Source organism: Trachemys scripta, chromosome 3, assembly GCF_013100865.1.
Source record: "Trachemys scripta elegans isolate TJP31775 chromosome 3, CAS_Tse_1.0, whole genome shotgun sequence".
NCBI classification, from domain to species: domain Eukaryota; kingdom Metazoa; phylum Chordata; order Testudines; family Emydidae; genus Trachemys; species Trachemys scripta.
This window is the reverse complement of record NC_048300.1, coordinates 199,398,562-199,468,154: the sequence shown is the minus strand read 5'-3', so window position 1 is coordinate 199,468,154 and position 69,593 is coordinate 199,398,562. Positions and strand designations below refer to the sequence as shown.

At 51.0% G+C, this 69,593-nt stretch overlaps 3 protein-coding genes across 5 annotated transcripts in view; 2 read left to right on the top strand and 1 right to left on the bottom strand.

Annotated features, from left to right (window-relative positions):
* GAREM2 (GRB2 associated regulator of MAPK1 subtype 2) overlaps window positions 1-5,349 on the top strand; it is a gene marked incomplete at its 5' end in the record, with an annotated part of 20,789 nt that extends 15,440 nt beyond the window's left edge. The window contains 2 exon segments of the mRNA XM_034763884.1: window positions 1,490-1,653; window positions 3,013-5,349. Of these exon segments, the coding sequence (XP_034619775.1) occupies window positions 1,490-1,653; window positions 3,013-3,970 (1,122 nt within the window).
* A 4,446-nt stretch (window positions 5,350-9,795) lies between these two features.
* Window positions 9,796-45,964, bottom strand: HADHA (hydroxyacyl-CoA dehydrogenase trifunctional multienzyme complex subunit alpha). 2 transcript variants are annotated; one of them, XM_034766827.1, is made up of 21 exons: window positions 45,816-45,932; window positions 43,996-44,081; window positions 40,393-40,434; window positions 40,225-40,295; window positions 39,626-39,759; window positions 38,116-38,254; window positions 36,833-36,952; window positions 36,654-36,756; window positions 31,816-31,938; window positions 30,792-30,910; window positions 29,744-29,800; window positions 26,209-26,318; window positions 23,255-23,389; window positions 22,065-22,236; window positions 21,134-21,220; window positions 16,893-17,033; window positions 15,377-15,445; window positions 13,625-13,820; window positions 12,591-12,705; window positions 11,741-11,886; window positions 9,796-10,313 (listed from the first exon to the last, which is right to left on the bottom strand). In XM_034766827.1, exons 2-21 carry the CDS (start codon window positions 44,048-44,050, stop codon window positions 10,168-10,170), a joined length of 2,280 nt encoding a protein of 759 aa, XP_034622718.1. In that variant the 5' UTR covers window positions 44,051-44,081; window positions 45,816-45,932; the 3' UTR covers window positions 9,796-10,167. The 2 variants fall into 2 exon arrangements, with proteins under 2 accessions (XP_034622718.1, XP_034622717.1); XM_034766826.1 differs by lacking the exon at window positions 43,996-44,081 and having other exon boundaries at window positions 45,816-45,964.
* A 212-nt stretch (window positions 45,965-46,176) lies between these two features.
* On the top strand, window positions 46,177-66,060 carry HADHB (hydroxyacyl-CoA dehydrogenase trifunctional multienzyme complex subunit beta). 2 transcript variants are annotated; one of them, XM_034766824.1, is made up of 16 exons: window positions 46,177-46,305; window positions 47,089-47,163; window positions 47,528-47,569; window positions 49,854-49,950; window positions 51,162-51,206; window positions 52,674-52,773; window positions 54,087-54,174; window positions 55,269-55,456; window positions 57,932-58,112; window positions 58,788-58,909; window positions 61,507-61,586; window positions 61,673-61,720; window positions 62,603-62,690; window positions 63,644-63,718; window positions 64,231-64,395; window positions 65,504-66,060. In XM_034766824.1, exons 2-16 carry the CDS (start codon window positions 47,097-47,099, stop codon window positions 65,537-65,539), a joined length of 1,422 nt encoding a protein of 473 aa, XP_034622715.1. In that variant the 5' UTR covers window positions 46,177-46,305; window positions 47,089-47,096; the 3' UTR covers window positions 65,540-66,060. The 2 variants fall into 2 exon arrangements, with proteins under 2 accessions (XP_034622715.1, XP_034622716.1); XM_034766825.1 differs by lacking the exon at window positions 46,177-46,305 and adding an exon at window positions 46,359-46,383.
* Window positions 66,061-69,593: the final 3,533 nt, after the last annotated feature.

The window sequence follows — 69,593 nt, the reverse complement described above, 5'->3', positions numbered from 1 at the left end:
GGGTTCGTGCTCTCCGCTGAGCCCCGGGGACCCCTGCTCCCGTCCCTGCGACCTGGGGAGAAGCCAGCTAGGCTGGGCTGGGCTCATACTCGGAGCCAGGGACTCTAAAGGGCCCAGCTCTTCTGGGCTTTCCGGGCACAGGCTGGCACAGCCGGGCTGGAAAGCGCCTGGCTCCAGCTCTCTCTACATCCCTGCCCCTCCCCAAGCCCTTGGCTGGTGGCTCTTTGGTGGTGGTGGTGGGGGATTCGTTGCAGTGATGGGAGCACCCCCAGCCCAGCTCCTGCTGGCACACTGCAAATGAACGGAGGCTCTGGGGGGCCGCGGTGAGATTGGCTTGGCTGCCGGTCCCCAGGGGAGCAGACAGGCTGGGGGAGAGAAGCCACATTTCCCAGGGCCAGCAAGCAGAGGATCGCCCTAGACTGTAATCTCTTTGGGGCAGGGCTTGGGTCTGTACAGCTCCGAGCGCGCTGGGGTCCTGGGCCTGGATTAGGGTAATAACCCGGTGGGATTCTAAGGTTATTGCCCAGGTGCTAAGAGATGCTGAAGGAATGACCCCCTCCTGGATTGTCAGCAGGGTTTGAACTCGGGACCTCCATCACCTCTGCCAGTCGGGGGTAAAGAATAAATCTGACAGCTGGTAGCAATAGTAGGCTGCTATCCTGCAGTGGACCAGCCCGTGGGGGTGGATAGGATACACCCCATATTGCCAGTGGGTTACACTGACCTCCCCTGTTTCTATGATTCCTGGCTGTGTGCAGGGGCCGAGGCTGGGCGTGTGATTGGGTGGGGCATGGGGGAGTCTTTGGGGTGAGATGGGAACCCAGGGGCTGGCTCTCTTGTGCCCGTGGTGCCCAGTTTTTCAGTCTTGGGGCAGGATCTGGTCTGTCGTGCGTCTCTGTCTCCCCGATCCCAGTGAAGGGAACCCAGGGGCAGCTCCAGCTCTGCCTCACTCCCGGGGGGCTCCTCGCGCTGGGATGAACACGTTCCGCTGACCGGCACCCGAAGGGAGAGGCAGGGCCCTGCATTAATCTCCGGTGCCGGGGTGGCAGGTGGGCTGTGCCGCTGCCGTCCCCCACATCCATTGCAGCCGCCCCGCCTGTGGGTGCTCTGACACAGATGGGGACAGCTGGGCCCCACGGGAGGAAAAGGGCCGTGTGCCGAGAAACCCAGAGAAAGTTCCTGCCCTCTCCCTCCCCAGCACCGCGCCCTGCGGCCCGTGGGCTGGAAGGATGCAGGAGCAGTCCGGAGGGCGCCGGAGACCTATCCTCCAGGGGGAATTCCTTCCTGGTGCCGAGCGGCGGTGGAGCCGGTATCTAGGTGATAACAAACCTGGCAGCCTGGCACCAAGAAGCCGAGCAAGGCAGGGCCCTGGGGGACGGGGGGAGGCATTTGGGGCAGGGGTCTGAGCACTAACGGGTGCCCAGGGCTCGGGCGGAAGAGTCCATGCTGCTCTCTGCTGTCTCTAGCCCCGGCTCCTCGTGTTTTCCAGGTGAAGGAGGAATGTCGCTTGCTGAACGCACCCCCCGTCCCGCCCCGGGGCAGCCGGCCCCACGCCACCTCCAGCCCACCCGTCCCCCTGCGCTTCCCAAAGCTCCAGCCGGCACATTCGCCCAGTCCCAGCCTCTCGTACTACTCGTCCGGGCTGCACGACGCGTGAGTGAGCACAGGGCCCCCGGGGCCGCGCCGGGGAGGTGCTCGCGGGAGCGGGACAGAAGGCGGCGAGGCAGCGCCCAGGGTGGTGGCTGTGGCTGGAAGTGACAGCTGCCCCCGGGGCTGCGCCGGGGAGGTGCTCGCGGGAGCGGGACAGAAGGCGGCGAGGCAGCGCCCAGGGTGGTGGCTGTGGCTGGAAGTGACAGCTGCCCCCGGGGCGGCGCCGGGGAGGTGCTCCCGGGAGCGGGACAGAAGGCGGCGAGGCAGCGCCCAGGGTGGTGGCTGTGGCTGGAAGTGGCAGCTGCCCCCGGGGCCGCGCCGGGGAGGTGCTCCCGGGAGCGGGACAGAAGGTGGCGGGGCAGCGCCCAGGGTGGTGGCTGCGGCTGGAAGTGGCAGCTTTCACGAGGCCTCGTCAGAGACGCCCTGGGCCCTTTTCACAATAGCAGGGGTGTCAAAGCCTGTCCCCTGGCCAAATTCCAGCCTGGGTCGCCCCTGCCTACATCTCCCCTCTACTGCCCCAGCTCTGAGCCACCTCCTGTCCTGGCCCCCTGGGCGGTGCTGCTGCCGCCTTCCAGCCCAGCGGTGGCTGCATTTCGGTGAGTGGGGCCAGGCGCACCGCCTGGAACTGGGGAAGGGCTTTGGGAAAGGCGGGGGTGGGGGCGGGGGCGAGGCAGGCCCAAGTAACATACAAGCATGAGATGCTATTGATCAAGGGGGAGGGGTTACCTTCTCCTATAGCCCCACCCTCACCCTGGGAGGCCCCGCCCATGCGTGGGGAAGCCAATCACATGAAGGCAGTACCACAGACTCCTATAAATTAGGCATCAACTGGACCTCCTAGGTGCCATCCTGGGGCAGGACTGTTCCCACCCCAATGATCCATCCAGTCCAGCTGGGACCCTCTCTGGGCCCGAGGGCTCTTATCCCTGCCCGGGGAGATGCCCCCACAGCCCCCTAGATCTCACTGGGCCTGGCCCTTCTCTCAACCCCTGCAGCCTCAGCAACCCCCAATGTCTAGGGGACGTGGGGCTGCCCTTAGCCCATTCCCGGATCCGTAGCCGAGCTGGAGAGGTTCGGCTTACCCAGCCCCCATGGTCAGTCCGTCCATCCAGCCCCCGGGGCGGTTTGCCAGCGATGCACTGCTGGGTCCCTAGCGCCCTGCAAAGGGGACGGTGGCAGATGCCCCAGCTGTGGAGTAGCCCAGCGGGTTTCCACCCTGCCCTATGCTCGGACGTGTCGGGACCCGATCCAGGCTGTGGACCCAGCACTCTGGGCGTGCGGATCCGGGCGCTGAGTGAGGCCCATTGAAGACGGAGCAGCCGGCGGCGGTGCCCTGACTGACCCCCTCTCTCTTCCTGGCAGGTCAGGGACGCGGAGCGGGAGCTGCTCACCCTCCCCAGACTCCTACTCCCTCTATTGCTACCCCTGCACCTGGGGCGACTGCAAGGCTGGGGACTCTGCCGGCCGCCAGCTGCCGGGGCCCCTGCCGCCCAGCACCCAGCCCAGCCAGACGTCCTGGTCGGACCCATGGGCCTACACCGACACGGGCCCCAGCGTGGCCAGCGGGCGCTCCACGCCCCTGCTGGGGGGCGACGCCCCCATCAAGACCTACCACAGCTGCCCCCGCCTCAAGGCCCCCCACCCCCAGAAACGCTTTGCCCCTTTTGGGGCCCTGAACCCCTTTGCCAACCCCGCCTACTCGCCCAGCCCCTCCTCCTCCACCGAGTGGCTGGAGGCCCTGGACTGGCAGAAGCCCCCCTCTGCCCCCACGCCGGAGACCTTCGACCCCTTCGAGAGCGCCTCCCCCGAGTCGGAGCACTGCTACAGCCAGGAGGGCCGAGGCGGGGCGGGCGGCGCCTGCCTGGCCCCCCCGCCCCGGCCCCCCAAGAGCCTGGAGACGGAGAGCCTCGTGATCCGCAGCACGGCGCCGCTCTCGCCCACCATCGTGCGCGGGGCCGAGGGCGGCGTCACCCGCGTCTACCTCACGCAGGGCGTCATTGAGGTGCCACCGGCGTCGGCCCCGCGCAGCGGCCCGGGCGAGAGCGCCAGCCACGTGCCCGGCGCGCCCCGGCTGAACGGCGACAGCTCGCCCTGGCAGCCGCCCGCCGACCTGGCGGCGCTGTCCGTGGAGGAGGTGTCCCGCTGCCTGCGCTTCATCGGCCTCGCCGAGGACGTGGTGAGCTTCTTCGCCCGCGAGCGCATCGACGGCAGCATCTTCGTCCAGCTCCCCGAGGAGATCCTCGCCGACGACTTCCGCCTCACCAAGCTGCAGGTCAAGAAGATCATGCAGTTCATCAAGGGCTGGCGGCCCAAGATCTAGCGTGAGGCCTGGCTCGTGGCATGTGGATGTGGGGCCCGGCCCGTGGACGTGAGCCCCTGATCATGGGCCCAGCCCAGGCACGTGGGGCCCGGCTGGTGGGCCTGGCCTGTGGACATGGGACCTGGCTGGTGGGCCCGGCCCGTGGACGTGGAACCCATTTCGTGGACCTAGCCCATGGACGTGGGGCCCGGCTGGTGGGCCCGGCCCATGCACATGGGGCCCTGCTCATGGGCCTGGCCTGTGGACGTGGGGCCTGGCTGGTAGGCCTGGCCTGTTGATGTGGGGCCCAGCGGGTGGATGCAATCTGTGGGGTTGGGGTGGGCCCCCACAGAATGACCCATTCTCTAGGCTGGGCTCTGTGGCTAGACCTGGCTGGTCGGGGTGGGGCCCTGCACAATGACCCAGTCCATGGGTGCCAGGCCCACTCCAGATGTGGGGCCTCCAGTGTGCACAGTCCTGCCCAGGGACCTGGGAGCAGCCCACTGGCACTGGGGCCCCAGCACAGAGCACCCTGAGGTGTGGGGGGGCCCTGCCTACCTGGGCTGCGCACACGAACACATGACCAGCACACGGAGCGGCACACACATGCCCCCCCGCATGTGCCCCTCCACCCCCTGCTGCCCAACCCGCAGCAATCAGGCAGTCGGCGTGGTTTGTACCAGCAAGGCACTCGCACATTGTCCCATCCAGACCCCAGCCACGGGATCATGGGACCGGGACCACGAGGAGCTGGCCTGGTTCCCCTGGGGCCTGGTTCCCCTCCACCCTATTGCTTGAGCTACACACCCCATTACCCCTATGCTTGGGGGGGGGAGGGGTGGATCTCAGGCCCGCCTCCCCCCCGACCCCGATACCATGCTGCCATCCTCCCTCTCTGCCCCGAGCCCTCCCTCCATTCAGCATGTGCCACGACTGCCTCCTGGGGGTGCTGCAGCCCCTAAATCCCCCCCGCATTCAGTGTCTCCCCTGTGTGCCCAGTAGGGCCCCGAGGCAGCGGGTGTTGGGCCCCCCCAGGAGGAGCGGAGTGCGAAGGGGCGTTGGGCTGGAGGGGGCCCGGGAGCCATGAGGGGTCTGGCTGTGGGCACAGAGGGCTGGGGGTAGTGCTGACAGCTGGCTAGCCGGGGGATTGGGCCGCACTGCACCCCAGAGGGGCTAACACAGGGGCTGTCTGCGTGCAGGGCTGGGGTTTGGAGTGCTGGGCTGGATATGCCAGACTCACCCCCTCCCCGCCCCCGAGCACGGGGCCCAGCCCAGACCCAGTGGAGGGGCCAAGCCTTGCCCTGGAGAGCTGACCAGAGGACAGTGCCCGAGCCCCAGGCCCGCCTGCATTTAACCGCGGAGCCTTAACAGAGTTTGCTGCAATTCATTTCCCTGTGTGTTTGGTGGGCTGCTACTCCCCCTCCTCCCTGCCTGTGCTGCCGCGTGGCTGCAGGAAGCCCCCGGAGTGGCTGGGGTAATGGCCGTTGCCCCCAAGAACCGGGCTGCAGCCCAGGCCCCGTCGGGCTCCGTGCAGGGGGCAGGCCGTGCCCGCGGGCAGCACTGCAGGCTGATCTGGGGCTTTACGCTCTGCCTCCCGCCGGCTGGCACCGCAGCCCCCACCGCCCGGGCCCCTTGCTCAGGCAGAGGAGGGGTGCTTGGCCCTGCAGGGTGTGACAGCCTGGGCTGCTGCACCGGGTGCCCCTGCTGGACCCAGCCACTGCGGCCCTGTCCTGGGACTGGGGGCACCTGCCTCACACGCCCCCCAAAGTGGTGCAGGCGCCATGCTGCTTACCCAGCCATTCCGACTGCCCCCCAACCTCCCCTCCCCCCACTGTGCAGCTGCCCCAGCCCGCGGGGGGTCATCGTCCCTCTGTGCAGCACAGCCTCTCACCTCTGCTGCGGAGGCTGCCCGGACAGGAACATGGCAGGGCCCCAGCAGCCGCCTGGCAGCTACCGGGGTGCCCGGAGATCCCGCTAGCACCTTCCGTTCGGGGCAAGCCCCCAGCGCCCGCCCGTGGCTGCAAACCAGCACGGCCTTTTGGACAGCGTCCGAGCCCCAGCGGCCGCGGGCTCCGAGCCGCGTCTTTAACCTGCCACCCACCCCGGCACTGGAACTAAGGACACGGCCCGAACTGCCCTCAGCCCCTGTGCGGGGCACTGCCATTAACTACCCGGGTGTTTAACTCGCCTGCCCCAGGGGCTGGGGTAGTCAGTGGCCTGCGGCTGCTCTCCCCCGACCCCCGAGGAGCTTGGCTCCGGCTGGCTCAGTTCAGGCACTCCGACGCTCACCCCACGTTCGGGTTAACACTGGCTGGCACTGTGCTCTCAGCCCCACCGAGCGGGGCCGGACTTGGGTTTGGTTCTGGTGGTTTAACTTAATCCTTGTGGATTAGTGAAATAAAGATTAAGAAAGGCAGCCCTGGCCCCCGGGGACGGCTCTTTGCAGGGGCGGGAGGGCCTGGGAGCTGGGATGGATGAAAGAAGCTGGTTGGGGGGCAGCTGCATGCCCGTTGCCCCAGCCAGAGGCGGGAGGATGGTGTTACTGCTGCTTCCAACCTTCACCCTGGGCCAGTAGGGACTGAGCCCTGCCCCACTGCGCAGGAGGGGCTGGGCCCGGATCCCTGCGCCCCACCGCACAGGCCCTACGCCAGCAACTGGGCCCGGATCCCTGTGCCCCACCGCACAGGTCCTACACCAGCAGCTGGGCCCGGATCCCTGCGCCCCACTGCACAGGCCCTACACCAGCAACTGGGCCCGGATCCCTGCGCCCCACTGCACAGGCCCTAAGCTCGCAACTGGGCCCGGATCCCTGTGCCCCACTGCACAGGCCCTAAGCTCGCAACTGGGCCCGGATCCCTGTGCCCCACTGCACAGGCCCTATGCCAGCAGCTGGGCCCGGATCCCCGCGCCCCACTGCACAGGCCCTAAGCTCGCAGCTGGGACTGAGGCTGGATCCCTGAACCCCACCGCACGGATCTACGCTAGCAGCTAGGGCCGTATCCCCACATCCCACCGCACAGGCCCTGAGCTCACAGCTGGGGATGGGCCACTCCAGCACCCCAGCCCTGCTCTTTTCAGCACTCGGGAGCTGGGCCCTGGCAGAGGCCGAGGCGGGTTGTGCTAGGGCAGGAATGGACGTGAAACCAGCGCTTGGAGCAGGGGGAGGGTGACATGGAGCAGCCTGCGCCCTCAGCAGCTCCTCTGGGGCAGGCCTGGCCCTAAGACCCCCCTCCCCCACGGCTGCCTTGGAACAGAGCCCGGCTGCCCCTGGGTGACTGTGACACCGCAGGGCGCTGGCTGAGGTCAGATCTCCGCCCGCCGGGGCCGTTCCGGGACATGGGCCCAGGATCAGAACAGCTCCCCAGGGACGTGCCGGCCAGGGCTCCAGGCAGCCACGCTGACACCTGGCTGGGGTCCTCTGCTGAACACAGAGCGGGGCAGCGGTGGGGGAAATGCAGAGTCTGAATTGTAACCCCCTGGCATTAGTCAGTCGCAAGGGGCAGGGGGCTGAAGGGGGCAAGGGAGAGCCCCATGTGCACCGCCCCGTTCATGGCTCCCCCAAGCACCCAGCGACAACAGCTGCCCCACAGGACAAGATTGCTTCAGCTTCCCGCCCAGGGCAGCTCCAGCCATGGCCACCGCAGCCAAGGAGCAGGGCCGAGGCCGTGGCCAGCAGCGGGGGGTTCCAGGTGGGGGGCGCTGATCATGCCTGTAGCTGGGGGAAGGCTCAGCGGGACGAGAGACAGGCTCAAGGCCCCGCAGGCAGAGCAGCACGGACAGCAGGGCCACCACCTCCAACTGCAAAACCGGGGCACGTGCAGAAGCTGCCTCACCTCTTCTTTCTGGGGCCCCACCCTCTGCTCCGCCTCTTCTCCCGGGCCAGGTCAGAAGCCAGACCACGGTAAGAGCTGCCCAGGGAACCCAGGCTGCCGTGGGGAGCCCCAGCCCTTCCACCTGCCCTGCGTAGGGGGCCTGAGCAAAGCCTGTGGCCCGTGTTCCTGCCCCCTGGACTGCGCCCCCCAGGGCAGGTGGAGGGTCCGGTTCCAGCTTCCAGCCTGGCCAGGGCCTCACGAGGAAGAGAAGCAGGGGTGGAGCCTGATGGGAAGGGGGGGGGGGCTTACGCCCACCCCCAGGCTGGTACCACCCCTAGCCCATGGGCCAGCACAGAGCAGTGCCACAGGGACTCGGACAAATGCTGTCCTGAGTCACTCAGCCTGGGAGCGGGACATGCACTGGGGATGGGTGTGAGCCTAGCTGAGAGGTGGGGCTAGACCTGCCCCACGTGCTGCCCCCCCGGGCTGACAGGGGTCCGGGCTATGGTGAGTGACCACAGGGTAATGGGTGTTGGGCTGCTCCAACCTTCCCCAGCAAAGGCGGGAGACTAGGCCCAGAGGAGACAGCCCGCTGCTGCCAGGCGGGAGGGGAGGGCAGAGAACGGTGCCTTCAGCCTGGGGCAGGGCACGCTCCAGCAGTAGGGGTCAGCCAAGGCTTTGGGGGCTGCTGTGTAGACGAGACGTGAGCTCCCTGAACAGCTGAAGCAAGGCTCCCACCGGCCCTTGGGGGAGAGCCGGACACCTCCTGCAAACATGGGGGCACAGGCAGCCATGGGTTGGATGCCACGGGAGCGACTGGTCCTAGCCCTCTGGGGTGAGGCCTGCACCACAGGGAGGGGAGCCAGCAGCCCCTGGATCTAGGCACTTCCACAGCCTCATTGCCCACAGCTGTACCTCTAAGCACACGGCCGTGGGCAAGGGCCCCGCTTCCCACCAGAGCTGGCTCCACGCTGGCAGCTGTGAGCGACACCAGCCACACCTGAGAGCCGAGCCCCTGGCCGTGGTGCTGGAACCAGGCAGGCAGCTGGAGAGGAGAGTCGCTGGGCCCTCCAGGGGGCAGAGCTCGGATGCGTACCACGAGACCCATGGAAAGCCCCCGGCCTGGCGAATGGAAACACCATCAGGAGCTGGGCAGCCCCCGGCCAGGCCTGGAGCAGGGGGTCGAACTAGGGCAGGTGGCCAGACCTGAACTGAGGAAACTTAGAGCAAGAGGGAACGTTTGCTTAAAGGGCAGGTGGGAGGCTCCAGGGGACACAAGGCGCAGTGAGGGCTGGATAGCTCCGGGGGTGTAGGGGGGTCTCCAGGGGACAAGGCACAGCAGGGCCAGGGCTAGGTAACTCCGGGGTGGGATGGGGGTCTCCAGGTTCCCAGGGGACAAAAGGCACAGCAGAGCAAGGGTGAGGCAGCTCGGGGGGGGGGGGGGGGCCCCCGGGCCCCCAGGGGACACAAGGCGCAGCAGAGCAAGGGGGGGGTAGCTCGGGGGGGGCTCTGTTTTCACCCCAGTAACAGGCAGAGGAGCAGGGGCAACATCCAAACAGCTCCTGCTGAGGGCGGTGGGAGCTGCAGCAGGCCAAGGAAGCACAAGCAGCAGGCTGTTGGGGGGAGGGGAAGGGGCCAGCCTGCTCTCTGTGACAGGTGCACAGAGATTTAAAGCCTTTTAGTTTAAAATTAGTTCTCCCCGTGGCAGCCCTTCCTGGCCTTCAGGGGATGGATCTGCAATTACAGGAGGCTCCATCTGCCACTCTAACCCTAATGGGTCAGGGCAGCCAGGAGCCGGAGGCTCTGAACTATTGACTGACACCCGAGGTGACTGAATGGGCTGTTCTCTCCCCCCCCCCCCCCATCTCCATTAACACCAGGCCCCCCTTTGTCAGCAAACCGCCACAGAAAGCAGGTTGTCCCATACGGCCAGACACGCTGGAGGAGTCACCGAGTGCTTTATTTCCACCCCTGAAAGGCTCCAGCCCTCGGCACGGGAAGGCCCGAGACAGGATTAAGCAGGGAGAGGCCAGAAACAAGAGATCAGTGGTTTATTGTTAAACATGAACCGTGGCAGGGAGCAGCTGCGCTGGGCATGGCCAGGCGGCTAACGCCTGCTGGACGGAGGCTCTGGAGGGCACGGCGCACTGGTGGAGACAACACAAAACCCCTCTTCCAGCTTCAAACAGGAGGCGCAACATCCAACCAGCCAGGGACGAGTGGGAGAGCGAGCGCCTGAGACCCAATAGCCGCTAAGGCACTTAAAGGGCTACAAAGCTCCGGAGTTCACTGCCCCCCAGCCCCGCGGCTTTGAGAGAAACGGAGGGAATGGAGCAGTGTGGCTGGAGCAGGCTCTCCCCGGGCTCTGGCTGCGAGGGCATCTATGGCTGGAGGCACTAGACACGCTCAGTGGTGGAATTTCTTGCTCGCGTCGTTGGCGTGATCCAGAAGCAGCTGGCACGGCGTGAACTGGTTTCCGTAGACGGCCTCGTACTTCTGCAGCTTGTCCACCAGCTGCTTGGCTCCGACCGAGTCTGCGTATCTGAAAGGGCCTGCACAGAACACGGGGCTAGTCAGTGGGAGAGGCTGGGCGAGAGGGCACCACTCGAGAGCCTGCAGGAGAGCTGTGCCCGGCCCGGGAGAGGGTCAGACGCTAGACTCGAGCCCCGAGGAAATGCCCCTGGATTTCGGGCTGAGCGTTGCCGGATACCGAGCAGCGAGCTTGGCTGAGTGGCTGGCCAGGGCTAGGCAAGCCCCCGCATCCCGCGCTGCCCGGGTGTCTAAGCAGTTCCAGTGGTGGGGGCGGTGTCATGGACGTAACCACCGCTGCCACCGTTACTCTTAGGACAATCCCAGCTGTGCTCAGGGGCCTTTTAGCGTTCACAATCAAGGCCAGGGACACTTTCAAGGAGCAAACTGCTGCACATTGGAGCCAAGTGTCCTGCTGTGCTCAGGCGGGACATGCCGGCTGGAAGGGGAGCAGACACCGGCTGCCAGCACTGGACCCCACTGACAGCGAGGGGCTTCGCTGTGCGCAGAGCAAGCAGCCACCTCACCGCTGAGCTGCAGGGCCCCCAGGCCAGGGGACCTACCCTAGGATTTAAGGGGCGGGGTAGTGTTTGAACCCCATGAGCCAGGGGAATAGCTAGACTGGGCTATAGGCGGGGCGCCAAGCCCAGCAGTGTGGGGAATTCCATACTAAAATCGGCTGCAGGCTCCTCACCCCCAGACACGCCCTGTGGTTGCAGGCGACAGCCTGGGAGTGTGGAGCTCGGCCCTCGGGGCAGTTTGTGCGACATGACGGGGGTCCCTTGTATCTGCAGCCGCGACTCTGGTTTCGGTAGCCCCCTGCCCAGCCCTGGCCCCGGCATGCTTGGGGAGGTGCAGCGTGACGGCGTTCTAGACAACGGCCCCGCGGCGAGCCACGCTGCTCCACACCGCGGAGTTTCTCGGAAGACTAGTTCAGTGCTCGAGCCAGGGGCTAGTAGTGCCTGGTTCCTGCCTATGCTACCAACACTCCCCGTGCACAGCGTCACTCCCGTGTGCGGAGTCCTGGGACTGTCGTGGGAGGGCGAATGCACACAGGCACTTGTGACTCGGGTCCTGTCCATACGGCAGTCTTGGCTGGCAGCTATGCCGGCAGAGCCCCCTAGTGGTGACAGCGGAGGAGTTCTCGGTCCAGCAGAGCTACACCACCTCCCTGAAGGACGCTACATGGACAAACTTCTGTGGGCAGCTGCATCTAGCCAGAGCGTTCTGCCGGCACAGACCCCTGGCTAGGCGGTGATTAGATGCACTTCTAGTCCCCATGGCTGCGTAGCGCAGACTAAGCCGTAGGCCAGGACTCCGCGTACGGCTTTGCTGGCTCTGCGATACTGCTCTGCCATACCAAAGCGCTCCTAGCGTGGACCCAGCGTTACTGCCAGCACAGCTTAGTCCAGTTCCCTACTCAGTCAGGCAGCTGGGGGAAGCCACTCACCTCCCAGACACGGCGGGAAGCCCAGGCCGAACACAGCCCCCATGTCTCCTTCCACCGGGTTACTCAGGATCCCTTCCTGCAGGCACATGGCCGCCTCGTTCACAAACCGCGTCACCAAGCGCAGCTGGATGTCCTCGTCGGTGCAGCTGGAACAGAGCCACGTTACTCAGACCATGGGCGGGGCAGCCTGGGGCCCAGGCCTCGAGAACCAGCCAAGAGCACACGGGGGTGGGGGGCAGGGCCAGCGGAAGCCACAGCTGATGGAGTGGCATTAGGACCTGCCCTCTGACCAGAGGAGGCAGCGAGGACCAGTCTGATACTCAGCCAGGGACCCCCACGATAAGGCAGAGATCTGTCAGGCCTCACACTGGGGCAACTATAGGAGACATGTCAGGCCATGCGACAGATCTGATTTCAGCATGTAGCTGATCCTAGCTGGAGGGGCAGGGGACCATACAGATCCCCACCAAGTCCTGGGGGGACTGTCTCCCGAGGCACAGTACCAGTGTCCATTGTAGTACAACCCCCGCCCCCCCCAGCAGTGGGCATTCCACAGGAAGACCCCCAGTGCCTTGTGCTACCAGCAGCCGCCAGTGACCCCCAGCACCCTAGAGGTGAGGGATGGCCAATTAAACTGGAGATCAGCCAGTCTCAGAGGGACCAGTGCCAGCTCCCGGGGCTGCTCTGCTTAGAGGCCCAGCACAGCCCTTGTGACAGTGCCCCCAGAGGGTTTGTCAGCAGCAGCCTACAGAAGATGCGTCAGTGCTGGGAGAGGCTGGGATGCCCAGAGCCACCCCATGCTGCCCCACCCCCCCCCAACCCTTTTGGGTTCGGACACCCATCTACTTACACCTCGGGCCTGGAGGGCACCTTGAACTGTGCCAAGATCTCATCCATGCTGGAGTTCACGCTCCTGTTCTTCACGCCTTGCTGGTACACGTAGAAACCCTTCCCTGCCTTGCGGCCTGCCAGGAAGGGGGGATGTCAGTCACTGGCTGAGCTGCCCCCCAACTGCCACTGATCCCCTGGGTTGCCTGGGCCATACAGACTGCTAACCTGGTACGTGCTTCTCTGCCGGCACAAGCAGCAGGTACCTGTGGGACGAGAGGCTCCCCCCCCACTCAAATAGCACCCGGGAGCAGCTTCCTGGCACTGCAGTGAAGGGATGAGGCTGTCTGGATCTCAGCCCCATGTACAGAGGGAAGGGGCAGGCGATCAGAGGAAGGGTGGTCAAGCAGATCTGCTGGGCCTCGCCAAGAAGCAGCCAGCACTGCCAGTCTCCACTGGTCTGAGCCTTTGAGACGCTTTGAGGCAGAGGAGAGGTGGAGTGACTGGCTTCCACGGCTCTCCGGACCGCAGATCCTGCCCAGAGTTTGCGTCTCATCAATGCTTAAGAGCAGGGGCCTGCTGGGGACAGGGGACATCCCAAAATTAAGACCCGAGTGACCCAAGTGCAGCCTGTTGGCCAATCGCAGTCCATATCTACAATGCAGCTGTCTTCATCCTTAATACAAAGACGTAGCCCACACAGACTACAGGTCCCAGCATGCAACACTCCCCCGTGGAGCAGTCGGCACATTTGAGGAACAGTGGCCTCTAGTGGCCAGCAGTGGCTTTGTCACAGTTGCATCTCATGCAGCTCTAGGGGGCTGGAGCTGCAGCCCATCCCAGGAGCAGGTGGTCAATAGTGGTCTCATCAGGCCATGACTTGGAAGGGCTCAAGCCCCGTCCAGCAGGGAACGCTGAGTCCCAGGGAACAATGGGAACAGCTTCTGTGGGCTCGAGCACAAGTGTGAGGCGGCTGTCGGGAGCCCAGCCCGGGGACCAAGAGGGAGGAGGGGCTGGCACGGAACAGCCCAGCTCACGCGTTCTGGAGCCACTCACCTAAAAAGCCCTTCTCTACCATGCGCTTGAGCAGCTCCACGTTCCCGCCCCCAAAGCGCTGGCCAAAGGCCTTGCCGAGATCCTCCGCCACGTGCGCAGCCACGTCCACGCCCACTTCGTCGATCAGAGTGGCAGCACCCACGGGAAAGCCGAACCCTGTGGAAAGGGCATCCACTTTCCGGGGGTCAAAGCCTTCCTGCAGGGGGCAGAGAGGGACAAGCCCTATGAGCACTCAGGCCTGTGGAGATGCAGAGCCCGGCCCCACGCAGGCCCCAGTGACAGTGCAGGCCTAGTCCCTGCTGGTACATCACAGCTTCAACACCCTGCTAGGGAGCTGGGCAAATGGCTTCAGGAACTGCACAAGCCAAGGAAGTCTGTCAGGAGCTGGGGATGGCCAGCCGCAAGGCTGCTCCCAGGCAGAAGATTCCTTCGGTTGGGGGGGAGGGGGAGAGAAGGGGGCCCCTTCAGGTGGCACCCAATAACCTGGGCGGCACAGCACTGTACTATACTGGATCAATAGAGCACTGAGAGCCCGTGTCCTGGACTCTGCCCCCATTATGCTAAGGTGCCCATCCCAGCCCCAAAGAACTTACGGCCCGAGTGTAGGCTCCTAAACCTTCATAAAGACCTTTGCACTTTTGTTCCACCCAGTGATCTCCAGGCTTTACACAGATGGGCAAGCACCCCCCAATACACCAATGGGGAAACTGAGGCAGAAGATAACCAGCTTGCCAAAGCCTTCTATCAAGGCAGTGCTAGAGATGAGATTAGAACCTGCTACTCTCCCAACTCAAACCCTTGCTCCAGTCAGGAGACATTTTGGCCACTCCATTCCTCCTGCCTGGGCTGAGGTCTACTCTGCCCCTTGCTGTATAACTCTGCCCTTCACTAGGCTCTTCCAGCCAGTGAGTTCAAAGTGCTTTGCAAGGTCTGCATTAACTCCCAACCCTCCGAGCGGCAGCTGTCCCTCTCGGATAGGTGGGGAAGCGGTTAAGTGACTTGCTCTTTCACGTGCAAAGTTTAACAGCAGACAGCACCACTGGGTCAGGGCTCAGAGGGGACTGCGGGCGGGAAAGTTCCACCACGTCTCTTCCAGGCAAATCCCCGGTTGAGGAACTGGGGGAACAGCAGCTTGGGAGTTCCCAAACGTTCTACACAAGTTCAACTACAGCGTGACACCAACTGAGCTGCCTGGGGGTTCCTGGGTAGGAGACCCCTGCGGCTGGACGCACGTTCAGCCAATAACCCAGCACGCTGGCCAGGCGCAGGGTCATGGAAATGGAGCTCACTCAGATGATCAAGGGTCAAGCTTTGGGTCTGAACTCTATACCCGAGGACAAGATGGCAAGACAGTAATGATGTACCTCTTTCCATCCTTCCCCACTTCCTCTTTAGAACAATCCCACAAGCCGCTCGGCTGGCTGGGATCTGTGGTTTGGTGGGCACATTCTCATCCTCCCAAAACAGACACCCTGGGGACGGGAGGGAGGATGGGGGTGGGGTGGGGGGGGAAAGAGAGGCTAGAAGATAGGGGAGTCCTATCTTCTAGCAGCACTGGGGCTGTAGTGGTCTGCCCAGTCTGGGAGACAGGAGACCCAGTGAGGAATTGCTCCATATACACCCTTCTAGGACACGGCTGGGCTCTGGGCCAGCCTTTGTAGGCAGAAGCAGGAGAATCTCATCTACTTTAACACCTGGCAGCTTCTCTGTACCCCGGTGCTTTCCAGCAGCACACTCGGTTCCAATACACACCTGGAGAACTCTGACCACTTCGGCCAGCATTGGCCCCAGGCATCTGGTGGTGTAGAAACCTGGTCCATCCTGGGAGAGGCAAATGGGACAGCAAGGCAGGTTAGCGTCAGAAGCCCTGCAAGACCAAGGACCCCCTGCCTACTTAAAAACTGCAAGAACTGCTTCCTGAGCTAGATTTCAGAGCCCTAGAATGCAGAGACACTGAATCGCCCAGGATTTCCAGCACTATCAACTCCTAGAATGGCTTGTTTTGACCTGAGTGGAAGATACAGGAACGTGGGAAGCTCCTCACGCATCTGCTTCCTGCTAAGTTTTTGAAATGTGTCATACAATAGTGTCTGGAAACCTCTGGAGCTGGCAGAGTCACCGCCCCAGCTCTGCGGCGCTCGGCAGCAGGGTCCGTTCAGTACAAGGTTGTGCTCAGCGGGGTGGAATTCACAGGTCTGTGCCAGGGGCGACTCATAGGAAGGGATGTGACCTCGCACACTAACAGCCCCAGCAGCAGCGGGCAGGGGAAGAAGATTAACACTCGCTCAGAGAGAAGGGGGAGCGTTCTCCAGAGACTAATGGTCAAGGCAGAGCATTACCACCAAGTGCAGACCAGTCCGGGCACGGCAGGGAGTCCGGCTCAGAGTCCCACCCCCTACTCTAATGGAAGTGGGAGTGACAAGGCGCAGGGTTTGACAAATGGATCCAACTCTTGCTAGTCCCAGACTTCGTCTACTACCAGGTCACACCCTAGGAAAGCCACCCCTGTAATTCAAAGGAACAACAGCGGAGTTTGGATTCGAGGGCACCATCAGTCATTTAGGAATCCCTTAACCGGGGTGGTGCCGGCACACTTCAGCTCTGGCTTCACTGCCCTCTCCTCACAGGTCATGGGGCTGTTTCCTCTTCCCTGTGACTCTGTACCTGCACCAGGCTCCACCTCCTCCCTGTTAGTCCAGATCTGCTCCCACTTCCCTCAGCCCTACGCCCACGGATGTGTGTCGTCTTAAGCCGCTAGATCAGGGTAACCCAGGGTAACCTCCCGACAGCAGCAAATCCACCCTGCCTGCAGCTCTTGGGACAAGGAGCAGCAGCGAGATTTTGACCCAGGCACCAGTCCCTGCTCAGGGTCCCACTTTTGGTAGCAGCCTCCAGCGAGGCGTTTGATTCATTTGCAGCCCCCAGCCCTCCAAGAGCAGGAAAAATGGAGCACTCTTCCCCAACCTACCCAGGCCTTCATGGCTGGAGGGTGGACCCCTCCTGTACTCTAGCTCACCCCAGCCTCCACATTTGGGTTCTCTGCACTAGTGAACAGCTCCAGTACATTTCAGGCCTGCTGCTTTAATACCAGCCTAGTCCAATTCCTGAGAGCCTCAACCTTTAGTAGTGGAGAAACTCAAACCCCTCCCCAATCTAGCAAATCTGAAAGACTCACACTCCTGTTTAACCTCTTGATTCATCCAGCTGCCATCTTGGGCACCGTCAGTGGTTTCAGGACCTGCCAGGATCTCGAGCAAGAGTACTTTACCTTGACTACAATGATGATCTTGCCTTGCTTGAGTCCGACAGCTACCGCGGAGGCAGCTGTGTCCTGGGAGGTCTTGTCCGTGGTGATAATTTCTAGCAGCTGCATCTTGTCCACTGGGGAGAAGTAGTGCATGCCGATCACCTGCCGGGAAGGGCGTAAGGGCTTAGCATACAGAAAATAAGGCAAAGACCGGGCTTTTCAGCTCTTTGGACACAGCTCGACGGGGAATCACAAGCAGGTCCGTGCTTGGGAACTGAACCATTTCAAGGCTTAACAATGTAGCTAAGGGCTTAATTCAACCCTTTTTTTTCCTGCAGGTGGTCAGCTGGCTTGCGTCAACTACCTCAGTATGTCCATGCAACCGTCCTCCAACCACTGCAGGTCAGCTACGCTCAGAGGTTCCCAGGAACCTCTCAGGAGCAGACTGGTGGTGTGAATGGGCTGACTCACTGCATTTGGGGAGGAGACCGAACCTTTTCCAAAGGCTGAGTGAGTTCATGTGAAGACCCAAGTTGAAAAATGCTACGAATGTAGAGCCGGGAAGATGTCCTTCATCAGCCCACCAGGATAGTGAACGTAATGTAACCAATGACAAACTCCTGTTGGATTCAATGTGTCCTGCTGACTGAGGGTAGTTGTGTGAGACCAGCCACACACTAACTATGCTGCTTCCAGATGTGCGTGCGCTGATCCAATCGCCCAACGTCACCAATGTGTTTCCTTCCTTCCTACCACCCCAGGTCTAAACAGTGCCAGCTGCACCAGGGCAGGCAGAAGGGTTTGAGACATGTGATCAGGGCTAGTACAGGAACATGGTGGCCACCAAGGCCAAACTTTTCAGAAGTAGCCACTGACCTTGGTGCCCATCTCAACACCCCCCAGGAAGGATTTTTCAGACATGTTGAACGCTTACAACCACCACCCCTGGACAGCGAGGTGGGGATGGATTCATCCAGTTCTCTGGAGGCGCTGCTGTTGCCCACAGATCCCAGCGAAGAAACCGGGAACAGGCTGTATAATGCTCTGTAGAGGCTTTTCTGGAAGTCTGGTTTTTATAGTGGTTTTCAGGTGTGCAGTTTTCCATAGGGATACAGACTAGTTTTAGACAGAAGCTTTCAGTTGCTACCAAAATCTTAGAGGGAGGTATAGCTCAGTGGTTTGAGCATTGGCCTGCTAAACCCAGGGTTGTGAGTTCAATCCTTGAGGGGGCCATCTAGGGATCTGGGGCAAAAATCTGTCTGGGGATTGGTCCTGCTTTGAGCAGCGGGTTGGACTAGATACCTCCTGAGATCCCCTCCAACCCTGATATTCTATAAGTTGAAGTGGTGGCCTGGAAGCAGAGTTGTATTTGTTTGTTACACCAAGGATAGGGTCCCTACTTTGGTTGAAAGTTCTAGGAAACTTAACAGGAGGGAAAAATCTCAGCCTTTGAGTTGTCAGAATGGAGATGTTCTTTTGTAATCTTAACTTCAGTGGCCAAGTACTGACCAAAATATCACTTTAAAAGGTACATTTTCATTCTCACACAGGAATCACGCTTGGCTTTTTTTAAGCTAATATACAACTCCCTAACAAGCCAGGGTTTGAAAGAAAAAGGACATCAGCGTTATGCACAGTCTGGAGGCAGCAGGTTAGTGGATTGAACATGGCGCTTGGAAGCAGGAATCTTTATCCTCTGAACATAAGAGCAGCCATACTGGGTCAGATCAATGGTCCATCTAGTCTTCAGACAGTGGCTGTTGCCAGATGCTTCAGCGGGAATGAACAGATCAGGGCAATTATCAAGCAATCCAGCCCGTTGTCCAGTCCTCGTGTCTGGCAGTCAGAGGCTTACGGACACCCGGAGCATGGGGTTGTGTCCCTGACCATCTTGGCTAATAGCTGGGGCCCTACCAAAATCACGGCTATGAAAAATACATCCTGAACCGTGAAATCTGGTATCCTCCCTGTGAAATCTGGTCTTGTGTGTGCTTTTACCCTATACTATACAGATTTCACGGAGGAAAACCAGTGTTTCTCCAAATGGGCATCCTGACCCAAAGGGGAGTTTGCAGGGGGGTTGCAAGGTTATTTTAGGGGGGTCGCGGTATTGCCACCCTTACTTCTGCGCTGCCTTCAGAGCTGGGCAGCTGGAGAGTGGCAGCTGCTGACTGAGGGCCCAGCTCTGCAGGTAGCCGCACAGAAGTAAAGGTGGCAATACCGTACCAGGCCATCCTTCCTTCTGCGCTGCTGCTGGCGGTGGCGCTGCCTTCAGAGCTGGCTACCGGCCAGCAGTCGCCGCTCTCCAGCCGCTCAGCTCCGAAGGCAGCAGCACAGATGTAAGGGTAGCAGTACTGCAATGCCCCCCCACAATAATCTTGCAACCCCCTGCACAACTCCGTTTTGGGTCAGGGCCCTACAATTACCACAGCGTGAAATTTCAGATTTAAATAGCTGAAATTGTGAAATTTACGATTTTTAAAATCCTATGACTGAAATTGACCAAAACGGACTGTGAATTTAATAGCCATTGATGGACCTATCCTCTCTACTCTAATCTCAGCTCAGCCATTGGGCAAGTCACACGACCTCTCTGCTACCTTCCCCTCTGTAAAGCAAGGCTATGTACATACCTACCATCTCACTGGGGAAGACGGGTGAAGGGACTAACGTCTGTTCACTGCTTTGGAAATGGAAAAAACACAACAGCAGTGGTTATAAAGAACCACCAGATGTTGAGTGAATTCCCTGTGCTGTAGACTGTGTTTTCGGTAGTTGCTACAGTGATGATCTGAATTTAAGTGCAAATCGCTTCTTTTCCAGACACTAATTAGAGGTAAGTGCAACCCTCCCACAGGAACATCGTTTAAGTTTAGCTAATTCAGTTCTGTGGCCTATTTGACTAATGCAGTCATGTAATCAGGCTGTCACCTTCGTGCCCACTGGAAGCTACGCTTAGCACTAACATCTGCCTAAGACAGAGGCACCTTATATGAGAGCTGCAGACCGCAACACTAATTAAACTGTGTTAATTAGTTAACTGATTTCCTATTGGTTTTCCATAAAGCATCATTACAGGGGCAATTTATCCAGCAAGAGGAAGTGGAGGCGGAAGCTCATTTGCAAGTTTGAATGAACAATCTGCATTTCAGATGAGCTGTTACTGTGATAAGTATAACAGAATGGAGGAGAGGAATTACTCTTGGTACAGACGGCTCATTCAGTTCAGGCCTCGAGGGGAACTCCCCTCGCCATGTCCCCAGATCCGCCACAGGCTGAGCTGGGGAGCCCGCTACCACTGACTGGTAACATCCTTGTCACCTGACCCAACATAATGGGAATACCTCCATTGCTCAGACAGGACTGTGAGCCCCCAGGAGGCAAGGGAACCAGCTGAAACCATTTGAGCCAGTTAGATTTAAGCAGCTCATCACTTTGGTCCTTGGACCATGGTCAATACATGCCCTCAGAGCGCGCTCTCTCCTGCAATTCAGCAAGGGCTCCTTTCTCCCACAGTCCCCACTGCCCCCAGTCCCTCTGAAGGATAGGTCCATCAATTAGCCAAGATGGTCAGGGACACAACCCCATGCTCCAGGTGTCCCTAAGCCTCTGACTGCCCGAAGCTGGGACTGACAACAGGGGATGGGTCACTTGATTGCCCTGCTCTGTTCATTCCCTCTGGGGCACCCGGCATTGGCCACTGTCGGGTAGACAGGAGACTGGGCTAGATGGACCTTTGGTCTGACCCAGTCTGGCTCTTTTTATTTTATGTTCTTAAATGGCCCTTTAGTACCTGGTATTTTCTCCCTGTGAAGGTACTTACACACTAAGCAAGGCACCGCAGTCTTTGATAAGCTAAATGGATTGACTCTAAGTCATGTTAGGACATTTTTTCCCCACCCTCAAATCAGTTTTGTGGCTCTTTTTGACCCCCTCTCCGATTTTCCAACATAGGTTTTCAAGTGTTGACACCAGAACTGGAGGCAGCATTCCAGTACCTGTCTCACCAATGCACAAAAAGTCAGCTCCCCACTACTCCCTCCCCAGTATCTACAGGTTGGTGAAAAAAGGCAACACAAAGCACTGCTCTTGGGAGCTCACGTTGCACCGTTCCATGTTCCAAACATGTAACGAGCAGTCCCACCTCTCCATGACTGCCCGTCTCCAACAGCACACCACAATTGGAACCCACATCCCACTGGCATTCACAGCTCTGTCCCAAGCCGCTACGTTTGAACTGCGGGCGGGACTCTGGTACTCACCTTCTCCGGCCTTTTGCTAGCAGCAGCAATTTGACTGATTGGGAGAGCAGATGTGTTACTGGCAAAGATACAGTGAGGAGGGACCACCTAGGGAAACAAGAACAGGCACCATAAACAGGGTGTACAAGCACCACAAGCGACACTTTGCGGCAGGTAGTTTGGACTCAAGGCTTCAGCAGTCCTTTCAGGACTCCTAGTACCACTGTGCATTTCTAGCACCCTTCCCCAAAGGATCTGAAAGCTCTTTAAGAAGACCGTGAATGGAGCCTCACAACACCTCATTAGGTAGGATAGTTTTACAGATATGGAAACTGAAGCCAGAGATGTTCAGCAACCCCGAGTCAGTGGCAAAGCCAGATCTCACTTCCAGCTCTGAGCTGGGACTGCCAACACCAGACTTCCTCCTCCAAATGCACTGCTCCTGCAATTCAACAAAACTATTCCAGTCCTGGGCCCGCAGGGCTCTGCCAACACACCCCAATCAGGTGATCAGCTGACACTGCAATGGGCACCATGCCAGAACAGAGACCGGTTCCTTTAACACAAATAGAGTAATTTGCTGAAGCCCACTAGTCTGGTGGCAATGGACATCAAGCGGGGAAGCAGCAAGTTTGTATGAGGCAGTAAACAAGGGATTAAGGAGTGATGGGGTAGTTGAGATGCCCCATTTGCACTTCAAACCCCTAAAGACAGACTTTTCAGCAAGTCCCAGAAGGAGGTGGCAAGCCAGACAACAGCAGGCACAATCCTGCCAAGAGAACTGGCGAGACAGAACAGGGAGACCGGTCTGCAGCCCTCCCCTGCACTGAAGTTAGATAGTGAAGAGTAACCTCCTCCAGGCATCATACAGGGATATGGAGAGGGTGGAGCAGGCTCTGCCGTACACGTACCACAGGCTGGTTGGAAGCTGTTTGGAGACGGGAAAACTCACCGCTTCCACCTCCTTCAGCACTTTGTGTTTGATGCTGAGGTCCTCAAACACAGCTTCGATCACCATGTCAGCCTTGTCAAAGCCCTTGTAATCCAGCTGCCCTGTCATATTACTGAGAATCGTGTCCCTCTCAAAAGAGGTCAGGTTCTTCTTCTTCACTTTGTCATTCAGCCTGGAGAGGAGGAGGAGCTTGGTCAGACCAGGGCCAGCGGAGCGAGTACAAGCACTAGCAATGCACAGCGTACCCTGTGTGTCAATCCCTCCCTCCCAGCCAGCAGGGGGGGCCGTTTACACCTCCATCAAATCCAGCCAAGGATCATTGGCCCATCTATTGGCTGTCCGAGGGATGCTCCTCTGGCAACCTGGAGGGCTGGCAAGTGCCCCCCGGTGCTTGGGGGGCAAACCTAATGCTTGCGTCATTCTAATGCTGGGGAGGGCAAGCATCATGTCTGCAGCCTCTGGGGGCACATGGGAAGAGGAGGAGGAACCAGAAACAAGGCTTTATAGCTCCCCCACTCCTTAACACGCTGGCGCTGGGCAGCCCAGATTTGCTCCAGGGAATAGCTGAGCTACACAAAGCAAAACCTGCCCTGGCAGCAGTGAGAGGGGGCTTTGGGGGCAGTGACTCAGAACAAGTACCTGCGAACTAACTCCCTCCAGCAGGCAACAGGCCTGCGGGTCCCAGGGAATGCTGAGGGGGACAAGGCCATACTCCTCCCCTGCAAGTAGAGACACATGGCGCAGCCCATATTTGGCAAAGTGCCCTTTAGGGGTAGGTGAGTCTCACCCATTGTTCTCACTACCCCCACCAGGGTCCTGCTACAGGCCTCCACCCAGTTGTTTATATTCAGTGCTACAGCCTGGGCCAGGCACAAGGAACACGCCTGGGGAAGCAGGAATGCCAAGGCATGATCAGGGCAGCATGTGGGATGCTCATGCCAAGCCAGCCTTTTAACTCCTTTGCTCAATCACCTCTCCCCCCCCGAACTAGCAGTGTTCTTGTCCCGCATGGGGTCGTTGTAGGAGCAAACACCCCACTCTGCCATGGGGATGGGAGAGGCCCCTTCACACGCAGCAGGCTTCCAGGGAGTGGATGTGCCAATCATCCCAACTCAGTTTGCAAAGACAGCAGTACTTGGCCTAAAGGAGGCACCATCCAACCCAGCCCTGCTTGTTTGCAGCTCACGTACCCTTTGAAGACCTGCTGCTGTCCCTTGCCTAGACCCTGCAGCGTCGTATCCTTCAGAATGGTCGTCAGCCCCTTATCCACAGACACCTGGGCAATCCCAGCTCCCATCAGCCCTGCTCCCAGCACAGCCAGGGTCCTGCAGCGAAAGGGGAGGACACATTAGCGGTCTGCTTTCATTTGTGAGATGCATGACAAAACAAAACCCCCAGAGGTAAATCCTACGCTTGAGTATTGCCTGACTAGGGAGCACGCATAATGCGAGCATCTGCCGACTGCTGATGGGGTTTCTCATTAGAAGCCGTCCCAGGTGCAGGGAACGAGCATTGCTCTGCTATTCTACACCAGAGAGAATTACCTGCCATCTTGATTTTCTCTCCCTAGGCAAAGACACCCCCAAAAACCTCACTGCAGAGTAACAGGAGGAAGGCTCGCAGGGACTGCTCTGAGGGCTGCTGTCCATTTAGCTTCCTCTGTGTGTCTGGAAGGCCCTTTGGCATTCAGATCGCCTAAGCCCTGTATGCCAGACTGCCGCACATTCTTTAGCTGATGCCACAGCCAGCCATGTCCTCACTGTAACTACTGCCCGATACATGCCATAAGCGAAGACCCCTCGGAATCCACACAACAATCCAAAATCAGAGAGACCTCTGCCTCAGGGCTGCAGCTCCTGCAGTTACGTTGCCAGCTGAGTTGAGGGCTGCACAGCAAGAGATCTTATATTCACCCTTGGGGGTCAAGATGTCCCACACGATTATATAATACCAGTCACGGTGCCGAACACTCCTATGCAAAACACACTCATTTCTAGCCACCATTAATGATTGCTTCTTGGAGCAGCTGGTCCTGGAACCCCAAGGGGAGAGGCAAGTCTTGATTTAGTTCTAAGTGGAGCACAGGATCTGACCCAAGGGGTGAATATAGCTGGCCCCCTTGATAATAGCGACCATAATGTAATTAAATTTCACACCCTGGGTGGGGGGTGGGAGAAAAGAAATTCCAAAGGAACTCTCCACAATAGCAATTAACTTCAAAAAGGGAAAAGGGGGGGAGGGACACGACACAAACCGAGGACCAAAAAAATGCCACCATGGCTAAACAGAGCAGCTAGAGGCAAAAAGACTCCCTTTAACAATTGGAAGTCAAATCCTACTGAGGAAAATAAAAGGGAACAAACTCTGGCAAGTCAAGTGGAAAAGTATAATTAGGCAGGCCAAAAAAACCATCCAAGACAAACGAACCCAAATATTGAAGTACCTCAGAAGCAGGAAGCCTGCCAAGCATCAACGGGGCCACTGGCTAATGAAAGTGCTCAAGGAAACGACCTGCAAACTGCAGGGGAGTGAGAGGCTGGCAGCCAAGGTACCAGCTCATGCCAAGGCCCCCAGGCCTCACTGAACACTGACAAGTGCATCCAGTTTGGTGGAGTCTGCGCGGGACTTTTAAATCCTGCTTCTGCTATTATGGTAGCGGATCCCATCTACACTAGTCCCAAGCCGAGCTCTACAGTCTGGCTCACTTGCGTTAGTATTGTTAAAAATAGAGATTAGAGTTATAAGGATGGGCTTAGACTTCATGGAATGTTAATACATGCATTGTACATGTCATATAAAAATGTTTGTCAAGACTGTCGATTCCCCCCAGTCAGGGGAGAAGCATTACCAAGCAGTTTACTTCAAGAGGTGTTATCCTCTCCCTGCACAAAAAAAAAGGTCTACAGACACTAGACAAGCCATTGTGGACAGAGAACTTTGTTGATTGCTTCTCCCACACCACTGGGGAGGTAAACAGCATAAGCCCACATCCCATCTTGAACACTGGGGTGGAGGAGGGGGAAGGAAGGAGAGGGAATAAAAATGTCTGTTAAGGAAAAATTGGTCACTTTAAGCTGTCTGGACTCTGAAGGGCAAAGATTCTTAAACATAAACATAAGCAAGAGATCCCCAACCTGCTTGGTTTGGGTTAGCCCTAAAGGACATAAAAACTTGCATATTGTAGAAGAAGCTTCTACCCTTTTGAACTTAAGATTGTACCTCATTTGTGTATGTTCACTTGCGTTAACCTTGCGTTAACCTTGTAAATACCTCATTTCTTTTTCCTAGTTAATAAACCTTTAGTTTGTTACTAGATTGGCTGCAAGTGTGGTCTTTGGTCTGAGATCATAGTACAAGTGACCTGGGGTAAGTGACTGGTCCTTTGGGCCTGGGAGTAACCTGTGAATATTGCTGTGATTTCTGGTGTAAGGGACCATCTCTCACCAAGTCAAGATTGCCTGGGTGGCAAGACAGACTGGAATACCCAAGGGGACTGTCTATGGCTCACTATAAGGCCGTTCTAGTGTCTGAGACGTTCACACTTGTTACTCAGTTGGTGAAATTTAAGTATACAACGCAATCAGTTTGGGATCCATGCCGTTTCTTGAGTCTGCCCTGAGGCTGGCACTCATGGTCGTAAGCCACTCCAGACAGCATGACAGACTGCATCACCCCAAGGATCTTGCTCAATCCCAGAGTCTAGGGCAGGGGGTCAGCCTATAGTTGACCCAATAGGCAGCCGGAGGCACACGTTAAACAAGAGCAAGTTACAAGAATTTGTGTGCGAATTTCATGATCTTTGTCAGAGTCAATGCAATTCAAGCAGCAGACAATCCCTGGGAAGACAAAGTCCCTAGTAGGAACGCTGGTTAACCTCAGGGCGGATCCTAGCCTGAACACATTTCTATCTGACAGCAGTGACCCAGCCAAGGCTCACCTAGAAAAACGTATCATCAAGTGGGGAGACTCTACGTGCTGGTGAGAAGTCAGACCTTCCAGAGGACAGTGGAATTGCCTTTTTGCCACACTGCTGAATAGAACTGGCCTGCATGTCGGACCCTACCGGCTAGAGGCGTATGGATAGGTCTAAGATTCTCTTTACTGCTCTGACTACTATCTTTTAACCAGTCTGTGTTTAACTTACTTGACCTCTTGTTTTGGTGCCCCAAACTTGTTCTTCTTGCACTGCACCTGCCCATGGTAGAGGCCCGTCAACGCCTTGGATTCTGCAGTCATTGCAAGTTCACCGAATTTCTGAATGAAGTGGGAAAGGAAGTCAGACGTTTTGGCCTCTGGATTCAACAGTTCCAGCATTTTTAGCAAGTACAACAGGACAAAAGAATATGCCAGCATTCCAGAACAGGGCAGACGTTCTAGAGCTGTGCAAGCAGGTGGAGTATTGCCACCCATAGTGAAAGTACAGAATAGTCAAACCTCCAGAGGGAGAAAGGAACAAGGGATTTCCTTTCTTGGGGTGGGGGATCTCTCAGTGGTTTGAACATTGGCCTGCTAAACCCAGGGTTGTGAGTTCAATCCTTGAGGGGGCCATTTAGGGAACTGGGGTAAAAATCTGTCTGGGGATTGGTCCTACTTTGAGCAGGGGGTTGGACTAGATACCTCCTGAGGTCCCTTCCAACCCTGAGATTCTATGATTTCTGTGACCTCCTGAGAGCCACAGAACACTGCGCCTCTGTGGTGACCCATCAAGTTTCAGTAGCCTCCCCCCACTCGGGGCTGCTGAAAGAACAAGCAAAAGACTGCTCTTTCAGTGATAGATAATGCTAACTACAGGAAATCCTATGGCTTCTGAAGAGCATGTGCTTCCTCCACCCCTGGGCACAACATTCACAGATTAGAAGATCAGTGGCTCCTTCTGGCTATATAATCTGGCCTTCTACTTCTCTCGTTCCCCTCTTTTGTCTGACAGTGCCTCCTTTGTGACGAATGAGGGTGCCTGTTAGGGACCTGATTTCAGTCTGTTTCCTGTCCTGCTTTATTCCTCCACCCCTTGTCTTGAGTTGTTGCTTTCTGCTCATTTTGTTGTTCTTCCTCCATTCCCTGCACGCTACTCACAGCTGGGACATCCACTTGTGGCTCACGTACGCTCTGGCTGTGTAGCGGAGTGCCAGGAGAGCAGTCCACAGGCTGCTGCCTGACGACTCCTGTGGCCAGCTGCATTCAGAGATGCACTGCCACTGGGGGAGGGTATACGCTCATCGAAGGGCAGGCTCAGGATCATACACCTTCCTGCTCCCTGTGGTTCCCGGAGTAACTGGAGGATCATCCTGGGAAACACCACACTAAGGATCCTACTCTCAAAGGCTTTATGCACTTGAAGCAACAATTTACATCCCTTTGCAAACCAGTTTCTACTCTCATCTAGCAGCCGGTGTCTGCTCTCAAGTCAGTGGTTTGGAGAAGCTGGAGAGCCACCTCCCCAGGCTTTGGTCGGAATAACCTCTCAAGCGTTGCCCTTTAACGAAACAAGGAAGCAGGAGGACAAGAAATGTCAGTCTGGTTAAACAGCAAAGCTCCTGGTGTTACTCCAGCTGGAATCCAACTCCAGGGAAATCAACACCACAGTCCACACTACGGGAGGCAATGTGTAAAATTCACTGTGAAGGGCAAAAAGCCAGAGACAAAACAAAACAAAACATCTTGAAGCATATTAGAAACAGGAAGCCAGTAAGAGAATCTGCAAGTCTACCTATTCCTAGGGGGCAAAGAGGAGTAATCAAATATAAAGCTATTGCCGATAAGCGGAGTGATTTTCTCACACCACTCTTCAAAGGATGTTGGGGCAATCTACCCTGGACTGCTCGGTTAGGTAAGGAGCTATCAGATCAAAGCCCAAGAAGAGTTTGTTCTAGCACCACCTCACAGTTAGGAGGGCTGCGTCACCAGGAACAGACAGGATACACCCCAGGAGTCCTGCAGGAACAAAAACCTTCCAAAACAGCTACTGTGTCAGGACTGGAGGGTCAAAAGAGGCACAGGGGATCCTGGGAGTTAGGATGTGAGCCCTACTTCAGTACCAGGTACCCAGGTTGAAGTGATTACAAAAAGAACACCCCCAGCTTAACAGCATATGGGACTAGCCAGCACGACTTCGAGAAAGGAAACCCGGGCCTCACTAATCCAGTAAGATTTGTTGAGCATGTGCACAAAACAGAACTGAATAATTTGGACTTTCCTTAATAGCCTCAGGAGGGACGCTATCAAAGTCTCTTTAAAACCAAATGGCCATGGGAAGGTGCACGGTAAAGTTCTGATGCCGATCGAAAACTGGCTGAGACAGAGAGTAAATGTGGCCAGTTCCCAGTATGGCAAAAGGTTAACAATGGGATGCCCCAAGGGTCTGTACTAGGGCAGATGTTAAATATTCATGACCTGGAAAACGGGATGAACAGTGAGGTGGAAAAATGTGCAGATGACACATTAAGTAGGCTAGTCAAGACTAAAGAATGAGGGACGTACCCAGCCTAGCTGAACGGACAACATGGCAGAGGAAATTCAGCAATGGCAAGATACAAGGTCACAGGTGTGGGAAGGAATAATTTGAATTGCTCATTCACGTCACTGAGTTCTAAATTACCTGGAACTAGTCAGGAAAAAGACCTGGGCATCACTGTGGATAACTCTAGAAAAACCACCTGCCCAGTGCAAAGCAGCGATCAAAAAAGGAAACAAACCGTGTTAGGACGTAGAAGGAAAGGAACAGAAAATAACGAAATTATAAAGCCATTATATAAATGAGCGCTAACCCATTGCCCAGAACCCTGTGCTTCGTTCAGGTTAGCCTGTAACAAAACCCAGGAACAGAAATAGAGGGATCTGAGACAGGTGGGGAAAGACTTCCACATAAGACTAGGATTAGAATGGTTTAGACATGCCAGAGGAACACAAAACAACAAACGGTGCTGAGGAGATACGGTAAATCAGCACGGCACGTATCTCATACAACAAGGATTAGGGGACAGTCAGTGAAAGTGAAAGGACAATGTTAAAAGATCAAAGAAAATACTTCACATGATACACAAACCACCTGTGGAACCCACTGCCATGTGGCAGAGGCCAAAAGCATCCCAAGGTACTAAATAGGATTAGACATTTGTATTAGCTAAAACAGCCTAAGGGAGGTTATCCCTTCTGCCACAAGGCAGGAATCAACCACTGACAGGGACTAGGAAGAAGCTTCGTTATGGGCAAGTTATTCTATAAATGCCCACTGGGGGTTTCTTGCAATCATCTTTGAGGCATCTGGTACTGGCCACTTTCAGACAGATACTGGACAAGACAGATCATGGCCCTGATCTGGTATGGCAGTTCCTGTGTTTCATGCCCCCACTTCTGTCTCTGGCTGTGATCTCATCATGAACCCTTGCCTATTCTACTAGAAGACCACAGCCATTATGACCCAGGAATAGGGGGCACCTTAGCCAGACTTGTGAATATTTGATTACATTATCTCATTGGTTTAAAATGTGAACCTGTGTGCGGAGATGGAAGATACAGCCCCAATTCTACCCAGAGCAGCAGCATAGGGTCACAGGATGAGTGCCCAACACTACCCTCTCCGGGGCTGTCCCTTGAAGAGCATTCCCTTGTGCAAGGCTGAAAGCGAGTTTGAGGGCAATATGCAGCTTAAGAATAGAACAAGAGTTCCACAGTATGTTTACCTGGGATTCAGAGAGGTAGCCGGCTTCACTCCCCTGCTCCAGGCCAGTCTTCACAACCTACATGCAGAAGAGAGGCAGTGAAAATGGGCCATGTCATACATTATGTTCTCTTTTTGCGGACAATGTATTTAGCACCAGGAAGAGCCCTTCCTGGCCAGTTCCATTCATGAGATTCTCTTTGAACTCCTGCGTGTCTGTTCCATGTTGTTCTAAGTGAGCTCATAGCAACATAGTCATAGAGTAGATATCAATGGTGGGGGCATTAAAGTTGCCATCAGTTTAATTGGTGCACAGAGCTCCTAGAATCTGGAATTACTCCAGTAGGGTTGTGTACAACACAGGGGACAGGCTAACTGGTACTCATGAACCAGCAGGAGCAGCTTAAAGCGGCTCCCAGAAAGAGGTCTCGGCTATAAAAAGTTTTAAAATAAGAGGACATTGATGGCAAAGTTTTCAGATGCACCTAAGTGACTTAGGAGCATACATGTAATTGGTCCTATGGGCTCTAGATGCCTATATCACGTAGGCATTTGAGATTTTTACCCTGCGTGCTTGGTCTTGTACAAACATACTAGGATTTATAATCACGTTATCTAGCTAGAGATGGGGTGAGAATGGTGCAAGGGCTGCAATTGAAAGTTTCATGGAGGAAGTGTATTCGCTCTTATCTAACTTCCTTCCCTTTACTGTGGTTCTGGTGTTCCCCACCACCAGACTACTGGCACACTTGTATTTGAACGGGGATGTGTTTCCTTTTGGAAACATTTGTGAATTCTACTGAATCTGATGCACAAGCCGCTCGTGCCACTAAATGGACAGACATTTGATTGGTCCCTTAGCCGAATCCTCACAGCTATTTATGGCCTGATTAAGTGCAAGGGGAAGACAATCTCCCTCTGCGTAGGGCAATTATTTGTATTATCCTAGCCCCCAGGAGCCCCAGTCATTAACTAGGACCCTGTTGTGCAAGGTGCTGTACAAATGATCCCTGTCTCCAGATCTCACCCAGATGCACCCTTCGTGTCATGTGACTCAGGGTGGGGGTTACCTCAATGATTTTCAGGGGAGCGGGGTAGAGTCCTTTTGTCTGCTTCTGCACCCTTTTCTCCACCGTTTTGTAGATCTGCTGCCTCACAAAGGGAACAGCCAGGGCATAGTCTGTCAGTTCTGCAGGAGGACACAAGGTAACACTTCAGGAATCTGTCGTATGCCCAAGTCCAACCCTGACATGGACACTAGCTAGTCAGCTACAGTGACCAGTGCGGATGCTGCAGCTCTGACTCACTAGCTTTCTATGGCAGGAGAAGAGAGGTGCATGATTAGATACGGCAAGCACAGATCCGATTAGAGGGCAGGCCACTTAGACAGCAGAACCTTCTTACCATCCACTCCAGGGTGATAAATTCCATGGAGAGCCAAAGGCTGCTCCTATGGCAATCAATGGCAAGAACGCCAATTGACTTCAGTGGAGCAGGACTTCACAGCGAGATTTAGCGGCTTCCTCGAACTCCATTAAATAAGGATTATAACCATTACCCACTTGTGGAAGTGCTTTTCTAAGGGGATCAAAGCCACATTCAGTGCACAAGTTCAGACGCAAAGTGTGGCACTTCCACTGGCTAGCCAGTGTATACTGTGGGCAGCTACTGCAGAAGTTCAGCCAATGCACCTTGGTTCCCACTCCCTACTCCTCCTATCATGGGCCCTGCCACACAGCTCTGCCAATGCACCTTGGTCCCCACTCCCTACTCCTCCTGTCATGGGCCCTGCCACACAGCTCTGCCAATGCACCTTGGTCCCCACTCCCTACTCCCCGTCATGGGCCCTGCCACACAGCTCTGCCAATGCACCTTGGTTCTGATGTGCAGCACGCTTTGCTCCTGATGGGAGACCAGCAATCCTGCCAGTTCACGGGGCTGTCGCACTATGGCGACTGCTGTCTAAAACTAGGCCAATTTAATTCACGAGGGATTTCGTGAGGATTCTGAAATCATGTCTCTAGAGGCAGAATTGAATTAACCCACTAAGAAGCCTTTAAGTTAAACTTTGTTGCCTGCATCCCATACACTTACTCTGGACCAGCCCTTTTTCCCTTTTGTGGGACACGGTCTTATTGGCTAGACCTCTGGCAAAGCCAATCGCTACCTCCTCCAGGTACTCAATGGTTCGTTCTTCTGGACTTTTGGTGCCTGGTCCTGGGAACACAGAAGGGATGGGTCAGAGAGGGGGAACGCAGCCTGCAGGATTACAGGATGGGGAGGTATTTTGTTAGAACCAGCTCTCTCTGTAAAGACCAGACCAAAGCGGACGTACCTCTGCTGATCTCTACAGCTCCACCCCAGCCCATAGAACTGCTTTACCAGACACAGAAATCAAGTACCAAAGAGTTGAGCGAACAGCTTTTAAGGAAAGCATAAAGCTGTACGTTAGCTTCAATATTATGGCATTTTCTGAGTAACGCCAGTGCAGGTGGGCTAACAACCTTACAGGACTAGGCAGTGGGTATATTATCCATTGTTGGATGCAGTGTTGTAGCCAGACTGGTCCCAGGATATTGGAGACACGAGGTGGGCGAGGCAATCTATTTTGTTGGACTTTGAAGCTCCACCGAGCTCTTCTTCGGGTCTGGGAAAGATAGCCAGAGTGTCACAGCTAAATACGAGGTGGAACAGCTGTTCAGCATAAGTAGTTAACACATTGTACCATGGATGTCATCTCCCTAGACACCAACATCCCTCACAGCGACACCATCATCGCCTGCCTCAAATAGCTACAAGACCATGGACAACACTCGGATCTGCACCCAAAACATTTTCAACTCATCCATTTCAGCCTCAACAACAAAACACTTTGTCCAAAGCCTGGGAACAGCCCTGGGTACCAGGATGGCTCCCCAATACGTCCACCGCCGCATGGGCCAGCTTGAGGAAGAATTTCCGGGGAAAAAAATGCATCACAAAACTGATACTGTACCTGAGAGATCATCAATGTATTTTCATCTGGACAGTACCTAGCCTCCCTTGTAGATTTCCATCACTTCACCACCCATCCGTCCAACTCTCTAGAACACACTCACACCGGCATCAACTTCCTAGACACCACGATCAGCTTCAGCAATGGAACCCTACAGACAACTATACTCACGTATCAGAGGGGTAGCCGTGTTAGTCTGAATCTGTAAAAAGCAACAGAGGGTCCTGTGGCACCTTTGAGACTAACAGAAGTATTGGGAGCATAAGCTTTCGTGGGTAAGACCCTCATATTCCTGATATCAGGATGGCAATATACAAAAACCTGTAGGAGAACACTTCAACCTCCCTGGCCACACAATAGCAGATGTAAAGGTAGCCATCTTACAGCAAAAAACTTCAGGACCAGACTCCAAAGAGAAACTGCTGAGCTCCAGTTCATTTGCAAATTTGACACCATCAGATCAGGATTAAACAAAGACTGTGAATGGCTATCCAACTACAGAAGCAGTTTCTCCTCCCTTGGTGTTCACACCTCAACTGCTAGCAGAGCACCTCACCCTCCCTGATTGAACTAACCTTGTTATCTCCAGACTGATTTATACCTGCCTCTGGAGATTTCCATTACTTGCATCTGAAGAAGTGAGGTTCTTACCCACGAAAGCTTATGTTGCTTTTTACAGATTCAGACTAACATGGCTACCCCTCTGATACTTGAAACTATACACAAGAAACCCACGGATCACCTGACTTACCTTCACTGATCCTGTAGCCACCCCAGACACACCAAGAAATCGGTTATCTACAGCCAGGCACTGAGATACCACAGAATATGCACCAAGGAGGAAATCTGGGATATGCACCTAAACAAGCTCAAAACCACCTTTAAACAAGGACACTCCATCCAAGAAGTAGACTGCATCATGGAATAGGCCACCCAGATACCCTGAGAGAACCTGCTTCAATATGGGAAAAAAAAATTTTTTGACCACCTCTCCCCCTCCAACACTGGAACCCATACGGGGGATCATTAAATTATTACAACCCAGACTCCTGAAAGAAATCTAGCCCAAACCCTCTCCTAAAAAGCCCGTAACCTCACCAAGCTCACCATCAGAAGCAAGCTCTCCACAAACCAGGGCACCCCAGCTCGAAGCAGCACAAGGCTACTATAATAGATGCCAAACTTGTAGGCATATCTGCACCGTTATAATGATCAATACTCACACCCAACACAGCTTTCAGGATCCATGGGTCTTACACAGCCCTATCACAACATGTGATGTACCTCATGCAGTGCACTAAATGCCCAACAGCAGCTATGTGGGTGAAATCAGACAATCACTATGCTCTTGAATGAACTCACACAAAACGCAAAGACAAATACACCTCATCACCCAGGGGTGAACACTTTTTCCATATCTGACCACTCAGTCCTCATCCTCAAAGGAAACCTGCACAATACTTTCAAAAGATGAGCCTGGGAGTTTAAATTCAAAACTTTGCTAGACACTGAAAATCGTGGATTTAGGCCAGGTCTACACTACAGACCTACGTCGGTATAACTATATCGCTCGAGGTGTGAAAAATCCACACGCCTGAGCAACAGTTATGTCCCATGTAGACAGCATGATGTCAATGTGACAGCTTTGCTTGTTGACATAGCTATTATCTCTTGTGGAGGTGGATTTACTACACTGGCCGGAGAAGCTCTCTCCTGTCAGTGTCGGAGCGTCTTCATTTAAGCAGTACAGTGGCACAGCTTCATTGATGCCAATGCAGCATTTTTAGTGTAGACTTGCCCTTAAAGACACTGGATTTATGGCTTATTACATCAACCTGTAACCCACTGTTTATCCTCTGACTGCAGGGGCATTAACTGCCCACTTCACCTTGAATAGTCCATTTCAATGGGGGTTAATTACTTATGCTGAACAATCTGTCCCATCCTCTTCTACCTGGCATTTAGGGCTTGTCCACACTTGAAAAGCTACAGCGGCCCTCCTGTAGCGCTTCAGCATGGACACTACCGACGCCAAGGGGAGGTTCTCCTGTTGGCATAGATAATCCACCTCCCCGAGAGGCAGTAGCTAGGTCGATGGAAGAACTCTTCTGTTGCTCTAGTGCTGTCAACACTGGGCATCAGGTTGGCTTAACTATGTTGCTCAGGGGTGTGGATTTTTCACACCTGAGTGACATAGTTAAGCTGATGCAAGTTACCAGTGAAGACCAGCTCTGAAGAGCTCTGTGTGGGCTCAGAGGCGTCTCTCTCGCTCTCACCAACAGAAGACATTACACCACCCACCTTGTCTCCGCACTTTCAAAATAAGCCAAGATGATTTGGAGATACAGCAAGGAATATTTGCTCCTTTTTAAAGGACAGCACTGGGCTGGGTAAGCGACCATACAGGGTTTACATCAAACTTATGTACACACACTGAGGCACTCAAATGGCAATTGACTGACTTCGAAGGAAGCTGACCGTGTTAAGCCAGGCAAGACCGTGAGATGCGAGATACAGAAGCAAAGGGCCTTATCCAGTGCACTTTTGGAAGACAGCATTTTCAGTTGACAGTTTAAGAGGCCTACGCACTCCCTTCACCAGGTGTTGGCCCAGGGGAACAAGCACAATAATTGACTATTATGGCAGGATCAGCTGCCAGAACATAATAGCGCACAATTGTTTCCATTCTAAGCCCCATTTTCAGATGCTTAAAGCTTTCTTGAGTTTTCACCTTTCACGCTAAAGTTTCCCCTCTTCAATAAGCCCCCGGCCAATAAAAGTCCCTCAGTGCAGGAATAGCAGAGATCAACAGATTTAGCACTTTCCACTTCTAACTGAAAGTGAATTAGCAATTTTGAGTGCCCAAAGCTCTGGGGTTCTGCTGTCACTGAAGAAAGCAGATCACCTATCATTATGCAGAGCACAGATACTGCCCTGAAATCCAGGCCTTGGGATATCCATTACCTTTAACAAGAACAGCCAGACTGGGTCAGACCAAAGGTCCATCTAGCCCAGTATCCTGTCTGCCGACAGTGGCCAATGCCAGGTGCCCCAGCGAGAAAGAACAGAACAGGGAATCATCAAGTGATCCATCCCACTGTCCATTCCCAGCTTCTGGCAAACAGAGGCTAGGGACACCATTCCTGCCCATGCTGGCTAATAGACATCGATGGACCTAGCCTCCACGAACTTATCTAGTTCTTTTTTGAACCCGGTTATAGTTGTGGCCTTCACAACATCCTCTGGCAAAGAGTTCCACAGGTTAACTGTGTGTTGTGTGAAGAAATACTTCCTTTTGTTTGTTTTCAACCTGCTGCCTATTAATTTCATTTGGTGATCTCTTGTGTTACGAGGAGGAGTAAATAACACTTCCTTAGTTACTTTCTGCACACTAGTCATGATTTTATAGACTCATATGCCCCCTTTGCCATCTCTTTTCCAAGCTGAAAAGTGCCAATTTTATTAATCTCTCCTCATATGGAAGCTGTTCCATACCCCTAATCATTTTTGTTGCCCTTTTCTGAACATTTCCAATATATCTTTTTTTGAGATGGGACGACCACATCTGCATGCAGTATTCAAGATGCGGGCATACCATGGATTCATCACTTGATGTGCTCAATTAGTAAGACATGATCAGTGAAGAATGCAGGGTCTTATCCACCCTGAATTCTAACTGTGGCAAATTCGTTTAGCTTATGTAAAACATATGCTCCCCACCCTGAATACACTGCACTGCAATTCCTGTTCCCTCCCCAAAAGCTGAGACTCTGAAAACCAGCACCCAGCCCAGATGATAAACTCTACATCCCATTAGATGAATGACAGCATCAAGGACTTCTCTACCCATTTAATCAAATTGGAGGAATTAATCCAAAGGGCAACAGATTAGCCTCCTAAGTAGCTTTAAGACAATTCTCGAGTCTTAGCCACTGACCTAGTGGATCAACCAATTGGTCAACCAGCCCCATCCTCTTTGCTCTGTCAGCACGGATGTTCTTCCCGGTCAGCATCATGTCAAAGGCGGCAGGAAGTCCCACCTGGAAGGCAGACAGAGGGCATCAGACCTGGAGATAGCGATGTGAAGGAAAGGGACTGCTCATCCTCTTCACTTACCAACTTTGGTAGCCTCTGAGTGCCCCCTGCACCCGGCAGTAGCCCCAGTAACACCTCGGGTGTGCCCAGCACTGTCTTCTTGTCCTTTGTAGCTACTCTGTATTGACAGGAGATGGCAACCTTGGACAGGAGACAAAAAAATATAGCCAATAGAATAGCTTGCACTTCCAGAACATCTCATGGGTGAAAATGCAAGAACCCATCAATACACACCAAGGACACCCTCTACGTGAGCAGAACTGCCTGGGACTCCCTCATTGTCTCCTCCAGCTCTGGGGATGGACATTGGGTCCTATATGGTCACAGAGATCCCTGCTACACCCCAGTCAGGATCCTTTAAACATCACCTGGTTCTTACTGGCTAATCTCATTAAGTGCAATCGGAGCATCATCTTATTTACAGATTAACCCTGTGGCTCTGAAGATGGCATGCTGATACCAAGCCCAGACCCTTCACTAGATCAGTGAGGTCTAGAGAGCACAGAGACAGGCCAAGGGATGCAACACACACGCCCGGAGATTTCATTCCTAGCAATAACAATCTTGCATTTAAGCAAAGCCTTTCATCCAGTGACACCACAAGAGCGCTGCAGTCTACAATCTTCAGGCTAACCACTTATTGCCTATCACCCTCCTAGACTAGATCTGCTCACCTTCCTATCCCCACTAGGGGGCATGCAGTAGCTATTTGACAGCGTGTAACATTAAACCATTCAGACTAGGATGGAACACGGTACCCATCTGAAATGGGAAGGGAACTGTAGATCGGATGGGTACAATTACTCAAGGTGGGGTTTGGCCAGGAGACCCATTTTACACCCCCACTCGGACAAGGGCCTGTAAAGGAACACAAGTGGTCAGGATCTGAACTCTGTTTCTCATCTGAAAAACAGCAACTGCACTAACATTCCCTGTAGCACAGCGCTAAGGTATCGGTTCAACACCGGGACAAAGCGCCATCTGTCAAGTCACCAACGTCTTTTGTGGCAGCTCTGGTGTTTTCCCTGCAGGCCTCCCATCCAAATATTGGCCCGGTCCATCCCTGCATTTAGATTTCATTCTCTCACAAGCTAAGCAGGATGACTACGCCAAGGACCTCAAATGCAACAAAACTAGGCCATTTACCATAAACAGAATTCAGCAGGTTTGCTGGCTGCCATGAGGCCTGAAATCCCCTCTCTATCCTCTTAGGAATGCAGCTGAATTCTCCCAAATAGCCCAGAGACCTCTGCAGCCTCATGCCAGAATGACAACAGCATCTGCCCTGCAACTCCCTACAGTACCTCTAGTCCTCCTCCCAGGCAGGAACCACTGATGGCAGCAACTATGGGCTTTGGAGATTTTTCAAGTTTCTCAAACATCTTCTGTCCTTCCTGAGAAAGCTGCGTCACTTCCTGAGTGGTCTTGCAGGATTCGATCATACTGCAGCAGGGTAGAAAGACTGATCAGATTTGCATAGCAGTGCCGAGAAAGCGTCAGTAAAGCAGGGAGTGCTTCAGGCACAGTTTCCTACTCCCCACAGCTTTATTAAGAGATATGCAGGATCAGTATAACCCCCTAGCCCTACACTGCCAAGCAATGCAGATCAAATCCAGGGGAGAAAGAGCTCACACAAAAGGCTTTGCAAACACGTGCCCCTTTGGGAGGGTGGAAGAGAGCAGGATAATTTGTGAAGCAGCACTCTGATCTCACACACTCCGCCAATTAGAAACGTATCGGGGGTGCCACTGGACTCCTTCCAATTAGAAATGGTTAGTCAATTAGTGTCATTTGGAATAGGCACTGCTGCCCGCAAGAGCCAGTAGAGCAGGATCTTCATGTTGAGACCAAAGGAAACCTTTGAATTCAACCTGTCCTTTCTCAAAAGATAAAATACTCGCTCTGGCTGGCGCTGCTGTCTCCTCCTCCACGGCTCATTTCACACAGAGTCTCTTCCCTTCCCAGGGATGGGTAAGGAAGTCAGTGAGTTGTTGAAGAGCACAGAGATTACAGCTGCCTCCTGGTCAAGTAGCTGCTATTCCCAGAGAACCCACAATATGAAATCTTGGGTATGGAAAGAAGTCTCCCAAGTTACCCTGAAGTCCAGATGCGCTAACAACTGGGCAGGCAGAGTTTAGCAGACAGCAAGCCAGAGTTCACGGTTAACCTTCAGACTAGCGAGCCAGGGGGCAGTTTGTGTTTAAACATCCAAAATTCTGCATAACCAAAAGGTAGCAACTTGCCAGTGCAAGGAACCTGAGGCCTACAGCCCATAATACACCTGCTCTTCCTTTGGTGCGTGGCTCACATACCAGCATACGACGCTCAAACCAGCTAGGCTGTCTGGCTCATGATAATCACAGTCGGGAAACTATTTTTCCCTCCCAGAATGCACCTCTGCATTCAGGGAAGTGCTGGCAATGTGTTAGAGTTTAGTGGGCTGCACTGACCAGCCATGCTCCATAGATCCCAAGGCCAGAAGGGACCATTGTGATCATCTAGTGATCCTGCATAGCACAGGCCAGAGAACTTCCCCTAAATAATTCCTAGAACAGATCTTTTAGAAAGACATCCAAAAAATGGTCCCTGATGGGGAATCCACCATTCCAAGCTATCTTAGCTCCAGGTCCTGCTAAGCAACCTGTGTCAAGATACACGGGGACAGATTTGGTGATCAGACTGCTGCCTTGCTACCGAGGAAGCACAGACAGCAAGCTCATGTCACAAGATCATAAGAGGATATTCCGGTCTGCTAAGAAAGTCAATATGGACAAAGCACCAGTCAGCAGGTGGCTTTTACTCCCCAACACTTACTTGATATCAGCCCCAGCAATGAAGCAGCCTTGCTTTGCTGATATTAGGACAGCACTTTTGACCGCCTCATTGGCCCAGATTTCGTTCATTACCTCCGTGAACTCTGATTGCAGTTGTTTGGACAGAGTGTTGACCTGCAGACAGCAAATGAACACTGTAAATACAGAATAAAGACAGAGGCAGAGTTCAGCCCCTCATGGAGCACATACCCTTCTGGTCCCCCACATTCCAAGGGAAAAGAAAGAACCGCTAAAAAAAGCCAAAGCTTAGAGGCAGGCAGGAATGGAAAAATCCACTTCCTCTCCTTCAACTTCCCTGAGAGCAAGTAACTCCCTCTTGCTCTACACCTTCTTATACTTGCTTCATGCAGGGGAGAGGATACATAGTATGGGAATGGCCCAGGACGGATGGGGAAGCCTGTAGCCTGGTACAGTTATAATGCTGTATTCAGCCAAATTACTCAGAGCAGAGTTCTGCTATAAAGTCTGATCCCTTGAGTCTGTGCCCTAGGAATACAGGAATAGAACTATTACTTCTATCCTCACTTTATCCTTTTTGAAAAAGGAATGTCTAGTAGTCAGAGGGGATTAAAGCAATACCTTTGAATCTGGGGAGTTGAAACGTACAACTGCAACATCTCCTTTGACATCATAGTTAACGTGAGTTCTAGCTGTAAACAAGAGGCAAAAGATCATCTCTCAGACTTATGTTCTTACTGGATTTTAGCAGAAAAGGTCACAAATCACAGTCAGTTTCTTTACACTTACCCTGAAGAGAAGAGGAGCTGGCAACATTCCGGCAGGCGTAACCTAAGGAAGGGAAGTTAACAAGAGTTACAGGCTTTCCCAAAAAATGAGTGCAGACACATTTAAGTTAGATTGTCCTCAAGGTAACCACTGAGTGAGATTTTTAGTTCCTCCCCCCCGCCCATATATCAAGTAGTCAATAGTTTCTACAAAGATTCTTCAATAAAAGAGCATAGAACTCACGCAGGCCACTGTTTGTGTGACCTTCGTGCCACAGACTTTGTACTGGTGACTTTCCAGCATCACGAATACCAACACAAGAGGTCCATAGACCTTGGTATTAACCACGGATGCTGCGAGCAGAACGGAGTGTTTGCCTTTGCTGTCAGCATGCATAGTTCAACATCTGTTTGTTCATGTGTAGCAAGCTAAAAGAGCCATCTCAGACTACAGAGATCCCAGGACATGGTGCATCCTGGAGAGTTCCAAGCCTAGAAATCTGACATTAGAAATTCCTCCTCAGCTACGGCAGACCTGCCCTAGCAGAATGAATTCTCCAGTGCAGTCCTAAATATCACATGGACGACATCTTCCACTCCTTCCCCGGGGGGATTAGTCTAATCTACAAGGAATGCATGACTGGCTACAAATGAAGCCACCATAAATACATGTTTCTTCTCTCCCCCTGCCCTTTATGCTAACAAAATCTCAGTCACCACCCCTGACAACTGCATGTGCAAATCTTTAGATAAGCTTGCCCTCTTCTAGTGCAGTCAGAGGGCCCCACAAGTCAGAATAAGTGAAAAGGGACATTTAAGCTTTGACCTGCAGAACCTCAGCAAAAGAATCCCCTTTCCTGCCCCCTGAAGCCAGCATCTTACATTTTTGCCTCCAGTTATCCCTATTGTTACCCTAAAATCCCTCCCACTTCTGTTCAAGTGACCTTCACCTTGGACAAAAGCTTCTTCCAATGCAACGCTGGGCTGCCCCTAGCTACTGCAGGCAGCAACTGCTTTCCCCATGGGAGCCCCTGCCATGAGCTATTGTGAGAAACAACCAAAAATGCTGCTCTTCAAACAGCGTATCCTAATTGGTACGGTTGGCAGCAGCCAGCCATTAGATTACAGAATACCACATTGGTTTATTTACAGGGTGCCAACCCAGGAGGCAGACCAGCCCGAGCCCAAAGGCAAAACAACCTGGGAAATCCAGGAGGGGGAATAAGTAGGGTGGGATGAATCTTCACTCAACCACTCAGATCAGACAATGATCAATCAGGCACCCTGCACTTTGCTTCGCAAATAAGCACTTAGCCCTTCCCCCACAGCCATGTCATCTTGGCTCAGCTGCTCCATGCACTTTCCCCTACATTTCTAAATGGTCTCCTCCTCTGAAGGGAGGGAGTGACCTTTGTCCTACATTTCATCATGCCCAGGAACATAAGCAAGGTAAACTGCTTTGGGAGACGGGAAAAAGCGTGTCACATTTAGTTCCTTTCTGAAACGGTGGGAGTGATTTATTCTCGGCAACATCTTAAGAAATTTGTCTCCTGGTTTTGATTTCCAAGAATGTATTTTTAAGAGGATTTTTGACCAAGTTTGAGGCCCAGATTACAAACCCTGTGTGAAATCTTTGATAGCCTTAAAATTCTAGGCTCAGGAGTGCCTAGGCTTCAGTCATTGAAAAGCCAGCCAGCCAAATGTGATCGCCAAAATGTAGCGCTCGCATTGCCCGCGTCTTTATAACGGATGCGGCAACTTGAGACTAGAGGCCCCAGCACGAAATGATCCGTCTTGTAATTTGGACTAAAACGCAGCATTTCACAGTACGGCTTTCGCAGGTCACATTCCGGTGATAAAGGGCAGGAGTGTGCTGCCTTGTCAAATTTGTTCAATGTAGCCCGTGGGTTGCACCACACTATCAGGTGAAGCAGGAGGAAGAAATGAGATGAACAATTGAGATTAAATTACAAGACCATGACTGGTAGCTTCCCCAACCCCTTCCCTCCTCCCCCAGGAGTCTGCACTAGAGTCATAGCCAGATAGGAAAGTCTGGGGATGGGTCACTAACAGATGTATTTTTATATGGAGAGTAAGGGTTTGCACTTGGACATTGTCAACTTATCCTAGATTTTACCAAATAGCTCCAACCTTTTAAAGATATAGAATCTCTTATTTCATGAAGTTATGCAAGTAACTGATTGGCTGAATTAGCCCCCTCCCAGTTCCATGGTCTAACATGCCTTTGCTTCTTCTCTTAAGTTCCCCTTAAACACTTTCCGGGAAGCTCTCTACAACCATTTTTAAGAAGTTTCAGCAAAACAGTCTAAAGGTACACAAAGATAAAAAGATCCCAAGAATCTGGAACAAAACATGCTAAACTTCACTATATCCCCTCCCCCTTCCTTTGCCTGCACATTGTCTATTTAGACTGCAAGCTCTCCGGGGCAGGGACCTTGTCACTATCATTACTGCAAGACACCTAAAAATTTTGGTGACCTACTAATAACTATGCAAAAGCAGTGAAATACTTTTGATGACAAATTTTCCAGGATAATGTGTTTATAAAGTTGCAAAAGCCAGAACCCTCTTGGAAAGCAGTAACCAGGCTTAAAACTCAACCACAATAAAATGTCAGTTTACAGTAAGAGCATTGCTACTTTAAACTGCAAATCATGTACAACTAGGAGCATGAATTTGTACAAATCAAGGTTATAGATAAAATCCTCTTGCACTTTTTAAAGGAATACCAGCAGGCCTCTATTTATTTATTTTTAATTTTCTTATATATTTTCAACATTATACTGGAACTGAAAGACTTAAATCTAGATTTACTTTTTCTTTATTTATGTTGTATTCTTCACCCTGCTTGGGCAATAAAAAGAGATTAGTCAGTTTCATTTCTGTTGGTAGTTTCTAGTCAATTCCATTTTTTTTACTAGATTTCCAACATTGCAGGAAAAAAAGGTTTGTTAAGAACTGTTTCAATGCCTAAAAGAACTTAATAAAAAAACTTCGAACAGTTTTTTGTAAAAAGCTATTGCAAAACCAAACAAACGGGGGGGGGGGGGGAGACTTAAATTTTTTTACCTCTGTAAAACTCTGCACTCCCCATTATAGGATATCAAAAGTTTTACAGACATTAATTAATTTAAGTTTACAAAAGGGGATGCACACGAGTCATTGAAGGCAGAATTTGACCAAGACTCACTCCTGGTGAGAATGAATAAGGAGGAAAATATCCAACTGGACTTAGGCACTTTGATACCAGGAGAAACACCAGCTTACTTGTAATATGATCGACACACAACTATGTGGTGCTATTATTTTGCAGAACATAACTGGATTTGTATAGATGGGGAGACTGAGGCAGAGAAATTACCCACCTTGTAAACCTCTGGATAGACAGCACTATAAGGGCAACGTAGTATTAGTACAGTGCCGAGCTCACTAGAACTTTTATTTAGGGGAGTGGCTCCCAATGTTTGGTGGAGTATCCCTTTCCCTTGCAATGAATTGGAATATGGATGACACCCCCCGCACCATTTGCTGTCTCATTTTTTCCTAACCATTTTATTTACTTTGGTCTCTTTTCCTGTACTCCCCTCCCTACTCCCCGACTCACCAGGAGATTGCATGCTGCTTGAGGTGGGGACAACAGCATCCATAGGTGGCTCCATAGGGCCAGGCCTCTTGTGATCTGGAACTAAGCTGAGCATCAAGGGAGCAGAAAAAGAGAACTTGGAATGGCAGGCTGTTGCCCACATTTCCACCCTACAATAAGCCGCCTGATTTACTAGCAGCTGGGGGAATCTGTCTGCAATAGGGGTGGCTCCAAGATCATGTAACTTTCCTCATGTGCACTGCTCTTGTCCTCAGTTTTTACCCTGCCAGTGGAAGTCCTGCCCACCTCACCCCCATTCTGGCAAACAGCCATTTAGGGGGTGTGAAGAACACAAGACTATTCCAGGCAGACTGCTATCAACTATGATGAATAGGGGAGTCCAAACACCACATTTTTAAGGGAGCATATCAGCCAAAGTGAGAATCCTGAAAACATGAAACTAAAAAGACAAAGAGAGGCCTCTGGCAATTAAAAGCACAATGTTATTTTTTAGCACTGCCCTCCTGATCATGTATCATTTTGACAAAGTTACAATTCTAAATTCATATGGGAACGCAGCTCCCTCCAAACTATCTAACTGTGTATTTACAGAAGGAAACCCTGCCTTCAAGGACCCTCCACTCTGACTTGGAGAAAGCCCCTCCTGGAATAGTTGTAGATCAGTGTCTTGAGCACCTCTGCTTAGACTGACAAGAAGGGAACAAACTAATGACAACTGCCATGATGGATTCTAATGTGAAGACTGGTTCATTGGATTAAGAGCCCACTGAATTTTGCACAAACCAGCAAACTACAATTGGATCTCAGTTAATTGGGGTGGCTACTGATTTATGCTATCTTTGTCTGATGCATAACTTGACTAAATCAATAGTCACAAGAACTAATTAATGTCAAGTTATGCATCAGACAAAGATAGCGTAAATCAGTAGCCACCCTAATTAACTGAGATCCAATTGTAGTTTGCTGGTTTGTGCAAAATTCAGTGGGCTCTTAATCCAGTGGACAGGTTTTACTTGAGACAGCCACACTCCTGGATAGAGCCCAATAACCGCAATTTATTTTAAACCAAACTAATCTATTCATTAAAACGCATCACCACCCAAAACCCCAGGGTGAAGAAGGCCAGTGGGAAAAAGAACAGTGGAGGTGTATTACAACCTCAGAGTCCCCCACGCTGGGGATTTAAAACTCAGTAAGGTCCAGATACTGGGGAGTGCGACACTTCTAGAGTGGCTGGAAGGTGCCCGAGAGGATCCCAAGACCTGTCAGTTGGGAACACTCAGGCCTACCACCTTCCCAGGCAGGACCGGTCAGTGCCAGGCCTCAGACAGCCCCAGGAGGTCAATAGATGCTGTGTGGCCCTTACGGCAGCAGGATTAGAACAAACAAGCAACGCGGACCAAGCCCTGCACTAGACAGAGCCCTGCCCTCCCCACCCCCCAGGGCAGCACCGACTCCTTACCCAGACACTGCAGTCAGCGGCCTCCCCATGGGCACAGGGAGCCTGGGGCAGGTAGTGGGGGACCCCAGCACGTGCAGGGGACGCCCTGGGGGAGGCAGAGCCCCCACCCCAGACAATAGGCCTTGCCCCCCCCTAACCCCCCCCCCGCCCGAGGTGCGGGCCCCCCCCCCCCCCCCCCCCTCAGGTGGAGGTGCAGCCCCAGCTCTCCCCCAGTCCCCACACAGCAGGCCTTGCCCCCTCCCCCCGCCAGAAGCACAGCCCCAGAGGTGCCCCCCAGCCCCCCCCCGAGAGCGGGACGTGCCCCACCCCCGGGAGAGACGCAGTCCCGGCCCCCCCCAGCCCCCGGGCGGCCCCTCACCGGGGAGGCCGGCGCGGCGGGGCGGACAGTACTTGGCAGCAGCCGTGAAGCGCGTCAGGCTCCCGATCGCCCGCACCGCGGCCGCCATCTTGCTCAGGGAGGTCGAATGAGAGAAGCGGCGACAGGCCCCACCCGTGTGTGGGGCGGGGGCTTTTCATACGCCGGTCCCTCGGGGCTGCCCTTGGCGTTGCCTGATTCACTCACCCTCCCCCATCCTAACCCTGGCCCGCCCCCTTTCGCTACGCCCCCAAACCTTCCCTCGGCCCGTTACAGCAAAGGCGAGATGCGGGGTGGGGTGTGTGGGGGGGTCGGACAGACGTGGGGAGGAGCGCGCTCCCATCAGGCACTGCCGCGGGTAGCTATGGGACAGGCAGGAGGGGGCTTTCCTGAGGCGGGGCGCGGCCGGGAGAGGCGGGGCAGGTCCTTGGGCGTCGTTAGGGCGAAGGGAGCTGCCAGCGCGGAGTGACGGGAGCGGCGGCCGAGCCCGGAGGTGGGACCCGGCGCCAGGCCTGGTCCCTGCCTCGCTCGGACGGGGCGCCCGGGGACCGGCGGGGCGGGGCCCCCCGGGGTGCGGGAATGAGGGGGGGCCTGTGGCGGGGGTGGGGGCTGCAGGGGCTGGGGGGAGGGGGGGGGCTCTGAGAGGGGGGCGGCTGGCGGGGTGGGGGTGGGGAGCGGCGGGGAGGGGGCGGTTGTGGAGCTGGTTTCTCTCGCTGCGGGCAGAGGTCGGGCAGTGCGGGCGGCGGGGGGGGCCTGTGCTCCTGCCCTGCAGCTGATCCCCAGGGCGGTTGCAGGGAGCTGAGCTCAGGGGGCAGCGGCCCCAGCTCGTCCCACCTGGCCCGGGCATCTGCCCCGATCGGATCCCCGGGAGGAGGGGGCAGCACAAGGGGTTGTTGGTGACTAATCAGGGCCGGGATGGAGGGTCAGGATGAACAAACCAACAGCGAGATCGGGCGGGGGGCATTTTAAAATGGGTCTGCCCAGAACCCTGTGTTGCCCTGATCCTACAAGAGGCGTAATTATTATTTACTTGTATTGTCATCGCGCCTAAAGCTCCAGTGTTAGGCCCAGTACAAACCCGCCACCAAGAGACAGTCCCTCCCCCACTGGACCCTAGGCTCTTCTCAAAAAGAACAGGAGTACTTGTGGCACCTTAGAGACTGACAGATTTATCTGTCTCTCCATTTCCTTTGGCTGTGTGTGAATTGGGTAGCTTGCCCATCCTGAAACCTCTGAACAAACGAATTGTTGTCTTTCACCTCCTCCGCTGCTTTAGATTTCAAAATGACTTCCATGTTGAGCCGTGCTATCAGAAGCCTCCCTGCTACTTCCACATGGGCTGTCAGATTCTGTAAGTGTTCTTTTTATTGTTAAAAAATTAAGTGGATGCCATGCAAAAGGACACTGTCATTTAGTTGTTTTTTTAAAAATGGGTTAAAAGTAGATTCAGGTGTGCCAACTGCACCCAAGTCTCCTTGCCACCATGTAAATTTTTTTTTTACAACCACTTTTCCTATTTTTAAAGTGTTTTTCTCCCCCATTGCTGTGAAAAACTCACAAACTGGTTATACACAATGTACACAACATTTTTCTCTAAATGTGCAGTTACCAAAGATTACTTGTCTAAAATGTACTACAATGGTAGGAAAAATTTAAAGTATTATCAGTAATTTTTTTTGTCAGTAATTGTTCTGCCTCTGTCTTTTGTGTTTCAGCTGCAAGATCCTTCAGCTGCTCCCCTCTGTCACATGCCGCAGGTAAAGTGAATACACTAAAAACCTGACTGCTGAAAGGGTAAATTGGCAAGTTGCCTCCCCATCCCTGCACATATCCTAGACAGATACAGGAATGCAGTGTAATCTTCCTTTTTTGGCGGGGGGGGGGGTACATTTCTAAAAGTATGAACATAGAAATATGTTACCAAAGTATTTTTTCAGTACATCCAAGCTGGTCTGTGAAAAGAACAAGTCTATTAAATATCTGATTTTTCTACCTAAGCATATTTCATAAAGCAAGTGTGCTCATCTTACACTGCCTTATTAAAGAGAATCCAATCTTTATGCAATGAGGTTGCTTTGTAAAGAATTGTTCCCTAACCTTCTTTTTTTTAATAACAAAACTCCAACCCTTCAGACTGTAGGACTTCCTTATTTTCAGGCTGGATATAAATTCCTTTTCTGTCAGTCCCTTTCTTATAAGGACAAACAAAACTAATGTCTCTGATTTGTGTACTTATTCCTTTCATTCTATGGCTATAAGAGATGGCTCCTGATTCCTAACGTATAGCAAATGTCAATGTTTAAAATAGTCTTAAAACCTAACACCTTGCATCTCACATGTGTCTAATGTGTCAGAGATGAGCCCCAATTTTTGTTGAGAAGATATGGAGTGCAAATCCTACTGTTAGCTGAAGACTATCAGAGCTGGTAGCAGGCAGCTATAAAATGACATGACACACCTTGATATCTGATACATCCTAATATTCAGTAGAGTTTCTATATCCTGCTATGTCAAGATAGTTAATATCCTATTGATATAGAATGTGAAAAAAGGTGAGGTGGGGAGAACTCAATGTGCACAATTCAAGGGAGGCTGTCAGTTAATATTTGGCTTGTTTTATAAAACCTAAGACCAATGGAAATATATTGGGACTTTAAAACAAAGTTTTCTCTGGAGTTTTTTCAACATTCCAGCATTAGGAGCCTGACAGTGAAACTGACTCTTAATTGGTTTTCTTCATCTAAGCAGAGGGAAATTCAGAAAGTGAGAGACAAAGCCTCTCTTAGGGTCGGGAACAGACAGAGTTTGTCTGGCTCTGGTACTGGGAGGTAGGATGGTCTTTGTGTAGGCAGCCCTACAGACCCTAAGGATCCCACTAGGTTGTTAGGAACAGCTGCAGAAAAGCAATAGAAGAGGCTAATCACAGCCTAGAAGAAGGACTTGAACCAGAGCTCAGATCTTAACAGATGAGAGAGTGTCCTAACTTGGAGGATCCATACAAAAAGGGGATAAACTGGAATGGCCTAGGCTTGATAGTTATACGTAGGTCCTCCTGCCGACCAAGAGATGGTCCCTGGCCAGAAAAGGCTTGTGGTATTGGGTACAAGGTCCAGTTGGCGCAGAGTAAGGGGCTCTAGGCTTTAGTGTGGGTATATACAGTTAGATACTAAAAATGCCTGCTGGGGTTCTTAAGTGCTGCTTCATTTAGCTGTTGATTGTTCTAATTCTTAGTGTCTGTGGTCCCCGGAACCATTTTGGACCTAGCAACTCTGATTTGGGAAATAGCGCATGCTTGCCCTTAGCTTTACTCAGATAACCCACTTATAATAACACAAGTACTAGGCAGAATCTTCATACTCGCACTTTCATTTGCTTAAGTTCTCATGCTTAGCTGGATTTAAGCAGCTTTTACATCCCATGGCCCTTCTCAGTCTTCTAAACGCAGCAACTTTGTATTGTTGTCTTAACAAATCAGGAGACTCTTAATCCCTGTTTGCACTAGAAATTTGACTCACTGAGTCTTTTTATTAATTGTATTTTTCTAGGACCAAGTCCAGAATGCCTCCTGACAGTGATCAGTCAGAGGTTACTGTATTGCAATAGATTATTTTATCTTACTCTAAGGATGGGAGGTACAGGGTAAATTTGGTGTTCAAGTAGGTCTCTTTCGTTTCTAATGTCTGTGATCCAGCATTACAAAGACACCTGGTGCCACAGTATCCTAGTGTAACTGGGAATGGGAGTCAGGAATTGGATGTCTTGTTCCCAGCTCTGCTGTTGGCTCACTGCAAGGTCTTAGCTGAATCACTTTACAGATGAGGAAACTGGGATACAGAATGTAAAGTGACTTGCCCAAGATCAGGCTGCATGCCATGGGGGAGACAAGAGTTCAATCCAGGCTTCCTAGTTACTTGATGTGGGACTTAATCACCGAGGAATGTTTACCCAAACTTTCTAGTAGTAGTTATTTTTAAAATAAAATCTTGCTGCAGACTTGCTCAGATTCTAGCCAATAGCTGTTTAAATATTTTCTTCAAACAGTCCAGCCCAAGAGTAAGAAAACCTTAGCCAAAAATGGTGTGAAGAATATTGTTGTGGTCGATGGGGTCCGCATTCCATTTTTACAGTCTGGCACCTCGTAAGTATGAAAAGAAAATACATCTCTTTGCTTTGGTTAATCATACAGAAAGATTCAGGTAGAATCAGAATGGAAAACATTGGGCTTGGTATATTTGTACTTCTCTAACTGCTTTCACTTCGATCAGTGCCTGATGTTTGCTTGCTACGTGTTCTGACATTTGTAGCTACTCTTGCTCATCATAGGAAAGAGTAATGAATGTAATACCTGCAAGGCGTTTAACAACTTGTTTTTTCTGATCTTTACCAGGTTGATAAACTTGGTGGTTTGTTTTGATCCCTTCCTTCTTGTATTGTGTTTTTAATCTTGGCGAGGTCACTGGTTGCTGTTATACAGGTGAAACTCTGTGTGAGCCCTGCTACATATTACAAGCTTGAAGGGATTGGGCATTCCAAAGATACTTGATTTTCCCCAAGAGTTAGAATACATATCTTGCAACTCCAGTGTTCCTTGACAGGGATTAGCACCACCTAAAAGATGGCAATCAACTAAGGCTGTAACTGCAAACATGTGGTACCTTCTGCTTAGCAGAGGTGAGCTAGTGGTTCCTCTCTTCTTTGTTATAACTATAAGGAAACTGGCATAGTCAGTGTGACAGTCTGGCTTGGGAAAGGAGAGAATACGTTCTGATGAGAACTGAGGATGAATTACTAAATAATACAGAGAAAATCCTGTGTATGTTGGGATGTGTAAGGGCTGGGTTGGGATGTTTGGTTCTCTAGGCTTCAAATATGTCCGCTGTTCACAGTAAGTAACGTGCAGCCCAACTGATTTGTCTTCACATGCCATTCATGTGACTGCACCTATGATTGAAAACTGCTTCCAAGACCCAGGCATAGACTTTACACTTTAAACTACATCAGACGACTTCGTTAGAAACCTGTTACTGAATGCCATTAACTTCATAGCTGAATCAGGACCATTACTAACAATTCCCTACATAGGGAAGTAAATAGGGGATAGAGTTTCGACTTTTGCTGTTGCGATATTTTGTTTCAGGATTTTCCTTAATACAGCGGTTGTACGTTGATTTTTCACATGTAGACATGTCTCCACAAAACAAGGCTGTGAAATGGCCATTTTTAAGTGAAAAAGCTCCGTGATTGCTTATCTGATGCCTTACTGTGTCTGTTCTATTAATATATGCTCTGAATGAAATGGTAAAATAACTACAGGGATTATTTTGTAAACCTGTGTGTCTTAACTTCCAGATATGCAGATCTGATGCCGCATGACTTGGCCAGAGCCTCGCTGCAGTGAGTAAACAAGAATTGAGTGGAAGAGGAGCTCAGAAAGCTAGCTGGCACTGGGGTTTTGTGCTGGGAGGTTGATCTAGTGCTGATGACAATACTGGGACCCAGGGTTCCTAGGCTGTATTCCCCGCTTTGTCACTCAGCTATGTGATTAAGGACAAGTCATTTCACCTCTCTACCTCAGATTACCTACGTGCAAAATGGTGATACTACTGACTGCTTGTAAAGCACTTTGAGAGCCTCAGAAGGAAGGCACTGTCTAAGTGCATGTTAGGGGGATATTGTGTCATCCTCCTGGCCAGCTCTGCTTCAAATGATCTACTATTGAATGTGCTTGGCGCTGTATAATACGAAAAATGAATGATGAGCAAATTGGGGCAGTGACAGAGACCCAGGGAAAACTACCTTAGTACTGTGTGTTTTTTTTCCTCTCTCATTTCATCTCTCTTCTCTCCCATGCCTTCTCCAGCCTGCAGCTTGACAGCGTTTGCGGGTCATGTGGAAAAGGAGGGTCACTAGGTGGGATTTGAAGGAGGGAAGATGGGGGTCCTGGCACTGTGGGAGGTCATTCCGTACTTACCTCTGGGGGCAGTGTGGAAGAAGGTGTGAAGGCAGGAGTTTGGGGAATGGGGGGAGGAATTTGTCAAGGCTGGCATTGTTGATGGGCAGTGGGGACATGACTCTGAAAGCGTTGAAGGCTGGGTTGGAGTCGTGCAAAGCCTTGGCTGTGAGGTTGATGCAGTCGCCAAGGGGGAGCCAGAGGAGGGATTCAAAGAGGAGTCAATCTGATTGACTGGCGGCATGCAAACAGTGCACTTTATATTCACGGACTGCGTGCTGGGGTTAAGTGGTGCACTGGCCGCTTGGATTTGGTAGTAGCATTAGTAAGCTGCCATAGGGACCCCTACCTGCATCATGTTTACTCTTACCTTTTACATGATAGTTTGAGGAAGTCAGAATTCAAATTTGTGTTTATTTTAGTTTTATATATATCCCTGCAATGGGGTGCAGAGGTGTATAGGCTTGTTTGTACAGATATCCTGGAGCATTTGTATACGGTGTTTTCTATGGAAATATGAAAAAATTGCTGCTTGTCTTTTGTGTATCCCTGTAGAAGCAGTAGGTGTTCAAACACTGAGGGGTAGGCTGGTGTGACATCTCTGACTCCCTGTTCTCTCCCCTAGTTTTGACTTGAGGCTGCCCCAAGCTGGGGAAGAGAGGTAGTAACCACTTGTGCATTGGGGGAAGGGGGGTTATTGAAGAGGTGGAGTTTCCCTTTTTTATTTTGAGTCCATTTCCAGCTCTTTCTGTGGGTAGCCATGTATGCAACCTCCTCTCTGAATTAGGGAAGCATGCTTGCTGTTGTCCCTGTTTTGCAAGCTAGCTTTTGAAATTGGGTGCCTGGGGACCGTGGCAAAGTTACCACTTTATTTGTTGGTGCAGATTTTCTTGTCTGACTTCTTCTTTCAGAGGGTTGCTGAACCGGACCAACGTCCCGAAGGAAGTTGTTGATTACATTGTTTATGGCACAGTTATTCAGGAGGTGAAAACAAGCAATGTTGCTAGAGAGGTGGGTTAAATGAAGCAGGTTTAAACAGCTAACCTGAGGGAACTAACCTCTAGGAAAGAATCAGTTCATCACTGCTCCTTGTGAATTGGGAAAATAAGCCATTCACACTGTGTGGTGCAGCAAGTAATTAAATGGCACTCCCATCCCGTTAAAATCATAAATCTACCCTGTCAGTTCTAATACTGTGCACTGCGAAATCCCTCCTGGGGGAATACCAGAAAGGCAGGGCCCTGGTAAGGGATGATTAATCATTGAACTGTCCACTTGGGATCACGATCTGGTTTGCCAGAAATACTTGAGAACACTACAATATTTTTTTGAAAAATAAAGCTGGGAGATCCAAGATGCAGCATTTGAATGCTCTGGAGATTGCTAGCTTAGCTGCCTTTCCTGGTGGCAGATGTAAAGAGAGAAGTGACTTCACATAATACAGGGAAAAGTGTAGAAATCTGTGACTATAAAGCCATCTCCAGAACGTTAGACATGATTCTGCTCTAATCAACCTAGCTTTTGAAACCTCAGTTGGTGATCTGCACAGCAGCCAGCGCCCTTCCACCAGACAGGATCCCACCTAAAACTTGTTACATAATTTCACCTAACTGCACTTGTTATTACCAGTACTTCTCCGATTCAATCATCAGGTTATTTTTGTATGTGCAAGTGTTTTCTTTGACCTCCTGTCAGTCAACCGAGACTGTGGTTTAATTTTAACTTCCAGAGAAGGTTTGAACTTTAAACTAGTTGGCTGTGTGTCAGTTAAGGTGTGTCTTCTTATGGCAACACGTATTCCAGAATAGTTATTCTTTTGTGACAGAGGCCTCCACTCCCTGCTCTGTTAGAACTTGTTGTCATTCCCATTGTACAGCCTTGCTTTCAGGAAAGCTTGGTCTGCCACAAACATTTGTTCAGTTATATGCGAATTACAGCTTGTATTCTACTGCAGTGTATTCAAGTTCTCAAAATTACATTCATTTTCTTGCATCTGTAAATAATAGATGATAGGGTGAAGCAAAAGTACATGAAGTTTTCAGAAATACGGTGCTGTGTTGCATAAGAGGAATTTGTTCATTTACGGTCTGCCCATGGTTGCCCGTGTAGTTTGATAAAGAGCTTTGAGAGGCAGGCAGCAGACCAGCTCTCTGCTTCCTCATAGTGAACGCGTGCAGAATGCCGTACCTCAGCTGTGCAGGTGGAAACTTGACACGTTTGCAGCTTAAATTCTGCAAAGATATCTGTCATTTAATGTTTCAAGAAGCAAGTACTGTGAGGTAGAGCTGGTGGGGGGTTTAATCATTATCTTGTGTTGCCCATAGGCTGCCTTGGGAGCTGGCTTCTCTGACAAAACTCCAGCTCACACGGTCACTATGGCTTGCATCTCTTCAAACCAAGCTATGACCACAGGTATGTTGGCTGAAAGAACAGGTAGTAGATTAGAAGATGGCATTAGCCACCTCTCTTCTCTTCCCCTGTCCTACCTGCACATCTCAATGAACGTGGTTAAGTGTCTGGAGGAGGCTTAGGTGGGGAGGCTGTTGAACCACTGGTTCAGTAACATTTAGCAGAGATTTTTGAAGTACGTGTTCCAGGCCTTCAGGAGCTCTTGGTCATCAGCTTCATTCAGGAGCAGTCTCCACTGAGGGTACGTCTTCACTTACCGGAGGGTCTGGCGGCAGGCAATCGATGTTCTGGGATCGATTTATCGCGTCTGGTTAAGACGCGATAAACCGATCCCGGAAGTGCTCGCCGAGAGGAGTACGCGGCATCGACGGGGGAGCCTCCGTGCCGCGTCTGGACCCACGGTAAGTTCGGACTAAGGTACTTCGAATTCAGCTACGTTATTAACGTAGCTGAATTTGATTACCTTAGTCCGAAGTGGGGACTTAGTGGGGACCAGGCCTCAGATTCAAAATTGTCCAGAAGAACTGAAAGGGAAAGACTTGAACTTGACAAAGTTGTAGCCTGTTATGCTAACATCACCTTCAGGATAGCCCAAACTGAGCAAACATTGAAGATCCAGGTTTCTACCCCAAATTGTTTGAGGGATATTGTTGCCTCAAATCCTTGCATGAAAATAGTGGAAAGTAGAAGCAAAATTACAGAAGACGGGAGAGTTCAGTTTAGAATATTGTTAATTTTGTCAAAATCAGAAAAAAAAAAAGTTTTTTGACTGTATTGAAATGTTTCATTTCAATAGGCCTGAAACAAAGGTTTCTGGAGTTTCATTTTGTGAAAAATTTTGAACTTTTGGTGCTTGGTCCCATATCAGGACAACTTTTTTTTTATCTCAATTTTTCATCTGATCAAAAATCTGTTTGCTGACCAACTGTGCAAAAAAGCAAAATATTCTCCTTGATTTGAGATGTTTCTGTTGGTTGCATCTGCTCCTGAGAAATCCTTGATTAGTTGTTACTTTCCCTTACTGAAGAGAAGTATTTCAGCTTCTTTTAAAGATGTCCACACACACTTCTGATGATCTTCTCCATCGCTTCCTGTAGGTGTTGGTCTGATTGCATCTGGCCAGTGTGATGTGGTGGTAGCTGGTGGTGTGGAGTTAATGTCGGATGTTCCCATTCGTCACAGCAGGAAGATGAGGAAGACTCTGCTCTCCCTTAACAGGGCCAAGACCTTGGGCCAGAGGTTGGCGCTGGTTGCTAAAATCCGTCCTGATTACTTTGCCCCTGAGGTAAATCTCCTCCTTTCCATCTCTCAGTAGGCGTCTAGGGTTCTCAAGTCTGTCCTCCTTTGTAGTTTGCCATTTGATAGCTGCTTGTAAAATAACACACGCTCTAGGGGAAAGGAATTTAATTTTGCCCCTGTGGAGAATTCAACATGGTGATGGTTAAGTGGGGGTGCAGACTATGTGTCTTCTGCATCATGCTGCCTGTTTAGGTTTAGGCCAAGATTTCAGTGAATTAGCATAGCTCCTAAAATGCTTTGAGGAACTACTTATGGCTTTTGCCTACCTGGTTCCCTGACAGTCAGGCTCGCACTTGGTGAGCTTCACCTATTTAAACTTCAAAATATCTCTTTTCCCAACTCATCGAACTGCTAGCGTAGAGGGGTTACTGAAGACATTAAAATGTGTGAAGGGGAAATGTACCCTGCCAGCCTAAATGCCGTGCAAGTCGTCTTGACCTTCTGAAACTCTTAGAACCGGGAGTTTGAGGGACAAAATGAATTGCTCTTCAAGCTGGTAGTGACGCATCAGGTGCGTTTTCAGCACATCGAATACAGAGGCAAGCATTCCCCTCCCACTATTAATGGGATTGTGCATCTGATTGACACCCCTTAAATACACAATCCATTGACTCTCCAGGGACCCAGTCCTGCAGGAGACTGAATGCTTTCCTAATAAGAGGTGAGCATGGGCAGCCTGCCAATTTGGATAGTGGGCTCTCCATTTCATGCTGTAAAGGAAGCCCCACCACCTGCTCTCATGGTCGGAGGAAAGGGGACTTGAAAAGTGGTGGAAATAGGTCGGAAAAGGGTTTTATTCACAGTGAATGATTTGAGGGCTCCTGGAGTTCTGTCCTCACCAGAGAGGCTATTTTTGCCCACATACTATTCTATTAATAGAGTCTCCTTTATTGTCAGCTAATGGTACAAGTGCAGAAATACTCAAAGTGCAGTTGAGAGATAAGACACCCAGATTTGAATGCTGCAGACTCCCTGAACTGGAAAATAGCTAAGCCCTTTTGTTTGCAATTTAAACCAATTTTTACTGAAAAATTCTTGGGTTTTACAAGAAGTATTTTTCAGATTTTTTTTTCTGATTTTTACCCTATTTTTGTATCATTCAAATATATAAAAAGTAACTTGTTTTATTAGGAAAATCCAGTACATTATAGGAGATGTATGTATTACGATAATACATTAGTCAGTGTGTGTATGCAAAGCTGCCTATTGAAGTAAGGCATTAGTCTAGAAGATACACAATAAACAGACACGCACGCAAGCTGTGAAGTGCATGCGCATCTGAACGTACTACTGAATCTCACGCCCACCATGTATGCATTTCAAGCTGTTGGTAGATAACGGTTTAAAGATTTGACACACTAAAGTGGGAAAACAAAAATAAGTATCAGAATACGTTTCCAAACACAAGGAAGTATTCAAAAGCTTTAAAAAAACAAACAGGAGAAAAGGATGAAGTTGAGTAAATGCACTGCGAATGGTGTGACTCAGTTATTAAATGTAAATATTTACAGGCTAATAGCTCTAAGTCTACAACAGTAAACTGTTTATTCAAATGAAAAGTTTTATTTGGGGTCTAGAGATGTATTGTTTTCTTCAACTCCGAGGTGGCATTGTGTTTTGAGTTCTGTTTTAGTTCTGCAGCAAACCACATTGAACGGAATTCAAAGCATCAATCCACTGAATACTTTTTCCCTGTCTTTCTGTCCACCAAAACAACCCTGGTATTTACCCAGAAAAATTATGAATTGTTTTTTGCACTGATTTTTTTCTCCATTTGTGCTGGTGTGGTAATAAACTCTGATAAATTCCTGGGAAAAATTAAAATAAAAACTGAAAATAAAGGGCCCTAAAAATAGCACACCCAGCAGCGTGGGAGTCTTGGCTCACATGCATGTGGATGAAGCTGTCCTCCATCCTCTCAGGATGGAGGAGGACTAAATCTTAAATAAGGGATGACTTGAATTTGGCCCACTTGTGTAGCATACTACTTCCTATGGAGGTGTGGGCCACGGAGGCTGCAGGCCCCAGCATGCATTGCTCCAAGCCGCCTGGCCTCACTTCATTTTGGGGCCTCTTGTCTCTCTGGTCTGCAGCTCCATATTAAATACAAGGGCAGGTGCTAACTGCCTCATTGTCTGCAACCTGGGAGCAGGCCTCAGGCCCCTGGCAAGTGGCCAGTATGGCCCTTACTCAGTCCAAGTTTGGGCATTCCTGTGTTATCAGTGGTTCAGAAGTGGGGATTCCTCTAGTTTATTTGATCTCGGTGGATCTTAGTAGGATAATGTGCATTATCTGTATAAAGCTAATTGCTCTGTTTATCAGTGGAGGATGTCAAGGATTTACATGTATGAAACGTATCTAAATATTAAGTTACAATGGTGTAGCATAGTGTGCTGCCCATAGCCACCGTTGGAACAGGCGGTATTTACATATGCTTACCTTGTGCTTCCTTTTCTTCTAGCTCCCAGCTGTAGCAGAGTTTTCCACCAGTGAGACCATGGGACACTCAGCAGACAGGTTGGCCGCCGCCTTTGCTATCTCCCGTGTGGAACAAGACGAGTATGCCCTGCGTTCCCACACTTTGGCCAGGAAAGCCCAGGATGAGGGGCTGCTCACTGACGTGGTACCCTTCAAAGTGCCAGGTAAAAGCCATGTGTTCTAATGCTAACCCAAAATAGCGCCACTCCCTTTATAAGGGAAAGTGGCCAGGGCCCAGGTCATGGAGTTTTGTATCTCTCTGCACGCTTTCACTCCTCAGCAGTGTTAAATCGATTTAAAATCTTTCATTTACAATCTGTCCCTGCACAAGAAAGTAGTGATCTAGGAGCATGTGTCCTTGCTGAGTCTGTGATCTAAATCTTGAAGCGCCCTACTCCATTTCCCTGCTTATTTGGTGATTATTGCCTTAGTACGGGTCAGATCAGGAGCTCACAGGTGAGGAATCCTGCTCTTTGTATCAAAGAGTTAACAAGCAACAACTTACACCACAGGGAAATGTGTGTTTGCGAGGAATAACCAGTCTAGTTTAAAAACCTGCTTAGGAAAAGTGCCAATGTGATGAAGCACATACCAGTTGTGCTCCTTAGAAAGCTATTATTTTCAGAAAATCATCAATTTGAAAGAAGCAGAATTTTTTCAGTACTCAAGACTGTTCCCTTAACACTAAACTATTTTGGCAAGAAATCAAATGAATGACGCCTCCATTCTTTCCTTACACTCCTTTTCCCATGGAAAATAGATTCCCTCTCTCACATTCTTTTCTGTCAAGTGGGGTCTGATGCCCACGTCCTTTTGAGGTTAATGCTCTGTTTTAACAGGCAAAGATACTGTTATCAAAGATAATGGAGTCCGTCCATCCTCCATGGAGCAGATGGGCAAACTGAAAGCTGCTTTTGTCAAACCTTATGGGACTGTCACAGCTGCCAACTCCTCCTTCCTGGTAACGTACACCGCCATCCATTTGGGTAGCAATATGTGAGACTGAGCTCTTTTTCTACCTATTGCAGCTACCTAGACTAGATTTCTGTGACTTTAACACTAGACTCATAGAATATCAGGGTTCGAAGGGACCTCAAGAGGTCATCTAGTCCAACCCCCTGTTCAAAGCAGGAACACTACTCCAACCTCGTTGGCTTTTCCATAATGTCATCCACTTTAAGTTGAAAAATGACACTTGTATTTTCTCTTAAACAAATTTAAATTTAGCAACCCCCCGAAATAAAAACAGAAGGTTCATTATAAACACTTGAGGCTGCTTTACCTGTTGGCTTCGTTATAATTGCCCTCAGAAGAGGACAGGGGAAGGTTTCCCAAGGCACAAATGGGAGTTACCCTATTCCCTGGGACTTTGGATGAAGTTGCGTGCCTAACTGTCCTTATGCCTTTGAAAGTCTCCCCCAGAATGCACAAGGTATGTGTCTTGCCCCCATGTGCAGCATAAAGGAGATGCTCTAGTGTTTAGATCCTGTTCAAGTTTTGCCATAACTGCTCCTTTTTTGTGCTATAAAGTAATGCTGGTGTTTCACAAGCAGTAACAGCGTGTTCTGCCTGAGTTCCTGGGAACTTGCTGAGGTGTAATACTACTTCAGAATTGACTCCACTGCAAAATATTGGCATATAAGGGCCATTGCGTACAGCAGAGCTGTAGATTAACTTGGAGATACATTCTCCTTTTGAGACACCATAACATCGATGCATCAAGGACGCTGTGCTGTAAAATATTAGGATTTAGTTTTGTATACATGAACCAATTACAACGTTCTGAAACTCAGACTATGCAAGCACTGTAGCTGCCAAAATGGCACCCCCTCCCCCCAATTCCCAGACCAGCATTCTGCTAAAAACACACTCACTAAAGAGCCACATCTATGTATGCTACTGCTATCACAAAAACAATGAGGAGTCCGATGGCACCTTAAAGACCAACAGATTTATTTGGGCATAAGCTTTCGTGGGTAAAAACCCACTTCTTCAGATGCACGGAGTGAAAATTACAGATACAGGCATAAATATACTGACACATGAAGAGAATGGAGTTACCGTAAAAGTGGAGAACCAGTGTTAACAAGGCCAATTCAGTCAGAGTGGATGTGATCCATGCCCAACAATTGATGAGGAGATGTCAATACCAAGAGAGGGAAAATTGCTTTTGTATTGAGCCAGCCACTCCCAGAGCGAGACGCATACCCAGAAGTCACCTACTACAGGACAGGCCCAACAAGAAAAATAACAGAACACCACTGGCCATCACCTACAGCCCCCAGCTAAAACCTCTCCAGTGCATCATCAACGATCTACAACGTATCCTGGAAAACGATCCTTCACTCTCACAGACCTTGGGAGGCAGGCCAGTCCACGCTTACAGACAACCCCCCAAGCTGAAGCAACTACACACCACACCACAGAAACACCAACCCAGGAACCAGTCCCTGTAACAAGCCCCATTTCCTACTCTGTCCCCATATCTACTCTAGCGACACTATCAGAGGACCCAACCACATGAGCCATGCCATCAGGGACTCATTCACCTGCACATCTACTAATGTGACACATGCCATCATGTGCCAGCAATGCCCCTCTGCCATGTACATTGGCTAAACCGGACAGTCCCTCCGCAAAACAATAAACGGACACAAATTGGACTTCAGGAATGGTAACATACAAAAGCCAGTAGGAGAACACTTCAGTATCCTTGGACACTCAGTAACAGATTTAAAAGTAGCCATCCTTCAACAAAAAAACCTTCAAAAACAGACCTCAAACAGAAACTGCAGAGCTACAATTCATTTGCAAATTTTACACCATTAATTTGGGCTTGAATAGGGGCTGGGAGTGGCTGGCTCACTACAAAAGCAATTTTCCCTCTCTTGGTATTGACACCTCCTCATCAATTTTTGGGAGTGGACCACATCCACCCTGACTGAATTGGCCTTGTTAACACTGGTTCTCTACTTGTAAGGTAACTCCATTCTCTTCATGTGTCAGTATATTTATGCCTGTATCTGTAATTTCACTCCATGCATCTGAAGAAGTGTTTTTTATCCACGAAAGTTTATGCCCAAATAAATCTGTTAGTCTTTAAGGTGTCACTGGACTCCTCGTTTTTGTGGCTACAGACTAACACGGCTACCCCTCTGATATATTGCTATCACAGCAGCCTTATTGGTTTGGCCAACCCACTCATAGGTCATCTTACCATCTGCCTCAACCAGTGCTGCATTGTTCCCTACGGTGTATTTTACCTAGCTCTTTATCCCAAGTGATGAGGCTTCTGCCAGTTTTCTTGGGAGCTGTCCATTCCACAGCCTAATGAATTACACGCAGACAAGTGTGACTTGTAATGTAACTTTCTGGTGGATGGTTATAGATATGGTTATAGAGCAGCATTTGTATTTACATTCTTGTATAGTTTGTTTGTACTAAGATTGTGTCTGCTACGGCGACTGGGGCCCTGTACAAACACTTAGACTTGTCGCCTTTGCATGGTGTGAGCGCTCTGTGAGTAGTTGCCTGACTGAGTTTGTCTGGCTGTTTCAGACGGATGGTGCTTCGGCAGTTCTGATTATGTCTGAGGAGAAGGCTCTGGCGATGGGATATAAACCAAAGGCCTACCTAAGGTACAAGGAACCATTCTATCTGGCTTCTGAAAGCTGGGCTTGCTTTTGTTTTCTGTTCTGGTACTAATGGTGCTTCTCTTGTGCAGGGATTTTGTGTACGTGTCCCAGGATCCAAAGGACCAGCTCCTGCTGGGGTAAGTGCTGGCTTCTGGCCAGCAGAGTCAAACACTTACCATTGCTGGACATATCAGTTACTAGCACTAAATGCTTCGCTTGCTGTAGAATGTCTGAGCGTTTAGTTAGGCGCGTTCCAGCCAGACACAGATCTGGGCCCTGCCTCAAAGGGCTGAGAAAATCTGGGTACAAGACATGATGCAACAAATGGAGATGACTGAGAATAGGGAAGAGCTGAGGCGGGGATTATAGCAACACAGTTACATGGGTACTCAGGCATGTGCAAGGCATGGTGTTGCCTCAGGTTATTGATACATGTGGCAGTATTAAGCTGCCTTAACCAGCCAAGTAACAAGTCACAAGACTTTGCACTGCAATAAATTGCTCAGGGAGGTTGTGAAATCTCCATCACAGGAGAGTTTTAAGAGCAAGTTCGACAAACACCTGTCAGGGATGGTCCTGCCATGAGTGCAGGGGGCTGGACTAGATGACCTCTCAAGGTCCCTTCCAGTTCTATGATTCATTAGTGTTGATGTTAGCATACATCTCAAGGCTTGGAGAATTTGAATGTGGTTAAAATCCAGCTAATCGGATTTGATGCCCGGACTTCCCAGACTTGCACACAAAGCCAAAAGAGGTCAATTGACTTTATAAATGGGGTGAAATGCTCGTCTTCATCTGCCTAACGCATCTCTCTATGGGATGGTGGTGGCTTTTGGGTTGTACATCAGTTTGAGTGAGAGAGGCTGAAAGTTTCGTGAGCACGTACTTGTTTGGCATCTTAAACGCTGCAGCTCCATTTTGCGAGAGAGGAGGATAGAATAGGGATCGTAGTGAAGGAAGTGGGGAGGAGTCCATGGAACACCTGCATTAATGTCACTTTTGCTTTTCTGACTCTTTAGGCCAACGTATGGTACTCCCAAAGTGTTGGAGAGGGCTGGTCTAACACTGGCTGATATTGATGTGTTTGAATTTCATGAAGCTTTCGCTGTAAGTATCTGCACAGGAACATGCATGGAGGAGGTGACACACCAGTGTGTCTTGGGTTGCAGATCTGGGTTCTCCTGCGTAAGATCTATAGCAAGGATATTAAATTTGATTTTATATCAGGAGTGGAAAGAGCTCTCTTCTTATTTGGTTTCCTTCATCGGATGTAGGGTTTTATATATGCACTCTATGATTTTGTACATTAACAGTTAGTCTGGGCTGAGGTGCTCTGTGCAGACAGTTTATTCAGTTAATCAGAGGCAACGTTTTTCTCTAAGGTGTCAACTGACTGGGACAAGGCTCTTGCAAATGATGTTCCTTTGAGCCCTGCGTGTACAGCCAGCTGTGTTCATCCTTCTTGATCACTGACTAGTTTGAGGAAACTAAGATACCCCTAACTTGTTAGTACTCCCCCATATACAGTAAAAGCTTTTCTGTCCGGCATGTTGGGATAGTTGGGAATGGGGGGTGCTGGTAAGTGAAAAATGCTACTTAACTAAGAGGGTGGGAGATTGGGTGCAGGAGGGGGCTCGGGGCAGGGGATTGGGGTTTCGGGGTGCTGGATCCGGGGGCGGGGAGGGCGCTCACCTTGGGCAGCTTCCCGCAAGCAGCAACCTGTCCCTGCCACTCCTAGTCGGAGGTGTGGCAGGCGGCTCTGTGCACTGCCCCTGCTCCGAATGCTGGCTCCGCAGTTCCCATTGGCTGGAAGCAGCAGCCAGTAGGAGCTGCGGGGGCGGAGCCTCTACTTAGGAGCAGCAGGGACCTGTTGTCGCTTCCGGGGAGCCATGTGGAGCCAGGCAGGTGCCAGACAGACTATATAAACTGGACTTTCTCTGAAGATTAGAAATGCCGGCTTACAGAGCTTTCCGGCTGGTACAGGGCCGGATAACACACCTTTTACTGTACTTCATTCTGAGTCTGCTGTAGTCCTTGAGTCTTTTTCCCCTCCCTTCTAGGGGCAGATTCTGGCTAACCTGAAAGCTATGGATTCAGATTGGTTTGCACAAAACTACATGGGCAGAAAGTCTAAGGTAAGGACATAATGAGGAAGCAGGTTTTAAGGTCAGTGTTGCTTTTGCAATTTTCGTTCCTTGCTGTAAAAACATATCCGAACTGCATAGCAGTTCTAAGGCCCGTATTGTGTTGATCCAAGGGAGAAATACTCAGTTTCCTAAAAATCAATAATTTGGTTCAGTTCTTCCTAGTTCGAGGAGCTGTAGCTACTCTGACGTGACCTCTGGCACTTCAGCACCAAGAGAAGGCAAAGACCTAGAGCTGTGCGGCTAGTGTTTCTCAGTAAAAATGATAGGTGAGATTAAACCACTGGCCTCTAGCAGCTAACTGGCTGTAGATGGCATCCTAGCACCATAAAGCCTCTTACATTTGCTTACGCTGCAGTGAAACACGGCCTCGTAGGTCTCTTCAGTCCCTGATCTCCATGTTGGTTATGTTCTCACCTGCGGCGGGAAGGACTCCGAGGGGGCGGGACAGGCTCCCTGGAGGCAGAGGTTGGCAAGCCCGTTCCTTTGGTTTGTTCTTGCAGGTTGGAGCCCCGCCTCTGGAGAAGTTCAATAAGTGGGGTGGCTCCCTGTCTCTGGGCCACCCTTTTGGTGCCACTGGCTGCCGTTTAGTCATGACTGCGGCGCACCGGCTGAAGAGAGAAGGAGGGCAGTACGGTTTGGTTGCTGCATGTGCTGCGGGAGGACAGGTAATGCTGCATGGGCGTGCTGGCATTGTGCCCTCTGCTGAGAAGGGCAGGAATTCCTCTGTTCCTCTGGGTACCAAGAAGTCAGGTCCTGTGTATGTTGGACATCGGTGCAGCTTTGAAGTTTGTTACCATCAGGTGGCCTTAATACCATCCAGGCAGCTGGGCTAAGGAGCCCCAGCCAGTCTTGCTTTTGCAGCATTTCAGTGCTGTCCGAGAGTGACCCTTATTTGGTGGCCAGTGCTGCATGTCACTGTTGATATAGTACGAAAGGGAGGAATGATTCTTTACTGCGGGGGTGGTTTTCAGTGTCTCACGAACCCTGAGGATCCTACTGAAGTCTGGCTTGTTAGGTTCCATCTCCCCGTGTAAGGAACGAGAACCTCTGTGTGAAAAAGGCAGATAGCACCTGCTCTCCAGTGGCACTTGGAAAGCTCTAGAGAAGTATTACACCTATTGCTGTTAGGCAGTTGTGGTTAGCGGCAGTAGATTGGGTTACGCAGTAACTTGAGAGGCCACATCCAGACCAGTCCTGTCCTCACTTAACTGGTCTAAAGAGGGCTAGCTGAGACTCTCTGTGGAAGCTGCATAATCATTCTAGTTTGGGTGAGAGGGATACCCCTGAGTAGCCTGCATGCTTTCTAATCCCATCCCCTGAAAGGAATGCATTGCTTCCTGCAGTGCTTCGGGAATGGCACCAGATAATCCAACCCACGTCTGTAGCGTGCTGCCACTGAGCAAACGCCTGCTATTAATCTCTTCCTGTTCCTACAATATGACTCCAGTATCAGAGGGGTAGCCGTGTTAGTCTGAATCTGTAAAAAGCAACAGAGGGTCCTGTGGCACCTTAACGACTAACAGCAGTACTGGGAGCATAAGCTTTTGTGGGTAAGAACCTCACTTCTTGCATCTGAAGCCAAGTGAGGTTCTTACCCACGAAAGCTTATGCTCCCAATACTTCTGTTAGTCTCAAAGGTGCCACAGGACCCTCTGTTACTTTTTACAATATGACTAACATCCTTTGGAAATGAAGCTCTTCTGCTGACTTGTACGTTTATTGCAGACAGTGCCTTTCAGCCTAGAGTAACCGTGCTTTGCGTCTCCATTTCAGGGCCATGCAATGATTGTGGAACTTTACCCCCAGTAAGAGGACAAGGAACTGCTGAATGGAATTGGACACGTCCCGTGCCAGGCAATGCCATTTCAATGCACTAATAACATAGCTATGATCCTTCTTGGAAAGGATTCCTGGTGGCCTTTGTAAATATCTTCTTGTTACCCCGTCAGTGACCTGGAACAAATTAACGCTCTGTCAAATACACCACCAAACAGTTAGCATGGCTCTTCGGCCTGTAGTTAACCAAAAAACCGGTAACTTTTTATAAACTGGGTTTTTCTTATGGAAGAAATGAGTAATGCAGTCTGGGAATGTGAAGAGTTGTTCTAAACAGAGAATTGCCAAGTATTTAGTGTGTCCATCCACAGGCTCCGCCTCTTAGGCGCAACTGTCCAGTTAGGGATGTGGCTTATCAAAGAGGAGGCGCAAACTGAGTTGAAGGAGGTAGTGTGTATAAAGAATGGTGCAGAGTCCAAACGGCCTTGGGAAGGAACTGTAACTGCTTTAGATACTTGGCAGCCTTAATAAACCAGAGAAGAATTTGAAGACTGGGCAGTTTTGTTTTTTTTTTTTCTTGATTATTTACACTTACTCTGATGGTTTCACGCGCTATGTACTCTGAGGCTTGTCTGCTTGGAAACATCACCAGGCTATTCTGGGCTCTTGAAAATAGGAGTAAGGGGCTCTGCAGAATTTGCCCCAGAATCCACACTGTGCTGCAGAATTGAATGCTAAGAAATAAAACTAATATGTTCATGTGAAACTGTCCCTACTCATCTTCCAAACCCTCCAGCTTCCCCCATGTTTTAATACAAAAGTCTGCCGTACATTGAACCATGAAGGGAAAAAATAGGAGCAGTGTAAGAATTTGAATTCAGGATCAAATTGTTTCTCAGTTCCATTGTCTGCTGGTGGCCGTGCAGATCAGCTGTGCTCCCCAAACCAGGATTATGGGAGGATTCATCTCACGTCAGCCTACTTCTGTTGGGGAGAGAGAGTGAAGCTTTCAGTCCCACAGAGCTCTTCTTCGGGCGACACTTTGTTCCATTCTGCATTTAGCTGTGACGCTGGGAGCACCTTTCCCACACCGATGGGGCTCTAAAGCTTGTCGCTCTCAGCAACAGAAGTCGGTCCAATAAGAGCTATTACCCACCCCCCCACCTTGTCTCTCTAATATCCTGAGACCGACGTGGCTACAACTACATGGGATATGTCACAGCGGCCTGTAACTTTGGGCTTGGTTTTTTTTTCTGTCATGCTTAAAATTCTCAGGACATTAAACAGAACAGCTTGTGCCGTTTGCAACTGTGAGGAAACAGACTTTTCTAAAACAGTTCTGACTAAACAATGCCATTTTCCCTAGTTTCCTTGTATAAAAGAAGCGTGTGCTGTAGGTCTGGTTTTGAATACATACTGCACGGGATTAGCAGAGGCAGAAACTGAGGTTAAGAGCAGAGTTCACCAGTGGTTATTAAAACACTAGTCACAAAATCGCCTTTGTTTTGGTTCCCCCTTTACTCGGAAGCCATGAATAATGCTGTTGCTCCACAAGCACTGGGACGGCTGCATAAGAGGGTGACCAAGCCTGGGTATAAGGGAGCAATGTTAATGTGCTGGGGAGCTAAGGCCTGTTCTCTATAACTGCTTGTCCGAAATGTATCCTGAGTGTCCATTATGTTTTATGGTTACATTAATTTCTCCAGACGGTCACTTTCTGTCACCCAGGAAATGGAAGTGCTGGGCCGGAAACCTGCTGTGTTACGCTAATTGCTGGTAAATTATTAACCAACCTGTCCTTTCCCATTGTGATAGAGTGACAGGTGCAGCGTCAGTCCCTAGCTCGCCTGGCCAAGTTAGGCATCTACGCCAGGGCTGCTTAGAGGGGGGGGGAGCAGCCACAACTCCTGTCAACTCCAGGGGGAGCGTAGCTTGGCTGGAAATGGGGGTACGTATCCTGGATTTAGACACACAGGACTAACAAGCAGAACTGCTCCATCCAGAACATGCAATTTAGCATAAACCCACGTTAGCTGCTTTCTCTAGTGGGAGGGAGCCTACCGAAAACATCCCCCACCCTTTGAACTCTTACACTGACGCGCTGGTTAGGAGATAGGAGGATGTGCCTTGGGGTCCTTCTAGCCCAATGAATTTAGGGGGCTCCAGAAGCAGTTCACCAGTGACATCACTAGCCAAAAGGGGAGGGTCAGTCATAGGAAGCAGCTGTGATTAAAATAGGCACCTCGGCAAGCTGTAAACGCTGGGAGGCTACGTATCCATTTGTGTTCTCCTCCCTGCTAAAAAGCTGGTGTTAAAAGCTACGAGTTGTCATGAGTCCCGTTAACCGTGGCTGTAAGCTGGCGCAGCTTCATCAGAGAGCAGGGACGTGTGCCCCAGCTTTCGCCACAGAGCTGGCAATTGCTGCTCTGGAGAGGCAGTGTTGCCCAGGACACAGGGCGTGGGAGATAGAGGAGTTTTCCCAGCTCTGCCACTGAATTGCTGGGTGGCCTTTGGCAAGTCGCTTTCTTACTGCTGCACTTTCTCTGTCCATCAAAGCAGGTGCATGTTACTTGTCCACTGCTCAATGCTGTACCTGAACAGTTCTGAGTACTTTTGACTATCTGCTGTCACAGAAGCTACCCTTGCTAAATGGGTGTTGATTAGACTTGTTTCAGTAATACTTAGAGGCCCAAATACAAGTGGGCCCCACTGTGCCAGTCACTGTGCAAACCCAGTCAGAGTGTGGTCCTGCTCCCAAAGGGCATATGAACTAACTAGACAAGACAGAGTGACTGGAGAGGGGACTTGATCAAAATTGCACAGCAGGTCGGTCACAGACCCAGGATTAGAAACTAGGTCTGGTGTCTAGTCTAGTGCCGTATTCCCCCCTGGACCATGCTGCAGCTAACCTCTGCTCCTTGAGCAGCTCGAGCTGCTGTACTGGGCTAAGGAATACTTGCAGCAGCTCAGAGAATGGGGGCCAAATAACCCGTGTTCTCTGTGTCTCCACGTCAGACCTGGTTAGTTCAGCCCTGCAGAGCCAGCCAGCACTCTTATTCCACCTGTGTCCTCTCGAAACTTAACTTTTAACGTCATTCTTCACCTTGGCATTTCACAGGCAGAAGCTGGTATTTATAGCCTCGTATTTACACTACAGACTGTATCAGCTCTTCTCTTCCGCCAGCGCGCACAAACTGCCACAGGACTTCAATATTTTATGAGCATCCTCTCTTTATGATATACATTCCAATATTGACAGGAATTTGCTGCGTTGCTGAAGTTTTATTTCTGTGTTTTGCTGACGGCTGCCGTTCTTCGCCGTGTCCTCGCTGCAGCAGGGGCATATATTTAAAATGTAAAACATCTTTGCAACTTCAATTTAGAATCGAAAATTTTTTTTTTTAAGGAACTAAAACATGGTAAAAAATGAAGCTACAGATTTCATCTCCCCACCCCCCACACCCGCAGAAGCTGTAAATGCTTTTATGATGCAGACATATGGAAGAATCTCAGTCAGTTGAAAGCCGCTTTTGTCTTCAAAAACCTGCCAAGTAGAAAAATATTTAGGAAAGAGATAATTAAAAGCTGTTTTATTAATAAGGCAGCTGATGTTTATCAGACTACATAATCAGCAAAGTGCTGCAGGCCGCTTACGTGTACAAGCTACACTTTCAACATGGAGGTCGGGTAAGCGGGTTGTAAAACGAGAAAAATGGCTTTAAAAATTACTGCATAACAGGGTCCTGTAGCAATAGAATGTGTCAAAGTTTTTTAATTACCCTAAAAGAGACTTCTACACACACAGTGAACTACTCTTCCAAAAAGCATTTGCTTCTGTAACTAACGAGACGGATGCACGAAAACTCCTTATTGATGTTAATTCTCTCACTAGCTTTGGTATAAGTTTTTCCAATGTATACATCAATGAAAGCCGCCTCTGGGTGGTACTTTTACCAGGCATGCTACTGGAGGCTGACTGGATGTCATTGCATAGAGACACCCTGGACTGGCTTCTCCAAACCCTTTCTTGTCCCCTTAAAAATCCTTCAACTGCTCATGTCTCCACAGAATCAGCACACGGATCGGG

Coding starts and splice junctions, on each gene's coding strand:
- HADHA (XM_034766826.1), bottom strand. CDS start 45,903: ATGGCGGCCGCGGTGCGGGCGATCGGGAGCCTGACGCGCTTCACGGCT. Junction 36,757..36,832: donor CTCAGAGGCTACCAAAGTTG/GTAAGTGAAGAG, acceptor TCTGCCTTCCAG/GTGGGACTTCCTGCCGCCTT. Junction 29,801..30,791: donor CTCCCCTGAAAATCATTGAG/GTAACCCCCACC, acceptor TTCTGCATGTAG/GTTGTGAAGACTGGCCTGGA.
- HADHB (XM_034766824.1), top strand. CDS start 47,097: ATGACTTCCATGTTGAGCCGTGCTATCAGAAGCCTCCCTGCTACTTCC. Junction 58,113..58,787: donor GGTACCCTTCAAAGTGCCAG/GTAAAAGCCATG, acceptor CTGTTTTAACAG/GCAAAGATACTGTTATCAAA. Junction 61,587..61,672: donor AAACCAAAGGCCTACCTAAG/GTACAAGGAACC, acceptor TCTCTTGTGCAG/GGATTTTGTGTACGTGTCCC.